Source organism: Mytilus trossulus, chromosome 8 (genome assembly GCF_036588685.1).
Source record: "Mytilus trossulus isolate FHL-02 chromosome 8, PNRI_Mtr1.1.1.hap1, whole genome shotgun sequence".
NCBI lineage: Eukaryota > Metazoa > Mollusca > Bivalvia > Mytilida > Mytilidae > Mytilus > Mytilus trossulus.
Window position 1 is genome coordinate 66,331,801 of NC_086380.1, and position 60,948 is coordinate 66,392,748.

The 60,948-nt window shown below is 31.9% G+C and overlaps 2 protein-coding genes and 1 long non-coding RNA gene across 5 annotated transcripts; all 3 read left to right on the forward strand.

The window, feature by feature from the left end:
• Positions 1 to 31,960: 31,960 nt before the first annotated feature.
• On the forward strand, positions 31,961 to 37,142 carry LOC134681282 (uncharacterized). The gene is made up of 3 exons (XM_063540833.1): positions 31,961 to 32,355; positions 34,126 to 34,235; positions 35,084 to 37,142. The coding sequence occupies exons 1-3, from the start codon at positions 32,123 to 32,125 to the stop codon at positions 36,046 to 36,048; spliced, it is 1,308 nt and encodes a 435-aa protein (XP_063396903.1). The 5' UTR covers positions 31,961 to 32,122; the 3' UTR covers positions 36,049 to 37,142.
• Positions 37,143 to 42,266: 5,124 nt separating this feature from the next.
• LOC134682061 (uncharacterized) lies at positions 42,267 to 60,153 on the forward strand. 2 transcript variants are annotated; one of them, XM_063541661.1, is made up of 7 exons: positions 42,267 to 42,459; positions 53,880 to 53,915; positions 56,507 to 56,611; positions 57,369 to 57,473; positions 57,772 to 57,888; positions 58,615 to 58,716; positions 59,408 to 60,153. In XM_063541661.1, exons 1-7 carry the CDS (start codon positions 42,443 to 42,445, stop codon positions 59,511 to 59,513), a joined length of 588 nt encoding a protein of 195 aa, XP_063397731.1. In that variant the 5' UTR covers positions 42,267 to 42,442; the 3' UTR covers positions 59,514 to 60,153. The 2 variants fall into 2 exon arrangements, with proteins under 2 accessions (XP_063397731.1, XP_063397730.1); XM_063541660.1 differs by lacking the exon at positions 42,267 to 42,459 and adding an exon at positions 52,434 to 52,597.
• LOC134681283 (uncharacterized) lies at positions 44,862 to 48,234 on the forward strand. Of its 2 annotated transcripts, XR_010100600.1 has the most exons (3): positions 44,862 to 45,222; positions 45,456 to 47,751; positions 47,984 to 48,234. It is a non-coding gene; the product is annotated as an uncharacterized LOC134681283 (long non-coding RNA). The 2 variants fall into 2 exon arrangements; XR_010100599.1 differs by lacking the exon at positions 47,984 to 48,234 and having other exon boundaries at positions 45,456 to 47,980.
• Positions 60,154 to 60,948: the final 795 nt, after the last annotated feature.

The following is a 60,948-nucleotide window of genomic DNA, read 5'->3' on the forward strand; positions in this document are numbered from 1 at the left end:
TGGTATCTTTTGTCCCTCTTTTACAGCAGTCACAGAACTACAACGGCATGCAGGATTATACGAATTTAATCTTTAAAAACCTAAACTATACAATGTTTGATCTTTCAATTCTTATAAAAAATATTTTTAATCGATGAAAGTCAGATTTCTGGTATTGATATTACAGTATGATAAAGTCTTCATTTTACATCCGCATAGTTCTTGTACATATGGGAAAAAAATTTCATATGCTGGGCGTGATTTTGATAAGAATTACTAAATTTGACAATTCAAGACACGTTTATAGCATTTGTTTATGTTAATGCTTTCTTTAGGTGACATATGTATGGCCTAATTAACACCTTTAATGGTCTTTAATCTATTGATCACTTTATCATGGGTTAATTATAGGTTAGACTATACCTGGTCATGTTTTATTAAGATTTAATCCCAAGGTGAAGCGGGGCTGAAATCTTCACAAAACATGACCAAGTATTGTCTTACCAATTTAGAACATATTCACACTTTCGAGTGTCCTTACAAAATGATATTTTCCCATTGTAATATTCAAACCTAAATAAGAGTTCACTTTTTATAAGAACTAAATGTAAAACAGGTAATCATCATTTCAATAGATGAAATGAAATAGCTCTGACATAGTTTGTCAGGACCAAACGGATAAATTGTTTTTTCTTCTACCTCAGGTAATATTTAATACTTATATATCTTAAGATTTTTTTTTTTTAAATGTAACACAATATTATATAAATTCCTTTTTTTATTTTTTTTTTTTATAAATATAAAACTCTCCGTATAAATATTTAAATTCAGACCATTTGACATTAGATGCTTACTTTTTATTGATAAATTAACATGTATTGTGTTTCTCTGAAAAAAAATCCTTTGCTGTATATATTAGCAGTCTGTCATTTTTTCCTTGAAAGAAAAAAATCCCTCAAATATCAGGTATATAAATTAAATTAATACTATTTTACTTATATTCTTAAGTTACCCCAATTATTTTTTTTTATAATTCTATGTACATGTAAAACAATGTATGTGTACCATTAGAAAATGTATGAAAATTTGCAAAATTAAAAATGTTTTGTTTTAATCTATGCTCTTTCACCTTTAATCAGTAGACTTTTTTCCCCAAGGCAAATGCCTCAGGGAATTTTACACTTTGTTACTGCAGTTATTAAGAGTTGACTTTCATAATTAACTGACAATAAAAGTCATTCATGTATAGCATTTCATAGTGCATGGAAAACCATGTACTATGAAAATTAGAGGAGGGAAAACTGACTTTTTATTGGACGAGAAGGGGTGAGTATGTTCTAATTAGTGTTATCACTACGATTTATGCGGGTCAATGTTTACTTTGCAATTTCCTTCAACAATGTTCAATCCAGACTATTTGTAACCTTCTTATCTAAAGGCTTTAGTTTTTCTAATTTTTTTCAGAAAAATAAAATCCACGAATTTAAAAACCCACGAACATGTAAATATTGCTCAAACCACGAAAATTGATACCCACGAATTATAGTAGTTTCACAGTACATATTTTTGTTTTCAAGATTTGGTCAAAAATTTACGGAACGAGGATTCTGCCAAAAGATGTATCGTATCCTCGTTATCAATTTATTGAATCGTTATAAGTTTTTCCTTACATAATTTTTTACCAGAGCTTTGTATATTTTTGTTCCATTTTATCAAATGTTAATATATACATCCGTTTTCATTTCGTTTTATCAAGTCTTTACAAACTTGTCAAATTTGTCATGGAAAGTCATATTTCTTAAGACGCCGTCCATTTGCTAAGCATGCAGTTGTAGTAACAACAAAAGCCATAATCATTCTAGCAGTCATTATCACATGCTCAACATTATTACCTATTGCTATGTTGAGGTTGCATACCAACAATATTGAAATGATGCGTATTCATAAAATGATAATAATGGCCTTTTGTAACACATAACAACAAATAATCCTAAATATGCTTATATTTCAGCATAAGATTGTGAGCAATGGATTTTGATGCTATCGAAGAAAAGGAAAAGGAATATTTCGCAAGAGGTTCATTGCTTGTTGTTCAATATACTAGAGATGGTATTGTAGACCTGATAGAACTTAACTTAAAATTGGCAGGGATTACCTCATTCTGGGACTTTTTAAATCATCACCAACATAAACTGTATCATCTATGCTACAATCGGGTCACATGTTGTCGATGTCCAAAAAACTATGAGCTTCCAGAGCAGCAACTTATTACTCCAAACCAATTAGAACTGTTATTTGACAAAAATGGGTCAAAATATGCATGTCACAACCCATTTCGACAAATTTGTTGCAGCGCTCCACGAAAAAATGTAACATCATCCGTTCTTGATGTTACACTCGCAAGTTCTCTGTTGTTTAGTTGTTGTCAAGCTGTATTCTGGTATAGTAGTTTAACATTACAGAATACATCTTTAATGGAGTTTCTCAATCAAAATAAGCATACTCTTTACCATTTATAGGATACTACACGAAGATGCTGTCAATGTCCTGTGTCTTATAAGTTTCCTTCTGACACTGAACTGATAAAAGATTCACATTGGAAAGCTCTTTTTGGTACAGAAATAAAGCCATGTTTGCGTCACCGAAAACGGCGTTATGTTAAGAAAAATATTTGCTCCGTTTCTGCAACAGCTGGAATTTTAGTAAAACAATTGGATCCCTTACTTTCAAGAATATTGCTTGAGCACTGTTGTTCTCTATGGAAAACAATTGAAAAGCTTTTATCTATACGTGATAGAATTTTTGCTGATGTCGATGAAGCTAAAATACCTGAAAATGAGTTTATTGCATACAAAGCTTCTCTCGAGTATGGAATTGGAGTAATGGCACGTGTTTGTAAAAAGGAACACAAAGTTGCAGGGAATCTACAAAATGAAGAAAAGAGTAAAATCGATCACACTACAATGGTCAAAACTATACAAAAACAGATCATGCTGATGGTATTCAAAGATACAAGCAGATTTAAGGAGGTAACTTTATACATTTTGTACAAGTTTCTAGTTTGTGTTATTATGCTTATATTACTAATATACAATTTTTGTGGTATTTACATTTGTCCGAAACACATACAAAGATAAGACATGCTTACTTTTGATATTCGTAAGAAGATTGTGAGATTCAGACAGTATATCATACGTATGTCAATCAGCTTTATTTGAATGTTTGCTACTCATTAATTAGTTGAAGATAAGTAATTTTGTTTTCAGTAGGGCACATTTTGTAAACGATTTCTTACAACATTTTCTGACTTGCAAGCAAAAATGCAAAAACTGCCAAAAAAGTTCAGTTTCAAGGTTGCTTTGCCTTATAATTGAAACGTAATGGTTTGTCAAAATTATTGCTTATAAAAGCTGCTAGTATGCATCACTTACAAAGAAAAAGCGTGTGTTCGGTTTGTTTTAAGAATTAATAATAGGAAATATTTCAAGATATTTACTACTATTTTCTATGATTCAATTCTTCTTATTTCAATGATGCTTCATTAAAATAAATCACAAAAATACTAAACTCATAGGAAAACTCAAAATGGAAAGTTCAAATGGAAAACTTAAAAGCTCAATCACATCAAACGACTGATTAACAACTGTCATTCTCCTGCTTTTGTAAGCCATTTTCTTGGTAAAAAATGATGGAATAAACCTGGTTTTATATCTATCCAAACCTTTAACTTGTATGACAGTCAAACTGTTGTCCAATCAATTTTGTATAAAGCGGATTAAATTTATAAATGACCAATACAACTCTTAGACAATGTTAGATAAAACGACAACGAAACATAATTAAATCATAAAATACAATCAGCCTTCGTTCGCCGGTCATAGACTTTTGTTATGATCCAAAGTCTAACACAAACATGTCAACATATTCGTCAGCAAATATGATCGATATATTCTGAGCCAAAAAAGTTTAGCAACACTTTTTTTTTTCGATTTTTCTTTTGATGTTTCTGCATATTTTTTTTAAACATCGTTGATATAATCCTTAGTTTTACCTGTAATTTTCAACAGTCTTACTTTTTTTCTGGATGAATGATTTCGCGCCATTTTAGCCTTCTACGTGTAACTGATGTTTTACTTTCTGTATCTGTATTTTTAAAAAAAAAATTAAAAAAAATGTGGCATTTACGTTCAGAAACACACTATTGGTAAGAAAAACACAAAAAAGTTTGAAAAAATTGTATGGGGCGCCAACCTGGCCTCCCCGAAAATGACTGTCAGATGGCTCTTGGAATGGTTGATGCCAGAATGAGTGTTTCTGATGTCGTGGCTCGATTTAATGTGCATAAACCAACAGTTTAGTGACTAACAGACAGATATCGACAATTTGCAACTGCATGGGATAGGTGGATATGTCGTACACCAATTTCGACCATCATCAAGGGAGGAGCGCTACTTTCGCTTTACATCAACACGTAACAAGTTTTTTCCGGCCACAAGAGTAGTGCATAGACTAAGGGCAGCTGCTGGTGTGCCTGCCAATCCTTTATTGACGCACTTAAGCCATGGCCGACAAATCGGTTTTGAATAGCACTTTACTCATTTTCGCATTTTGACCCTCCCGAGCTCCATACAAAAAAAAAAAACCTAAAGAATGTGAGTGATAAACATTTATTTTGCTTCTGACATGTCATAATTTCATTTTTTAGTATTAAAATCATATGTTGTTACAGTTTTGTAATAGAATAAAATTTCATATTTTTGTTGCTAAACTTTTTTGGCTCAGTATGGTTTCACCAAAATAACGAAGAACTATTCATAAAGACATACTTTAAGACAACCAATTATAAAGTTCTAGTCCCCGATTTGATACATATAAATGGATATTGGTCATAATTTGTTTTATCTTTTAAAAAAATCAAGTTAATTCAAAAAGGTATATAAAACCTGACAAAACGAATTTCTTGACTTTATCAGCGCCAGTTGATAGATTGGAAAAAGGCATTCATATTAAGGACATGGACAGGTGTTGTCTTTGATTTAAATCCAAACAGACAAAATTTACCAATTTGACATCAACAATCAATTGATAAAATGTACGTTTTAATGATCTTTTTTCTTCAAATTTAAATGAAACTTCACAAATTTAAAACAAAAGTAGAATGTGTTATTATATAGTTTACTTGAATGGCTACGTTTCACTATATATAAAACAAGTGTACGTGAACTTTTTTTACAAACAAAAATCCTTCATATTATCAAGGTTCAATTAATTTCTTAAAACTACATCAAATTCCACGTGAATCTTTTTAAAGGTATTCATGTTTGATCATATTTTATATTGTAGAGAATAATCTATTATGCAGTAGTTACACTTTTTGCTTTATCCTAATCAACAATAAATTTGAAGGTTCAGCTCGTTTTATGGAGGTTCTAGTTAAAAATTAAAAAACTTATCTTTGCCTTTGTTTTTTCTTCATTTGTCTAATTATTCTTTTTGATAATTAAACAAGTGTGGACACAGATGAGTGTGGGTAGTATGTTTGGATGTTTGACAGTGTCTTATGACAAAAGTAGCTCTATGCTTTTCCTATATGGTGTTATTAACTGTGTTGCACGATGACAACCAATCTGAGCATTAGGAGTGTTATTTATTTTATATCTAGATTTTAGCCCACCTGGCCCACAGGGCCAATTGAGCTTTTTTAATGCCCTAAAAAAAATGCATGATCTCACTTTTCCCCTCAGAGTATGGGGGGCATGACCAGGCCAATTTCCCGCTTAAGATGCGCGAGATGTTTTATTTTCTGCCTTGTCATATATCGTCTGAGACTTCAGCTAGAATTTTTTTTTAAAAAGTAACTTTTTTTTTGTATTAGTTTAAAGTTACAAAAGCTTATTACCGGTATACATTTGATATATATGTGAAGATATATATATATACCCGTTTTATTATACACGTGAAGCACATGCTGATGTGGTAATTACATCCATTCTCTTATGTGAACCCTTTGTATCATTGACTAACAAAAATTGTAATGTTTTGGGCCCTTTATACTTTGCTATCTCCCTGTTACTTACATTGTACATACAGGTGATACTACTTTGACAAAACCTTGAACATGAGAGTTGTGTCAAATTAATCTTATTTCACAAAGAATGAATTGCATAACAATGAACTGAGCTCAAAGCAAAGTACTTTAAAAATATACTTGGACAAAGAGTTAAATCCAGTGATATACTTTGTACTACAGGTCCTTCATGAACATCAATCAACCAAAACCATATCTCAATAGCGTGCCATACTACATGGTTGGATCAGAAATTCTGAAAAAGACATTGTAATTGTATGAGTGCACACCTCCATCTAATTCTAGTCAACTGATGAAGAAACATGCAAAACTATTAATGCTATCTAAGACTTGTCAGTGTTTATTTACCATTGCCACTGACTCCAGTCACGCTTCAATTCAGAGATTCCCTATATAATCAACCAAATTTTTCCCACTGGATCTGCCTATGACAATCCTGTTTTCATTCATGCGGCATCATTTATTTTGTTTTGTAAAGTCAAAATTGTACAGGAACCTGGGTGATGTCCAGTCATGGCAGACAAATAACATTTAGATGTTTAGGAAAACATGACCTAACACCTCCTTATTATAAGACACAAATACATGGAAACTGAATGGTTAAATATGTTCAATATAAAATTTATAGTTTACGTTAACATGTCAAAATCACAAAACAGCTGTTACTATTAATGAATAAAAGAGTAAGACTTTTAAACAAATTAAAAGGGAAATGACAGGGAAGGCGACAAATAGAGTTCAAGGGGAGCAAATGCTCTATAATTTAGTTCGAGTGTTTCCAAAGATATAGGAAAAATTAGAGGGAAATTTTAAAGTTGAGTCATCTTTTTAGACTAAGTAAAATGAGACGGGGCAGGATCTTTTTCGGGACGTCAGGTCAGGTGTTTTTAAGTTCAAGATGTCAGGATTTCATTTTTTTTTTATTTCCAGACGTCAGAATTTCATGTTTTAAAGCCGGGGTTTTCGGGATCAGGACCCCTCCGATCCCCCCTCTCACACAATGATTTATTTAGCATTTTTAGACTTACCTTCTAATTCTATAAAAATCGCAATTCGTATCACGAAAAAAACACTATGTCTACTGATATGCAAACCTAAAAACCGACATAAACATATCATAAAATAGTGATTGAAAGTTGATTGCACTTTAAATGTATACCTATAATTCAGACACGTAACTGAGGAGCCGGTTTGTTTACAAATAATAATGTCATATGATTGCGAACTGACGTCACACTTTGCACGATCTTGCAATACACAGTTCACACATACATGTACATAACCCATTATCATGCAAATATGCAACATGAATCAAATAATACAGAAATAATGCATGTACAGTTTTAATAGTAATTAGTTCATTAAACAGATAAGATTTTCACTTTGACACGAATAGGTCGGGTTGACATTTCTATCGTAGTGGGATAATATTTAGAAAAATGGGATAAAACTTACTGTCAAAAATGTATAGAGAAGCACATCTCAATGTCTTGAGAACCTTAACATTAATAAGCCATACTAATCAAAAATACTATTTATTACTAATCCCTATGTAAGTGAAATTCAACAATGGTTACGATAAATAATTTAGACGATGGCCAAGATGCTTGTTAAATTGGCGATAAAAATATTCTTACGACTTTTGCATTGTATTGCTTTACGTAATAAAATTTGTATAGAATTGAAATTCAGCATGAAAAATGTGAATATGCAGAAGCATGACAATATATTACTGACAAAGTGGGTATATATTTCTGTAAATGAAGTTGCCTGCATACTTCACTAAGGATTACATTTCAGCGCAAGGAGATATCTATTTGTGAATCGGTTTATTGACCCCTTTGAACCCAGGGTCGAAGTTGTTAACATATTAACGAAATTGTTTTGCGTTGCTTTTACGTCATTGAGGCCATCTATTTTTATTACAGGGTTTCACATATTTAAATCGGAATTATAGAAAAAAGGGATGTTGTTAGCAGAATTAAAACAGAAATTTATGAACACTTGATTATTTTCAGCAATACATAAATTAGATTGAGGGTCTGTGTACTCACATTATTTGTAAAACTCTCCTTATTCCTGTGAAGCGTGTGCTTTACATTGAGGCTTGTTATGCTTTACATCAACGACACAGTACTTCAACCAATCAGGGAATGTTTATTTAAGGCATTCGACCTATTTTAACTCAGATTTTGGCACATTTTAATTGGAATTTTAGAAATATGGAATATTGTTACAATGTAGTTCATATAAAATAGAAAATGATAAATACTTCAAGCTAAAGATGAATTGGATAGGGGTTCTGTGTATTCACATTATTTGTACAACTCTCCTTACTGATGCCATATTTTGAAATTTCCGTGACCTAAATAGTTCGTGAAAATTAATATTTTATATATAGTATAGTAATGAAGACTGATTGTTGCCCTATATGTCGTTTTGTTTTCTTTGTCATTGGGTCCTCATTGACATATACTCTTAATTTATCGATGTGAATATGAATGAAATTCGTCAACATAGAACTCCATTACCACACTCCCTCCCCGTCCTTTTCTAGATAAAAATAAGGATGGGGTGGGGTGTACATTCGAGTGTGCCTCCCTTTTGCTTGATTCTACTGTGATAGTCGAGTTTGTCATATCTTAATTCAAAATTACAGATTACTCTGAGTTCCAACTGCTGTTTTACCAGACAAGCTGGGGCCGTGAGACGTCAGAGCGCGTCCCATATGAAAAAGTGGATATTTGCCCACCCAAAATAGATGTGCTGCTTCGTCGCTTCTGGTGCCGACTGATGGCCTTATAATTATATAAATCGGACATCAATCTGTCCTTTTTCTCTTCTTTTATGCAAGTTTCACCAACCTGCCAACCCTTATTTTCTCATAATTGGACAGTTTTCACATTGACTTATCGATTTCCACATTTTGCCTTTCATTTTCAAAGATTATCACGTGACCACGAGAAAACAGTGATGATTTATGCAAATGACCATAATGTAACACCTCGTTCCTTTACCATATGGGTTATCTAAATGTCCCAGAGCTTCCGATTGTAAAGGGGTCAGAACTAAATGCTTTATACTGATCTCCTGTAAAGGAGGTGAAAAATCGTGGTTGGCTACTAAATGTTAAACATATCCACTTTCTGATATGGGACGAGCTCTGAAATCCCACGGCCCCAGCTTGTCTGGCAAAACAGCGTTGGATGTCAGAGTAATCTCGGACAAGTCATATCTTTACACCGTCCTTGCTAGGATTTCAAACTTCTGTGACTATACATGTACATGTATATATTTGTTTTGTATCATAAAATTTAGCTCTGATTTCATTAATAAACACATACAAACATACGTTTATCATACAACTCAAAATGTAAACAACTCCTTATATACAATGTAATATGGAATCATCCAACATACATTTATCATACAAATGAAAGACTCCAAATGTAAACAAACCCTAAAACACAATGTTATAGAGAATCGTCCATAGCATGAATGAAATTCGTCAACGTAGAAAGACCTTACCATACCCCCTCCCCGTCCTTTTCTAGATACAAATAAGGATGGGGTAGGGGTGTACCTTCGGGTGAACTTCCCTATTGCTTGATTCTACTGTAATAGTTGAGTTTGTCATATCTTTACACCGTAGTTGCTAGGATTTCAAACTTCTGTGAATAATACATGTACATGTACATGTATTGACTATACATGTACATGTATATATTTGTTTTGTAATTGGTAAATTCGATATGGCATTACGGTATTTGCGAAATTCCCACGTAAATGCCATCAGTAAATTGGGACATACCCTTTTCATGGCTGTAATGTAGGTCATTTAGACACACTCAAGTGTAAATAAACTGTATGTTATGTTTCTGTTTAATAAAGTATCATAAAATTCAGCTCTGTTTTCATTAAGAAACACATACAAACATACGTTTATCATACTATATAAACTGCAGGTTGGCATTCTTGAACCCACATACATTTATCAAACGACTCAAAATGTGAACAACCCCTAAAATACAATGAATGTTACAGAGAATCGTCCATAGCAGGTGAAAGACATAGAATTCACGAATGCACGGTTTCCGCTGATTTTGTCAGTTGGTATGAATGACATTAGATGAAATAAAAATAGATATGTCAGGTGATAAAATATTCAATAGTTTTTTGTTGTTTGAAATGTCCCTGAAATGTGATTGGATTATGCAGCACATGTATCCCTGCACCAGTTCACTGGCTTCAGTTTTAAATATAGACTAGTGTAGAGACTATAAATGTGTAAAAACCTGACGTCTAACTATGTTGTAGAAAACGTGATCAACAATTCATCAAAAATATATACACAGAGAATGATGTATTTCACAATACATATGCATTAATCCAAATTTGCATCCATTCGTACGGTCTCAATAGAAGAATTTTCCGCGGATATGTCATGTGATATAAACATGGAATTGTCCACACCGATACGGGTGAAATACGTAGAATGTCAATTGTGGACACAGCAATAAGATCAGATATAAGACCCGCATGAGCTCGGCGTAAAGTAAAAAAAAAAAGTAAAAATCAATTATCAAATAAATTTGCTCGATTAACCTTCGTCTATTGAGTGAAACCCCTATACAAAATAATACAGTGTTCTTGACCACTTCCCATCAGGATGATCTATACAAATGATTTATTCTTATATAGTATCTTAATAAGATACAACTACAAAGAATTGAACAATCTGGATTTACAATAATTTTTGTACATTTCGTCGATTATTTATTTCATTGATACTACTCTATGGAACGCCTTAACACTACAAATTGATCAAGCATAGTCTGAAAATACCATATAAAGATTTTAATGAAAATCCAAGTTGATTTGAAAAAGTTAAAGAAATTACTAAAGATGGCTAACTGAATTTAATCTTAACTGAACATTATCATGATTATTGCTTTGTTTTAACGTATTATCTAAATACTTTAATTTCACACCAATGCACTGAACTTCCAAATTGCATGGACTTTTTTAAAATCAATATACAACTGAGTTATATGGGTTGATTCAGACCACTGGTCAAGCCTTTTTCGAAAACATTTCAGACTTCACAAGATTGTTAAGTTCTATATCAGATTCTTTAAGTAAAGCCGAGACCAAAGCCGAGTAAAGTTATGTAAATAACAATAGAAGATGTAGAAAACTCTCCACAAGAGACCAAATGTCACAGAAATTAACAATAATTGGTCACTGTACAGCCTTCAACCATGAGTAACGTCCATACTGCAAAGTCAGCTTTTAACGGCCCAAAAATGACAAATGTTAAAAAAATTAAACGAGAAAACTAACAGCGAGATAAATATTAGTCTAGTAAAATAAAATATGTGCTCGTCTTTGTTATAATCTTTTCAGACTCTGAGCAGTTTGAAGTGTTAGCATGTATCATCACATTCATTCAATATCTATGCAAGTTACCTGACATACAAATAGCCACACGTTTGTATTCTATTCCGCTTTTTCTTTCTAATTTCAGCAATCTTTCATTGCCGATCCAAATACCTTCAAAAGACAAAAGTTAATATTACAGCGGTCAGATCAAGAATCAACATCTAAACAAACAGGTTACATTTATAATTGTTGTTAGCTTTACATTTATTTAATGCATAAGTCTTTGAAATCTTTTATTCAAATATTGAAGCTGTGTCAGTATTCTTTTAATACAAATCACATGTAGATATTCCCCATAATTTCGTTATTTAGAAAAATACAATATGCAAATGTTATATGCATAGGAATTTCAATGCATTCAGCAATCAATCTAAAATGATATGTCAATTCACAGGGATGTTAATTTTCATCAGAAGTACTAGACTTATAACCAAATATGCCAGAAGCGCGTTTTGTCTACATAACACTCGTTATGGACGATCAGATCAAAATAATAATGAAACAACAAAGTTGAAGAGCATATAGCATGTATATGACCCAAAATTCCAAACAATTGTCTGGGATAACAAATTCCTTAGTACTTCGAAAAAATCATACCTCCGTAAAAAAAAACATAAATTCTAAATAACCATAACATTGATATAAATGTCAACACTGTGTATATTTTTCATAAGATAGATATGACACCTTCATAATCATTCTAGTCAATGTCATTGCATCAATTTGAATTAAAGGCAATAGCAACCTCCTTTTTTTAATTTTTGTTTTTTTTTCATATTCAAAATGTAAAAATCTCGATTAATATTGTATGCAAGATTCCCATGAATCTTCAAAGAAAGTAGCTTGATAGGGTAAACGTCTACTGCATGGTGTGCAACTGCTATTAATCTCTTGTTCCCCAGTCAGCACTTTTTTTCAAACATAAAATATTATTGACTTAGTAATATTCTGTAAATTTTCTGTTTTGGAAATACAGAATTACTAAATAACATTTCTCTATCCCTTCTCGTCCCGGAATGTACAACCTTAAAAGAAAAGGCCAAAAATATTCAGGTTTTTGACTGGTTTAACGTCATACCTGATTTTGTCTTCCAAATAACATTCAACACCGATCTTACAATAGTACAATGTATTTTTAAAAATGCAATAATAAGTTAAAGTCCTCTTTGTTGTACACATTCGATTTGCATGGAAAGGTTTGGTAAGATAACCCAGTTGGCCAGATATAATAGAAGTCAACTAATAAACTTCAGCCAAAAAAGGAATTATATAAAGGATTGCTGTCTCTATGACATATTTCCCATTTCAATTCTAAATTCTATCAAGAAATGACATAACATCATATTTCAACATGTTAACCACAGACTAACACCGAACACATAAAATAGTTAAGGACAATACACAAAATTTCTCTCAAGTCGAGGTTTAAAATACTGTTAAAAGATTAAAAAGAGAAAATAAAAGATCAAACAACAACACCATATCCTCCAAAATAACAAAGCACAGTAAGATTTGACATGAATACTTTATTTCATGCCCTTTGGTTTTGTATTTTAAGTACAGTGATTATGTGTAAACTTAGTCTTTTCTGATACAGAAATCACATATTCTCGAAATCCGGATTTCGCCAACATGGCCAAGAGACCAAAGTGTACGACTTCTGGATTTTTCTATTACTTGGGAAAGATTCAGGATGAACAGTTTCATGATATTGCTACAGGTAAAACATGTACTAATATATCAATTATTGTTTAAACTGAACACCAATTTAGATGTCAGTGTAAAGGACAGGTAAATTTGTCAATTGACATTACTGAATATATTCAATTGTTTGCATTATGACATACATTATATTAATCTTTCATTCAATGAATATTCACATGTTTGCATTTATATGTCATTTGATTGAGTCAAGCAATTTCAATAGATGTTTTTTAGCAATTTTAACATATATATTCTTTCATTCAAAATTTGAGGAAGCCATTTACGCAACTTGTATTACAAGGAATATACCAAAAACCGTTATTTTTTTCTTTTAGGGCGTATAAAGAACATTTAATTCGGAAGATTATAAAAAAAATATTATGATTCAATACAAACAATATACTAGTAATGTGTTTAATTAAATAAAACAAAATTATAATTCAAATGAAAAGCAAAGGAACAGCGCAAATAAAACGAACATTTAATTCGGAAGATTATAAAAAAAATATTATGATTCAATACAAACAATATACTAGTAATGTGTTTAATTAAATAAAACAAAATTATAATTCAAATGAAAAGCAAAGGAACAGCGCAAATATATCAGATTCATTTACAGTTCTTGGTCAAATCAGGTCAATACAATTACTTTAAATACACGTTATTTCGATTTATAAGTTTGAATGTCCTGGTATCTTTCGTCCCTCTTCTATAGTTAACAGAAATACTGATTGAAAAGAAATCTTTACATTTAACATCGGGGTTTTTTCTTTTTTGTATTAAAACTAGAAACGTTATATTCCTAACAATTAACCCTAAAAGCATACATTACGCATTTCATTGAATGTCATTTATTTTTCAGCAAAGTGGCTGAGGCGAAGGGGTAAGACGATTGATTATGGTCTGATCAACTATTCAAACCAGAGAGTGTAAATGAAGTATTTTGTGCTAAACTTTACTGAGTTGAAATGCATTCGTAACACATTTTTTTTCCCTATAATCTGTGAGTTCTCTGAAAGGTAAAACGAATGTATATGTAGCCCTTGTGTCGTGGAGCGCTTTGTGGTCTCAATAGAATAATTCAAAATGACCACGTTAAAACGTTCAATATTCAACACCGAATATTTAAAATTCGAAAGTGTAAAACGTAAATGGAATACTCTTTGAAATTACTTAAAGGTTGATCTATTATTTTTTTCGCAAAGTGTTGTTGTTGGAATATCAATTTTGGTTGACATATATTTTTTGTTGTAAATTTTGCCATTTTTTATCATTGATTAACAAGATGTAATTGTCATCATAAAATATGCCCGGAATGATACATAAGGCCTAATATAATATTATTTATTAATTTAGTGTAAATTGGGGGTTGTTTTTCAGCTCGCAAAAGAGGTGCAGCAATCACTGTGAAAGACGATATTGGAATAAGAGGGTATGATGGAGTACAAATTAAAGGTAAAAAAAAATCAAAGGAAAAGTCAAATCACGAAAATACTGAACTTAAAGGAAAATCAATTCGGATAGCATATAATCACATGGCAAAATCAAATAACAAAACACATCAAATAACAAATGGACAAGAACTGTCATATTTCTGACTTGGTACAGGCATTGTTAAATGTATAAAATGATGGATTAAATCTGGTTTTATAGCGCAAACCCTCTCACTTTGATGACAGGCTCATCAAATTCCGTTAATTTACAATGATGTGTTTACTAAACAGACACAATAAATTAAAATGTCAAAATAAGGGTACAGCAGTCATCATCGTGTAACAATTTGAAAAGGAGCAATTTAACCGGAAACAAAAACCTCTACCTTCAAACACATTCATTGATTTGCGTGTCTGGCGTCAGAAATCGACAAAACTCTTTTTATCATTGGTTTGGCTTGTCAATAAACTATGTAACTACTATGGAAAACACATACCTACATCAAAATATATTGAAATTGTTAAAAAGAATATACAACTGTTAAATATAATTTATTGAGGGATCCTACGGAATCTTTAAACAAAATACGGTGCATCGACACAATAAACATCTCTTACTTTGCATAACTTATCCGACATTCCAATTAAATAAGACACAATTGGTAATTTGTTATACCAGTCGACGATTCTGGTATTCTTATATAGATCTTAGACAGCAAAAGAAACCAACTTCTTTTAGAGTTTAGACACATACCACATTATTACAGTCAATCTTCGAAAACCAAAAGAACGATAGAAAGAAAACAGTCGGTGTGAAATAATAATATGTTACTCAAATATATATATATAACTCGTCTAAATATCAAACCACCAATGTTAGATCTGTAAATTTGCTTTTGTAAATTTTTGGTTCTTTCCTCGCTGGGATTTGAACTTATTCTACTGAGATATCGTGACACCTAATCCCTTTCACTGTATCCGGCTCGATAGACCACTCAACCACATGGGCTTCAAAATAAAGCTTTCGGTGGCCGGGTGTTTCCTTTTCTCGTCAGCTGTAAACTAACATAGTAATACAGTACATGATATATAAGGCATAAAGATGGTATAATTAAAAATCAGCTGAAAAATCTATAGTAAAGGATCCTACAAATCAATTTAAGATACATTCACAGACATAATTATATTGATAAGTACCTCTGAACCAGTGACAACTCTACAACAGATTTATCCATTGCATTGATGATGATACATGGCTGTGTACATTCTGTATTCACAACTCGTCTAAACATCAATCCAACAATGTTAGATCTATTTTTTTGCTTTGGCAAATATTTTGTTCTTTCCTCGCCGTGATTCGAACTCATGCTTCTGAGATATCGTGACACCAAATCGCCTGCACTGTATCCGGCGAGCTAGAACACTCGACCACCTGGGCTTCAAAATAAAACTATTCCCAAGTCAGGAATCTGATGTACAGTAGTTATTTTGGGGCCCTTTATAGCTTGTTGTTCGGTGTGAGCCAAGGTTCCGTGTTGAAGGCCGTACATTGACCCATAATGGTTTACCTGTTTTAAATTGTTATTTGGATGGAGAGTTGTCTCATTGGCACTCACACCACATCTTCCGATATCTATATATATCTAGAACTGACTGTACACATTGGAGTATTACATTATTATTTTAAACCGACTGTTTGTAGAAATATTCTTGCGGAGCTTGCTTTCTAGCTCACCTGACCTTTTCTCATCACTTGGCGTCCGTTGTCCGTAGTCATCCGTCGTCGTTAACTTTTACAAAAATATTCTCCGCTGCAATTACTAAACCAAATTTAACCAAACTTGACAACAATCATCATTGGGGTACCTAGTTTTAAAAATGTGTACGGTGACCCGGCCAATCAACCAAGATGGTTGCAATGGCTTAAATTAGAACATAGGGGTAAAATGTAGATTTTGGCTTATATCTCTGAAACCAAAACATTTAGAGCAAATCTGTCATAGGATGAAATTTGTTTATCAGGTCAAGATCTATCTGCCCTGAAGTTTTCAGATGTAAGGGACTACCCGTTATTGGGTTGAATTCTCTGAATTGGTAATTAGGTCTTTCCACTTTTCTGTGGAAAGACCTATTGTTTTTCTTCGGATTATTAGGTCCTTCCACTTTTCTGTGGAAAGACATATTGTTTTTCTTCTGATTATTAGGTCTTTCCACTTTTCTGCGGAGAGACCTATTGCATTTGTTCTGATTATTAGGTCTTCCCAATTTTCTGTGGAAAGACTTATTGTATTTGTTCTGATTATTATTATTAGGTCTTTCCACTTTTCTGTGGAAAGACCTATTGTTTTTCTTCTGATTAATATTTTTTTCCCACTTATTTTGTTCTTGCAATAAATATTTGTTTCGCAATATGTAGCTTAGATATTTGGTAAATGTTATCAAACAGTTTATGCGCTTTTCAAATTTACCCTGCGTAACCGAATACTTTTCTTTGTACGAGTTATCTCCTCAAACACTGTTTTCCTTGTGTCCACTACTCCTTTGCAACCTTAAAAGATTACGACCAAATTTATTTTATAAAATTGCTCGTTATATCCTTCGATTTGTCCTATTTTGACCAAAACCATATGAACGCTCCATGTGAGAGTTATTTCCCCTTATGCTTTTGATATAGGTGATATGCATTTCTATCTTGTAAACATTAAGTGATAGAGACCTAAGATCTTTTGATTTGAGGTCCTTGGTCCAAAAAATGTATATAAGGTCAAGGCCATATTCTAGTTTTGAATTTGGCTTCTTTTCACTTATTCCCAAAAGCCGTACAATGTATCAGATATCAACAATTATTGTTTACTAATTTGTTAGTTGCAACATGTCGTAACACGTAAATTTTTTATCACAAGGGTACGAGGATTTCAAAAGGGAGTTTTTTTCCTCTTTTGTATTTAAAAACATATAACTCATTAACCAAATTTAATTAAGACCAACGGTCTTTTGATTTGAGGTCCTTGGTTTATGACCTTGAAAAAGATCTCAAGGTGATAGCTTAATTTGATGTTCTAGATTTAGACCTTTGCTTTTACCTCATATGTATACATGATAAAGCCATGAGACTTTCGCAAAAGGTATCAAACCATTTAACCTTGAAAAAAAAACGGAAGTGAACTTGTGTAAACCGGAAGTAGCTATCTTTTGTACTTTATTAATATAAAACCAGATAATTTTGAAATCTGTGTCAAGTAAATATTCAAATATTATTGGAAGTAACATTTTTCAAACCGGAAGTAACAAATCATCTCCCTTATTTCAAAAAAGATATTGTATAGAACCCATATATTTTTGGAATCAGCGTACAATAAGCTATCATTTGACGATTGAAATGACATTTTAAACTTAATTTTACAACTTTCATATTAAAACACATAGTTTTGGTGGAAAGACCTTCAATTGTTTGTTTTTTAATTTTAAGGAGGTTTTGCCGGTTTTTATTATTATCTTGAATATTTTTATAGATTGAGATGAACTGAAAACAGCTATAATATTCAGCAAAGTTGACCCCTTAAGGTGTTATTGCCCTTTATACTCATTTTTCTTACATTTTTTCGTAAATTTTTGTTATCTTTTACAAAAATTTTCTCCTCTAAAACTACTGAGACATATTGAACAAAACTTATCCATAATCATTATTATGGTATTAAGTTTTAAAAATGTGTCCGATGACCCTGCCCGCAAACCAAGAAGGCTGACATGGCTAAAAATAGTACATAGGGAAAAATGCTGTTTTTTGCTCATATCCTTGAAACCAAAGCATTTAAAGCAAATTTGATGTGGTTAAAATTGTTCATTTTGTCAAGATCTATCTGCCCTAAAAAATTACCAATCAGGAAACTTGGGTTGCTGCTCCTTAATTGGTTATTTTAAGAAAATTTGTAGCTTTTGGTTAGTATCTTGAATAGAATAATATTATAGATAGAGATGAACTGTTAACAGCAATAAAGTACGGCAGAGTGAGACTACCCTTCCGGAGCACCTGAGATCACCCTCAGTTTTTGGTAGAATTCATGTTGTTTATTCTTTAGTTTTCTATATTGGAAATAAATAAGTGTCTGTGCAAACAAAGTTTTATGGTTCTGTTTTTCCGACATTTATATATAGCTAGAACTGAATTATTCTTAGCTATAGGCCATATCATATTTTACAAATGAGATAATAACCAAACCACATGAGTGTTTGCTCTACGATGCTTGGGCAGAAAAAGGCTATATGCATGATATGGTAATGATTAACACTGAACATGCGTATGGAAACAAAATTAAATATTGATTTTTTTCATATTTTGTACATTATTTATAGTCATTAAAACATTTTTTATTCAGATAGATTTTACCAGATGAATATAGTATGCAATAATTTTGTCGTTGACTGTATTGTCGATACAAGGCTGAAAAATCAATGTAGAGAATCAATAAAAGAATTTCAAGGTAAAATGACATTATCTGGTCATCATACAGCTAATCTGATTTCCGTGAATGTCTGTTTATACAACTAAATTTATAATTTTGGATAAAACATTACCATATTTTATTGGTCGTATTTTGTACCAAGTGGAAAACCTATGCGAGTTCTGGATTTAGAAATAAATAATGATACTTACAAAATTGAAAATGAATCAACAATGATCAAAGACCAGAACAATTTGTTGCAAGATAGTGTTGTCCTGTAATATATACTTTATCTTAAATAACCAATTTTTTTTTATTGGTAGAGGAAAGGTTACTGACGTCTAGCATCTTTGCAATAACGGAAGCGTTGCGTGCATACAATGTGATACTGTTATCTTGAATGACGCCCATTTCCGCGTTTGCTTAGGAATAAAAAACGAGTAAAACAATTAAAGTCAATAGTCTCTTTGATAGAGTGTAAAAATAGGATTTTAAGTGACAAAGTTCAAATCCAAAGCAGCAATCTGGGAAACCTTTTAAACGTCTCAATTGTAGACTGTCGACTCTTAATTGTTTAGTATTTATACTTCAAACATACGTAAATATTATGTTGTTTGTTACTTTGATATATTTCTTCTTTTTGTTTCAGGATTTGCAGGAAAAAGTCATTCTGTCTTTGACAAAAATAATATTGCAAAACTTATGCATTTTGTAAATGAAAAGAAATCACTTTTATGCCAATATTTTTTAAATCATACTAACTTCAATGCGATCGATAATCATATCCTGGGGGATGCACTAGATTTGTCCATTATGAATAATGATTCGCAAACTGCTAAATTCATCGGATGGAAAATAGCCAGAAACTTTCTTAAATCAATTCATTGTCACGTGTATGATATTTGGCTTGCGTCATTATGCCGATGCAAAGAAAAAGAGAAACTGTCCTCTTGGTTTTGTTCAACTTATGTCACCCTTATTGTTCTTGTACCTCATCACTATACAGAAATGGTACAACAATTTGGTGGAAAGCCCATCAAACAGGTGTTATATCATTGTAAAAAATTTGAGGAAGCACATGCTATTTCTTTAGAAAGAAATAATTTGTCACAGCGAGAACTTAACATTCAATGTCATATTCCTGGACAGTTGGCCGAAAAGCTTTTCAATGACCATAGCCGACTTGCTCTTGTTTGTCCATCTGAAATTAAATCTACAAATTTCCAAGACAAGTCAAGGTTCCTTAAATATCCTTGTATTCAACTGTATTGCCATGTAAAAGGAGCAATTCCAATTGGAGAAAAACATTTTCCAAGCGAATTACAGGGGATACCAACGGATGTCATTGAAGGATTTCCCAGATTTACTTCACAAAGTATAAGAATAGGCGACTCTGTTACAAATTTAAAGGTGAGAGGTACATTGGGAGGTTTTTGCCTTTTTTATGGAAGAGAGGCTTTTCTTACTTGTGCTCATGCAATGCTGGATTGGAAAACTCTTCTTTCAACAGGACATAAACATCATATGCAACCAGAAAGTGTTCATTTCCAAACGGGGGATGGAATATTGGATGAAACATTGCTTTGTGGAAAGGTTGTTAATCACAGTTTTACTCATGACAATCCACGTGAAATTAGTACGGATGTAGCTCTTATAGAAATTGACCATGGGATATCTATTTCTGAAGACGATTATGTGAATACAAAAGGGAAAGAGGCAATCCATTATAGGAAATTAGGTAACTTTATACATTATCATGGAAAATGTAATTTTAAGATTATAACTTGCTTTTAGGATTTTAATTGTTCCTTTACTGCTAGAAATTGAATTTTAATATTTTAGATATGATAAGTTTAAAATCAAAGAGATTAATTTTCTTATTTCAAATACAAAACTTGTATCCACAAAATCAGACATTATTGCAAAATGTATCATAAAAATGTTTATTTTTAATATTTCATGAAACGGTTGTTTTTTAGACTGTCATAATTTTTGTCCTCTGGTAATGATTCCTTCTAGGGGACAAAATGCATTAGCTGATACCAATAGAAAGAGCGCACATGCTGCTCAAAATCTATCCGTGCGTACAAACATGTATAATGATATTTCCATTATATAGTTTTTAATGACATTTTATAATCACTTGGATATGTTTATAGTGTCACAACTTTTGAATTAATAAAGAATTGAGTAAATTCAACTTGTTTCATCAAACACGCAATGCATGCCAAAATATTCAAAAGTTTTCAAATCATCATTGTTCAATCAATTTCTATTTCTACTTTGAAACGTAATTGTACACTCAAATGTTTGCCAAAATGTTATCAGAATTCTAAAAGCAAGGTTTGGAAGTTCTTTAGATTGATAGAAAACATTTGATACATTTTTTTGTATAAAATCTGTTTTCATTCTTTTATTGTTGTTGAATTTCAGCATTGTGCGATGCTATTATTGTCATTCAATTTATAAACCATTATGAAATTACTTTTTAAGAAATATCGCGGATCTGATTGGTTGTCGTATTATATGTAGGTAAATTTCAGTTAAGTGGAATAAGATGTAGAATTGGGAACATATTCAAGACAGGAGAAGATTTTAAAATGCAGTTACTTAAAATATAGGTATTTAAGATGTTAAACTTGTGGCTTATTTTTATGCAAATAAGTATACTGCAACGTATGCAAAGCACTCCATATATTTGAAGAAATGTTGAAAGTGTGTTTTAGTATGATCGACAGTATATATTCAGTGATCATGTTACGAGGGCGCTAAAGGATTATTTTCGTGCAACGTATTTAAACTTTTTTATTTCACGTGAAGCCGTAAAAAAGGTTTGTTATTCACCGTGTTTCTTGAAATTGGTAAAATGATCAACGTGCAAGACATTTTAAATTGTTCGTTCATCGCGAAATGGCATATTTATTTCTCGTTTGTCCGTGTAGATACCCTCTTTACGCCCCTCTGTTACTAGTAAGATATTTCCGCAATTTCGATCGATATAACACAAAACTTTGTTATGACTGATGCCAAGCGGATTGCTATCAAATATTTTATAAGTTAATATATGTTTTATATTTATTTTCAACAGGATTAAAATCTCGATATTTGCACGATGGCTATATAAAGACATACCAAATTTTACCAGGGAGGAACTTACAAGTCGTTTGCGTAGGTGCTGTGTCAGATTTCAATATTTCAGGGAGTTCAATATTTGAGGTACAGGAAAAAGTTTTGGAAAGAGAGGAATTACAGTCCGCATCAAATAGTCTTGCCAATTATATCACAGAAATCTACAATCTCAAGTAAATTCACCCGTCCACATGCAAGTGCATGCTATCGTGTGTGCATCGCGTAAAGAAGAAGTTCAGTCACAAAGAACATTACGATTTTATAATCAACTTGCCGTTAACAACATACCGTTCAAACAAGGTGATTCAGGGGCTTGTGTCTACATAACAGACGGATATATCGAAACAGGTTGTCTTGGTATGGCAATAGCAGATTTTCCTGGAGGTGGATGCATCGTGACTCCTATGGCTACTTTACTGGACAAGTTAGGCTTAATATAAATCCATTGAGTGATCATTTAATACAAGTTTACACATGGAAAAAAAGTATTGCAACACCTTGATTTTTTTTAAACTGGAAAAATCAATCTTTTATTTTGGATAGAATATGATTAAATATTTGTAAAAGAATATTGAAACATAGTTTATGATTGCATTGACATTTTAACGAGCAAAAAATGAGCAAAAAATGATTTATCTAAACGCAATTTTAATAACAAAATGAAGTGTTTTTCGTACAAAAAATGCATTTTACAACTTTTAGTGTAGTCGAACTTTACAATGTCAGACATTTCAAAATTAATCTTTAAATGATTGTTCATGGTTGATCGTTATACGCCAAATAATTAGTACTTTTTGCGCAGCCTCCATTCAAACGGTTAACTGCAACTTAACGTCTTGTGATTCCTGCCATAAATCGACTTATTTGATGCTAAGCTAGCAGCAACCATTTTTGATGAAAGGCATTGTTTATTTCATCACGTGTTTGGACTGAGGTGTAATTTCGCGCACATTACGCCCGGTACTGTCCGTTATATGCTCGATATGGTTCATATCCGGGCTACGATCGGGCCAAGGTAGATAAATCGAATTCCATTGGTACAATGGATCTTCCTCCACGATGCCAATATCCAACTTTGGAGAGCTCTGTACTACATTGGATACGGACAACTGTGTGTCTGTTCGTAAAAAAAGGTCCCCGAAATGTTCTTATCGCACGATAACCAGCAGCGATGAGTCGATCTCGAACATTTTTTCTTTAAAGTCTCCTTTATGCCCACCACTCTCTTTTTAGGATTGTATTGTATGCAACGGGATTCTTTCTGACCAATCTTCATTATGCTTGATTTTCCCTAGCAGATGACATAGGTGGTCTTTTTGATCTCGGATAGTCTTTAACATCGTTTATTGCCTGATTTTTATTCTCAAAACGACTAATAGTGGATTGGTGATGACCAACACTTCGTGCGTTTGTCAAAGCGACATTCCTGCTTCTCTCATGCTGATAATCTGCCATCTTGCTGCGGTTAAGAGTTTTTGAGGAGCCATTTCAAGGTGTCAATCACATAACTTTATAAACTTGGTTATTTAAAGTGTTGAAACAATGAGGATAAAAACACCTATTTTGCTGTTTACGGGTACAGTAGCTGCATGTGCAGATACGAACTTATCGAGTCGATAATTGTTGATCAAACTCAGGTGATTTTTAAATAATGTTTAACTAGTTCTATTTTAACAAATTATATCACCAAAAAATAAAGAGTGTTTTTTTTATTTCAATTTCAATTTGGTGTTGCAATACTTTTTTCCATGTGTATAGTTATAATAACCATTAACTGCGGAACAATAGATATAGGTCTAAATTTGTGGTTAACTTCAATTAATTTTGTTTTTTATGATCGCGCTAAGTATGTTATTTGCAGAAATTTATATTTAAGAAAAAAACATTCATAGTGAACAGTTAAAAGTTACATGCGTCAAATTACCATGACGAAATTTGCTTTCGTTCGATTACTTTTGACAAAAAAGTCTAAATAAAACCAGATGAGTTTCTTGGCTCTTTACAACATAGAAGTTAACTCAAAATACCGTCACTCAAGGTAATTCACTGAATTGTATGTGAATTATGAAGAATAAAAAGAACAATGCCTTTATTGATAGCCATGTTTCAAAATTGAAATACGCCTTCATTAGATTATCACATGACTTTTACGGAGTGCTTCACTTATTCTGTGTCAGTGAGGGAGATACGAAATCGCTTCGAATGCATGTTTCTTTTTAGGTATTTAAGAGATCATGTTAATATTATCCATTCCTTAATTCATAGGTTCTTAAATAGTATTGTGTGACTTTTTGATAATGACGTTTGTTTTTGTATTAAGAAATAATTTATCTTATTTTATCTCATTTGAATGAACTTTAATTAATGTTATAGGGTTATTGTATGTATTAGCTTAAAGTGTATGGCTCTAATAGGAACTTATCTTTATTATGTATTGTATATAGATTTATGTTTTGTGGACTGTGTTAGAAACTTATGCAGAATCATTATACTTTTCCCACAGTATTCTGATATACTTGCGAGCATTTTATCCAAGTAATACAAACCATTGAATGAATAATTTGGACAATTAAAATACATAAATCTTCTCCAAAAAAGTCTTCCTAAAAGTGTGCTACATATATTTAGGGAACCTAAATGGTCCATGGTTGAAAACATTAACTGACGGGTTCACACACACAAAAAGAAAAAAAAAAGGCAAGGACAAAGGACATTCTTCGACTTTGTTGTAGACATTATGTGGAATAAACGAGGAGGTTCTTTATAAGTGCGCATGCATTCAGACACTTTGTGGCCAAAGTATGTAAAAAGTAAACACAGTGTGAAAAGTTATACATATTAAAACTGATTTTTTTTTCACAGAATATCTGTCCATAGATTGATTTATGCAGACATTTCATTATTGTTCATAAAAAATATTTAATTTTATATTTCATTTTAAAAAATATTACGTTGGTTTTTATAACAAAAACGATTTATAATGAGATTTTTGTATTTTTACTACCAATGTGTATGGAAGTTCCATTTTTTAAAGATTTTTTGTAACAGTATTTTTGTAGTATATCGCACTTCATATGATTCCTTCTTATATTAAGAGGGGCTATATCCCATATCCTTGTTGTATTTTGTATATGTAATAAATCTTTCATATTTCTTACTAGAAACTGCCTTTTTTAAATTGTCTAATTGTGTTGATATTGTGAAATAAGTTTTGCCAGACAAAAATCTGAAGGATCTGGATGTGACTGATGGGTCTTGTTTTGAAAAGCTGTTTTTATTTTTACTTACAAATATTTACAGTAACTGATTATGGTGCTTATATTTAATTTACCCGGATATCAGAATATAAATTCGTAGCAATTGGTTGATATAATGTGGTTATTCTGTATTTATTTACATAGTGAGAATAAGAATGGTTTTTAGAGTTTTTAGATATATTAACGATTATCTTGTTGAAGAGTTAATGGAATATGTTTTATTTTATACAATAAGTGATATGCTAAATACATTATGCAATAAACATTCATTATTATATTTTCTTCTTTATCACAAGAGTTGAAATTTACACCGAGATCTAGTTTTATGGCTATCAAAATACTATATATGTGACAGATATAGTGGTTGACGAGTTATAAACAATGAAAGTATTTGAAATTTAAAAATATGAATTTAAAAAACAGAATGGCATTGAGCCTTTTTTAAACAACGACTAAAACGTAACTAGCCAAAAGTATCGGCTAAATTTATCCGGCGGAAGGCACCTTTTATCCAAAGAAAAAATGTTGAGAAAGGGAACTAATCAATTGCAGTGGCGGATCCAGAAAATTTCATAACTGGGGGCCCACTATCCTCCTAAGAGGGGGCCCGCTCCAGTCACGCTTCAGTGATTCCCTATATAAGCAACCATTTTTTTTACCTAAAAGGGGGGCCCGGGCCCCCTGCCCCCCCCCTAAATCCGCTTCTGAATTGGTTTAATCAATGGATAAGCCGTTTAACCACTAGCTTACACTATCCAAAGTTTTAAGCAAGTGAGCAACCCAATCCAGAAGCATTAGAGTTAAACACAGTTATTATTGTAGGATTTACAAATAACTCGATATTTCTTCATTCTTTTCACTGTATCTTAATGTGTGTATACCTGCCTTGAGAATGGGCGGCATACAACAATGCAGTTGCCTGTCCATCAAAAGATTTGATTCCTGCTGAGTAATCTTGAACACAATGATATCAATAGTTAAACCTCGATAAAACTCGATTGTACAACCATACCATCGTTGTGTCATTTAGCTACCTTAAACATTGTGATTTTTGTAGTTATTTGATAAATACCATACAGCTTCATCTAATCCTTTGATTTTATAAAACAATGTCATGTCCCCTAAATAAAAAGTTTTATTTTGCCATTTCCATTCAAACGTTATTCATTTAAGAACTTTGAAAAATGGTACTTTTTTTTCGTTTTCTGTTTTTTTATAATACAGCTTCAACAAAACCTTCGAAAGTATAACAAAATATTATGGATCGTTAAATACAGGTCATCCTGGATTTTGACATTTTTTACATTTACCGTTCAAGAGACAAAAGACAGCTCTCCACTAAAGTTTAACACAAAGAAACGTAAACTTGGGCTACTATAGTGATAACAGTATGGCCAGTACAAATCATATATAGTATAGTATAACCCGCCATACAAGACTAGGACATGGACATAACATAGTGTTAAATAATTCCGAACAATAAAAAAAAAAATTTGTAAGGGTTCTGCAGAACCCAGTGTCTCGCCTACTTTTGCTGTAAATCGCAGGCTCAACAAAATTGAGGAAAAAAATCAATAAAAATATTCCTCTTGATACAATCTTTTGATTATAAGAAGCTACTTTCCAGGTTTGGTAAAAACCCAGCATAGTTAATGAATCTAACAAATGCTTTCAAAACTTTAAATGCAGACTTTACACATATGTAATGTTAACTGGAAGAAAATCTAAGTCCATTTAAAAGTCAAATATGCAAAAAGTGGGGTTTTTTTTCTTTCAAAATTTACTTCTGGATACTATCTTATGATCATACATAAGCTTCTGTTCAATTTTGGTATAAACCCCGGATAGTTTAAGAAAGTTATTAAAATTTTAAAAACTTTAACCACAGAGTGAATGTAATGTTTCCCCGCAGAAAAACTAAGTCCATTAAAAAGTAAAATATGGAAAAAATTGATTTATTTTTTTCACAAAATTTACTTCTGGATACTATCTCATGATTATTAACAAGCTTCTGTCCAAGTTTGGAAGAAATCCAGAGTAGTTTAAGAAAGTTATTAAAATTTTGAAAACTTTAACCACAGAGTGAATGTAATGTTTCCCCGCAGAAAAACTAAGTCCATTTACAAGTAAAATATGGAAAAAATGGAATTTTATTTTTACAAAATGTACTTCTGGATACTATCTTATGATTATAAACAAGCTTCTAGCCAAGTTTGGTATTAACCCAGTATAGTTTAAGAAAGTTATTAAAATTTCAAAAACTTTAACCACAGAGTGAATATTTGTGGACGCCGCCGACGACGACGACGGAATGTAGGATCGCTTAGTCTCGCTTTTTCGACTAAAGTCGAAGGCTCGACAAAAATCGGGCTAATATACATAGTAAATGTGATCCAACAATACACGAAAAACAAATATGACAGTCGGTAAGTAACCACTGAATTATAGGCTCCTAACTTGTGACTTGCTTTTGTGTCGGGTTTGAACATTCAAGCGAGAGTTAAACTCTTCCCTTACCTATGATAATGGTGTTCCAACACTAGATAAGAAGCTGCCAACAACTAGCGGAAATGTATCTGACATTATCATACAAAAAAAGTAACCGTTGGTGGCTTTCGGCTGTTTTCGGCTCTTTGGTTGGGTTGTTGTATCTTTTGACGCATTCCCTGTTTTCAATCTCAATTTTAAGTATTGTATTTCAAAATAATGATTTTAAATTGACAAATTACTATAAAATTTAAAGTAAACATTTTTACTGGTCTATGACAACTTTTTGATATTCTTTTGACTTAACATGCGATATTTTGTTTTACCACGACGCTTACCAATTGGAAATCCTGGATAATCATAGGTCTGTTTTATTTTCTTTTTGGAATTTCAGCAATCAAACCAGAACATCAAAGTCATTGTCAAACTGTCTATTCAAGAGGAGACCTAAATAGAAACAATCTTAGACTTAGATTCATCTTGCAATAGTATCAAAACATTTGTCTTTCTACACTTAACACAAGTATTTCGCATTCCAAACTAATAACCAAATTGAAAGAGTTGGTATTGCTTTGTTTGATAAAAAGGAATGGTCAGCGTAGATATAAACTAGAGGCTCTAAAGAGCCTGTGTCGCTCACCTTGGTCTATGTTAATATTAAACATTGTACACAGATGGATTCATGACAAAATTGTGTTTTGGTGATGGTGATGTGTTTGTAGATCTTACTTTACTAAACATTTTTGCTGCTTACAATTATCTCTATCTATAACAGTAGTTTCTGTGGAAAATGTTAGTGAAAATCTACAAATTTTGTGAAAATTATTAAAAATTTACTATGAAGGGCAATAACTCCTTAGGGGGTCAATTGACTATTTTGGTCATGTTGACTTATTTTTAGTTCTTACTTTGCTGTACATTATTGCTGTTTACAGTTTATCACTATCTATAATAATATTCAAGATAATAACAAAAAAAACAGCAAAATTTCCTCAAAATTACCAATTCATGGGCAGCAACCTAACAACCAATAATCCAATTCATCTGAAAATTCCAGGGCAGATAGATCTTGACCTGATCAACAATTTTACTCCATGTCAGATTTACTCTTAATGCTTTGGTTTTTGAGTTATAAGCCAAAAACTGCATTTTACCCCTATGTTCTATTTTTAGACGTGGTGGCCATCTTGGTTGGTTGGCCGGGTCATCGGACACAATTTTCAAACTAGATACCCCAATGATGATTGTGGCCCAGTTTCAATTAATTTGGCCCAGTAGTTTCAGAGGAGAAGATTTTTCTAAAAGATTACTAAGATTTACGAAAAATGGTTAACAATTGTCTATAAAGGGCAATAACTCCTAAAGTGGTCAACTGACCATTTTGGTCATGTTGACTTATTTGTAGATCTTACTTTGCTGAACATTATTGCTGTTTACAGTTTATCTCTATCAAAAATAATATTCAAGATAATAACCAAAAACAACAAAATTTCCTTAAAATTACCAATTCAGGGGCAGCAACCTAACAACCGAATGTCAGATTCATCTTAAAATTTCAGGGCAGATAGATCTTAACCTGATAAACAATTTTATACCATGTCAGATTGCTCTAAATGGTTTGGTTTTTGAGTTATAAGCCAAAACCTGCATTTTACCCCTATGTTTTATTTTTAGCCATGGCGGCCATCTTGGTTAGTTGGCGGGGTCACCGGACACAATTTTTGAACTAGATACCCCAATGATGATTGTGGCCAAGTTTGGTTACATTTGGCCCAGTAGTTTCAGAGGAGAAGATTTTTGTAAAAGTTAACGCCGGACGCAGGACGACGACGACGGACGCAGGACGCCAAGTGATGAGAAAAGCTCACTTGGCCCTGTGGGCCAGGTGAGCTAAAAATGGGACGAAAGATACCAGAGGGACAAGTGTCTAGTCTTAGCGATGATCGATATATACTACTTTGTAAAAAATAATTCTGATTCAAACGAAATTTTGTTTTCTTTGAAACTGGCATTATCAAGATGCTTGATTTCAAGTTCTTGATTGACCACATATTTGTTACATGTGGAGGATGCGTTTTTCAGCAAACTATCGGTATTGCCATGGGAACCATGTCCACCCCTCTTCCTTTTGCCAACATGTTCCTTTATTCTAATGAAACTGACTTCATGCAGGAACTTCTTAAGAAGTTTATTTTATACACCCTACTGATCATTCAGTTGAAGTTTGGTTGAATTTATTTGAGTAGTTTTAGAGGAGAAGATTTTCTAAAGTTAGCAAATATGAAGCACAACTAAAAATTGTCATTAAAGGACAATAACCCCTTAAAGGGGTCAATTGACAATTTTGGTCTTATTAACTTATTTGTAGATCTTACTTTGCTGATCATTTTTGCTGTTACAGTTTATCTTTATCTATAATAATATTCAAGATAATGACCAAAAACTGCAAAATTTCCTTAAAATTACCAATTAAGTGGCAGCAACCCAACACTTGATTGTTTGATTCATCTGAAAATTTCAGGGCTGATAGATCTTAACCTAATGAACATTTTTACTCCATGTAAGATTTGCTCTAAATGCTTTCGTTTTTGAGATATAAGCCAAAAACTGCATTTGACCCCTATGTTCTATTTTAAGTAACGGCGGCCATGTTTTTTGACGGATCAAAAATCAAAGCACAAACTTTGTGGAGGATAATCTAAGGAACAATCATGCTAAGTTTCATTCAAATCCATTCAGTAGTTTCAGAGGAGAAGATTTTTTTAAAGTTAGCAAATATGATGAACAAATTGTAAAAAATTGTCATTAAAGGACAATAACCCCTTAAGGGGTCAATTGACAATTTTGGTCATATTAACTTATTTGTAGATCTTACTTTGCTGATTATTTTTGCTGTTTACAGTTTATCTTTATCTATAATAATATTCAAGATAATGACCAAAAACTGCAAAATTTCCTTAAAATTACCAATTAAGTGGCAGCAACCCAACAATGGTTTGTTTGATTCATCTGAAAATTTCAGGGCTGATAGATCTTGACCTAATGAACATTTTTACTCCATGTCAGATTTGCTCTAAATGCTTTCGTTTTTGAGATATAAGCCAAAAACTGCATTTGACCCCTATGTTCTATTTTTAGTAACGGCGGCCATGTTTTTTGACGAATCAAAAATCGAAGCGCACATTTTGTGCAGGATATACTAAGGAACAATCATGTTAAGTTTCATTCAAATCCATTCAGTAGTTTCAGAGGAGAAGATGTTTGAAAAATTGTTAACGACGACAGACGACGACGACGACGACGACGACGTCGACGACGACGGACGCCAAGTGATGAGAAAAGCTCACATGGCCTTTAAGGCCAGGTGAGCTAAAAACTAGCAATATCCTTTACCTTTGCATTCCGCTATATAGATGATGTTCTGTCTCTAAATAATTCAAAATGTGTGTATTCAATGCACATCATACGCTATCAAACAGGAGATAAAGAATACAAAATATACAACATATACAGTTATATATAAGTCTACCTAATATCTTGATTTACATCTTGATATTGACAATGAGGGTCAGTTGAAAACAAAACTTTACGACAAGAGAGATGATCTCAGTTTCCCAATTGTGAAATTACCATTTCATGAAGCATCATTCAAACATCACGACGCCTGTACATCTTCCTTTCGTCGTAACTACAGACACTACAGTTATCTTACTTTACGTGAATGTGACTTACCAAATTATACTATTTACTGGGTTTGTAATAACATGAGCAATACGACTGACAGTGTTTCTTTTGTACAACAAGCGTGTCGGTATCGTTTTTCGTTGCATATCATTATGTCCGTATCCGATCGTTGGTAAAATTATACAATATTTTATATTGATTTTTTTTTTTATTAATTCGGCTTGCCATACCCAGGATACATTTTCAATGTGTTATCACGTTTATTTACACAAATATGTATTGATAAACATAAACACTCTTCTTTTATCGGAGCATCTGTATTGTAGGACATTAAGTTATAAATTCAAATCAGTGATTTATGAGTAGCATGAACATGTCGTCGAGATGAATTAGTCCAGGAACGACAACTCGGATTGACTAAAAGAAAAACAAATAGACTTCTATCTATAAAATTGAGTGGACTGGGTATTTTTGACAATGAGAATAGTAGTGTGTAACATTCTAAGCAGATTAAGAACAAGTGTAAAGCTTACCCGATCTTACTGTACCACACAAACGTATGTAGGATGCAAAAGCGATGAAGCACCATGTAAAAGGTTGTTCAACCAGAAACATTTTCCAGAAGGTATCAGTGACTTTGTTACCAGTGAAGTCATGAAGTTTTCACCCAGTATTCCTGTCGAGGAAGCTATTACCCCACCTGCAAGCTGGTAAGTATAGCTTTGTTTCACTTTTTATGCCCCACCTACGATAGAAGAGGGGCATTATGTTTTCTGGTCTGTGCGTCCGTCTGTTCGTTCGTCCGTCTGTCCCGACCGTTTCATGTTAAAAGTTTTTGGTCAAGGTAGTTTTGGATGAAGTTGAAGTCCACATGTTTCCTATGATATGACCTTTCTAATTGTAATGCCAAATAAGATTTTGACCTCAATTTCACGGTCCACTGAACATATATAAATGAAAGTGAAAGTTTCAGGTTACAGTTTTTGGTCAAGGTAGTTTTTGAGGAAGTTGTTCAAAATCCAATCAACTTGATACTTAGTACACATGCATGGTCCTTATGATATGATTTTTCTAATTTAAATGCCAAATTAGATTTTTGTCCCACTTTCACGGTCCACTGTACACAGAAAACGATGGTGAGAGTGGGACATCCGTGTACTGTGGATACATTCTTGTTATTACTAAATTATTTATATTTAAAGGAGAATATGTACCTCTTCTACTTGATCGCTTCTACTATCTGTACTGCAGTCCTAAACAATATACACAGCAGCGATCGACTTTAATACGTTGCATGTAAAAGAATTATAAAGTCAATTTAACAAAATGCCAACATGATTATACATAATAAATATTACACTATCAAAACTCAATATAGTATCAGCAGATGACAATGTACATGATATAATGTTGTCAGAAAAAAAAATTGTTCTGAAAATAGCCTTATTTCACAAACACCTTTTCCTCTATACGGTTATATTTGTTATAAAAGGGTATGCATGGGAAAGGTTTTTTTCTGAGACAAATAGCTGTGTCCAATTTTCATTATTTTTTTTAAAGTTATTTATTGAACCCGAAGACTGCGATCGCGCGGGCATTCCATTGTATATCGCTTAAAATCCATTTTGATATCTTTTGTAAAAGTTGAATATCAAGGTCATCATGGTCATATTTAGTGTATCTATCAGTGAAATAAATGTTTATATCTATATATTAATCTCCATATATAATCTTGCTATAGCCTTTATCAAACTGTTACATAAATTGATGGGTAGTAAACATTACATATTAATGTACATTTCTATTCTGCCCATATCATACATGTACATTATCAGGTTTATTTTGTTAAGTGTTGTAAATAGTAAACAGTATCATGTAGTATACACATAGGTAGTGTAAAGTAACATGAGCAACATCCATGCGAATTTAAATATGAGCCTATGGAACCGTTGATCTGTTTGAAAGCGCGATATGTTTTTCTAATAGAGTGAATGATTCCAAATGTCTTTAAAAAAAACTAGATGTAGAAGAAAGTAAAGAAAAAAAATTGACAAATTCTTATCCCACGAGTGGAGCCAGGGTTCAAGTAAAGTGGGGTGACTATATTCCTTCCAAGACCCAGTTTGGATTCTCTACTGAGGGGGATAGGACCTTTATCGGGATTCCGGGCTTGGGTGTTTTTTAAGCTCGGGATTTCGGGATTGACCCTTTCGGGATACGGGAATTCTTTTTTTCGGATTTCGAGATGCCGGGATTTACTTTATTTAAAGTCAGGACCTCGGGATTTCGATGTTCATAAGCCCGGGATTTCGGGATCAGGAATCCTCCTATCCCCCCTCTCTACCTATTCTTGTATTATATCGAGAGAAAAAAACATATAGCTTAATTTTGCTTCAAGCTGAACACACAACTACTACGGCACCTCCCCCTTTCCAGATTTAAAAGTTAAATATTGCATGTTAATATTATACTTTTTTCAGGTACACTCAACCGCAGTTCAACACTCTAGACAAAGCATCTGTGTTCAGAAAACACTGGATCCCAGTGGGCCGAGTAGATCAGTTGGAGGAACCAGGTCAATACATTGCAGGTAAATAATAATGATCGGAAGTTGACAAAAAAAATAGTTAAAATTATGTTTTTAAAAGTATTTAAAGAAATACTAGGATTCTAAAATATCCAGTCTAGAAGTGAAAAATAAATTTAGCAAATGGAAAGGTGCAATGTTATATGTAAAATATAGAATCAATGTGGATATACTGATTGATAGATTATTGTTTGCTAATCATCCATTGGCACATATTTGAAAGAGGATTTTTGTAAATTAATGTCCACAAATCAACAATTGTACATATTCGTTACAATAATTACCAATCTAATTAAAACCCGATCTCTCATGCTCCCGTTTTCTGATATGTCGCACGCGACATAAACGACATATCAGACAACGGGAGCATGAGAGATCGAGTTTTAATCAGATTGAATAATTACCGGCTAAGTTATGATCTAAATTAAAATCTTTGTTCTGTTTGCAAACTGCAAGGACCAATACTATCCTTAACAATCAAAATTCTGCGACAAGAAATCCACGAAAAATTGATAAGACAGAGTTTATCTTAAACACCGAGATGGACAAAACAATATCATTATGACATAACACATATATAGTATTCAGCGCAGATATCAATACTGAAATTGGAAATAATTTACCCTCCAAAGAACGTTCACAATGTATTGGTGGCGTTCTCGTAACTCAAACCACCTTGTATACATGTGTGTTTTATGTGTGGCTGTTGTTTGTCTGGTTATTCTTACTTTTGCATGGTGTTGTCTGTTTTTCTTTGAGGATGATTGTAATCTCCCCCTTTTATCTTTCCCCCTTTTCACCTGCCCACTTAATTACTAACCTCGTGGTATTCTGTTTTCTCTCTTTCACAGGCTTTATAACAGACGATCCTTATCTAGTGACACGTGACGAAACTGGAAAGCTACAGGCATTCTACAACATATGCCGCCATCATGCTACACTTCTTGTAGACGACAACTCTGGAACAGTATCTAAGTTCCAATGTCCGTACCACGGCTGGACATATACACTGAGTGGACGGCTAGCGAAGGCAACAAGACTACGAGGAATAAAAAACTTTAACGCTAAAAATTTTGGTTTGATACCACTTGAGGTAACAACTTGGGGCCCATTGGTTTTCATTAAATTATCAACAGATGACACAAACTCGTCAGACGGACTTGGTGAGCAATTAAAAGAAGTTAAAACGAGGCTTGACAAAATGGGACTCGATAATCTTCATTTTGTTGAACGACGTCATTATCGCGTCAAATGCAATTGGAAAGTATTCATTGACAACTATTTGGACGGTGGATATCATGTAGAATACGCTCATATAGATTTGGCAAGTTTAATTGAACCAAAAGACTACAAAACTGAGGTGTTTGATGGATTTTCTATACAGAGCTCCTCTGGCAATAAAGGAGAAAAAGAAGGACAGGATAGAATCGGAAGTGCCGTTCTATTTTCTCATGTTTATCCAAATTTATTTATAAACCGTTATGGGCCATGGCTAGACTTCAATTACACGTATCCAATAGACTCAGAAAACTGTGAGGTCGTTTTTGACTGGTATTTAGAAAAAGATGCTATGAATGAGTTCAATTCTTCAGAAAAAGAAGCTAAAATTGCTGAGGACATTAGAGCTAGTGAAAAAGTCCAGAATGAAGATATCGTTTTGTGCGAGAGAGTGCAGAAAGGTTTGCGTTCTACGTCATTCGAATGGGGAAGATACGCCCCAGGGGTGGAGCAAGCCGATCACAAGTTCCATGTTGAATTAGCTACTGATTACAGGGATTATCTTAAACAATATGAGACCGAAAGTGTTAAAACATAAATGAGTAAATTATAGAGGCTCTGATAATCTACTCCATATTATAGGTCCATACGAACTATTATATCATGTATATTGAGCGTCCAAATGAAGAGCATGATATTGATAATCATGATAATAGAGATCAATTTATGTCTTACTTATTTCATACTATTTACCGTGTGGATTTATTTATGTATACATGATATTTACAACGTGGCGATATGAACTAATAATGACTGATATAAAAAATGTTTGATTTTATATGTTACAAAAATACTATTTCAAGGAAATATAATGAATGAAAAAATATGACACTACTAGTATCAGATTATCACATGGCACTTCATATCGCATGTGTTATCAGCCCTAGGTTCAATATCAGCCCAAGAGCCGCATGGCTCGAGTGCTGATATTGATCCAGGGCTGATAATACATGCGATATGCAAAATGACATGTTATGACCTTTTTATCATATGCTTCAACCATGGAGAAAAATAACTGATTCGTATATTGATCCTTTTACGTGGTTCTGTAATAGAAGTTTAAAGATTGAAAAGTTCACGTACGTCGGACCCCAAATTTAGTACAGTCGATATGAATTTTTTCTATTATTTGCCTCAACAGAGAAGAAACACATTTTAATATGGACGTATTGACAAAAACAAACAAAAATTAACAACACACATAATGAAGACTGTTTGGCAACTTTTTAAAGTAACTTTCTAAATTATGTTTGAACATTTTAAACAATGTATTTATTTAATAATTTGTTTGTTTTTCGTTTTTTATTTTTGTTTTTTTTTATTATTTCACAAAATATACTTTCCAGTTTCCAAATGATTGTTTTGTACACTACTTTGTAATAGTTTTCACTGAAAACGTAGCATTGAGGTGTATTTTCCGGAATTTGCCGAGAATCACCGGATGCCATGTGATAACGTTACGGAAAGGCATGTGATAACAATCGAAGCATGTGATAAACTTTTCATATCAGCCCGCTAAGGACCAATTCGAAAAATATGAAATTTTCGGTAATTCAATGGTATTATCATACAGTAATAATCATATGTTATTTAGTCTGAGTATATGATAATTAGCATTATAGCCTGTTATACATAGTCGACACATATACACCTCAATTGATTCATTTATTGGATTTATAGAATTTTATTTCAACTTTTTACTCTTTTTTAATGTTGACCTATTTGAAGTACAAATTCAATTACTACGTATCGTACGTAATAATTTTCCCTGATAATCCTCCTTCAGGTTTAAAATATAACGGGCATTAATTTTTTTAGACCATGCATGAAAGTAACAAAGCGACAATACCTTAGGACTATCCAGCACGCTTACGTTTTCATGAAGGGATGTATACCTAAGGCTATGAAATAAGGAAATGTGGGGTGGTATGATTATCAATGAAGAAACTATCCTCCAAAGTTCAAATGAAGTGGATGTAAGCAATTATAGGCAACCATACAGCCTTTAGGTAGTGAATCGCTGTTTTGTCCCATTGCTTGTACGTTACACATCAGAAACCGAATCGAAATCGCCAGGAGGGGGAGAGGGGAGCTAATACTGAGGACCTTAAACAAGCTTACTATTTTGTTCTTTTTGTTCATCCATCATGCATAGGTACTATTTTTGTACTTAACATCTGTAGTACTGGGAAATTACTTGTAATATTTAGTACTATTTCTTTACTTTAGAATTATTGTAATATTGAGGTACTTGTATTTTCCAGTACTTGATTTGTACTTAAAATATTGGTACCAAAAATAGTACCAACAATGATCACAGTATTTCATCTTTGAAAATCATAACTTTATGAGATTTGAAAAAGACAAAACTTTCAAAATGCTGAAAATGTAATAGTGCAACCTAAAATCTGTAGTACTTAAATTTCTTGTGCAAATCAAGTACTGTAAAATACAGGTACCAAAATATTACAATAATTCTTAAGTAACAAAATAGTACTGAATATTAAAAGTATATATCCAGTACTACAGATTTTTGGAACGTAATTAGTACCTATGCAAAAGTAGCTGTGTACCAGCCCATATACAGCCGTACTAAACTAACCCTTATCCTACACATAACCCTAACCCATACCAAATCTCAACACTGGCACTAAACCTAACTTAGAACTAACTCTAATATAACATTGACCGATAAATGAACGTTTACTCTAAAGTAAAAGAAGTCACAGGTATTAAAAAAAAAGGTACCAGTTGATTTGAGACTTATCCCTTTTCCCTCTTCCCCGAATTCAACATTAACACATTGTTTTATAGTAAATGTGCGGCTCAATTACAATATTAAGATCTAGATACAATTAGAGATTAAAGGAACTTCTGACTGAGTTAAAAGAAATTTGACTCCAGTTGACATTTATATTTTCCACCATTAAAAATCATTATTGACCGCCACGATATAGCCCATAGTGCTGAAAATGGCGTTAAGGTGGTATGGGAGTCTAAAATTGAAATGATAGAATTTTTTCATACTTGGCCAAAACGTAGTATCTTATGATACATGTCGAAAAATAAAAAAAAAAAATAATTGGTCATCGCGCATTTTCTCAAGCTACAGGCCGGGACAAAATGACACGTTTTGTATGGATTACACAAGAAAAAACACCATTTTGTGATTAGAAACTAAACAAAATGATAGAATTGTTAAATACTTCAGGAAAAAATAACTTTCAGACACTGCTTTGAAAATATCAAAAGAAAAGATAGGGTCAGCGCACGTTTTTCCGGCTAAAATACAAAATAGGAAAATTCCATGTAGAATCCTTCAGAAAATGCAGTTTTAGAGTTACCTCCCCTAAAAATATAAAAAAAAAAAAAAAAAAAATAGTTAACATTTGCAAAAATATTAATATTTATAAGTTATGTTCTTATAAATTGGTTCTTATAAATGAAAATTTACATCAAATATCTGCATTCCTGTATCAAATTTTTGCCAATTTGATGGAAAATCTGGACCTTTGGTTCTCTGTTTTTTACAATCCAAGATTGAGGAAGACACTCATACCACCTTAAACAGCAACAATCAATCAATCAGCCATATTTTCAACTCTTTTTCTATTCTTTGATCTATCACCAGGCTGTTTCTTATCAGATATAAAGTTTACTACTCATATTTGTAAGTTTATTTTTAATTTTTTAAGGAGATTCAATTTTTCATATTGTTTGACCTTTCTTTTGTCCTTTCTTAAATAGTGTGTATATATTTCAGGTATTTGCATAAGTAATTAAAAAAGATACTTCTCATGTATGCATATGTTTAAACAAATGACAGATTTTGCTTTTGACATCGTTCAATAGTCCAATATGAATACTCTTTCAAACCAAAATAAAGTATTTAAATGTCTTATTACAAAAGCAACAGTTTAGAAATATAAAAATCGAGGACACTATGAGATATATTTACAAGGCAAATAATATTTCAAAAGAATATGGGTTTTATGTCAGGCCTCGGATTTAAAATTTAGCGATCGATCGCTCGTCAAACAAATTTTTTTACTAGTATGTGATCTTGATAAATATTAATAATTATACAACGAACGTACAGTGGAGCGTGCTGGTCGGTCTGTGCTTTTTTTTTAGCAATAATGAGCTTTTTAAAAAGGTAGGCAGTTTCTTTTGGTGTTTTTTTACCTGAGACTAATGAATTTAGTTTGACATTATATATATTGATCAACTTCTGGCATGGGTTATATGCAAAATTCATTGCAATCTAATTACTTTCCATATAACTTTTTCGGCTACTTGAAAAGAAACATCATAGAAATATTCATATATAACACTTTAAATTTGGTAAAATTAGAGCGAATAAAAATTTAGTTGGTTATAAATAATGGTTGTTTTCAAAAAAGATATACATTTGTTGTTTAGGAGCCCGTTGATTTCCGCCCTTGGTAGCGGGATTTTCTCGCTGCGCTGAAGACCCATCGGTGGTCTTTGGGCTGTATTCTGCTCTTTGGTCGGGTTGCTGGCTCTTTCAAACATTCCCCGTTTCCATTCTCTATTCTTACTCCACGATCTTTAGCCTTTCAATTTCATGTACAGAAAAAAACTTGTTGCTTCTTCCTCATAAGAAACGGTCAAGATTTAACTAATACTGTTCATTACTGTCATCATTGTTTAATTTTTATTTATATTCAATTATGTTTTTATTGTATTTTTGTTTTTGCTTGTATCTATAAATATACGACATTAAAGTTAGCATGGACGAATCAGAGAACAGAGAAGTTAGTAACTTGATTGATCGACCGCCAAATAAAGAGCCGAACCAACGTCCTTTCCACTGCATAGTTTCCAGGTAAAAGATGACATAGTTCAAGTTTCTTCTGTCCTCCAGACTCATGATTCCGGAGTTCGTTAGAGCTATTTTCCTAATGCATGTAGTTTAAAGGTTTGGTTGGCTTGCTTGCTTTGTTTTGTAAAAAAATGTTTGCTCTAGTGTCCAATAACATTATACAAGCTGATGCCCCACCTATATATTGATTGCAATTGTAAAACTTTTAAATTACAATGCTTGAGCAAACAGTTATACAAAAAGATCTCATGGTAGACGCAAAAACCGTAATCAACGTATTAAACATCGTATAAATTATACACTTGCTGATCTGTTATCTATATAAAAAAAATTATGGCTGACATCAAGTATTATGCAAACTGGATCAGATACCAAGTAAATTATATGCTATTTTTCTGGAATGTGATAAAATTTCTTTTTTTAGTCCGTTTTATGAATACACCCGTATTATTACAGCAAAATTATTTTCATTTTCCTGTGTTTAATTTTGATATTACAAATGGCGTAATTTTTTCTTAACTAAGGTTTTTCGGAAATTGTTAAGCATTTAACAGCGGTATAATAATTTTACCATAATTATTCATCCCTTATTTTTATTAACTTTGTATTCACATTGTATCATAGATCAAATGTATTCGTTCAGTGTATGTTCATTTGGTCACTACGTCTTTTGATTGAGTTGAGACATTCCAATTGATATTTTATAGTGGGTCTCTCTAAGTTGTGATGTTACACTATTGTTTCATATAAGGTTGAAGGATTGGTACCATTAAAACGTGTAAACCCGCTGCAATTGTTTGCATCTGTCCTAAGTCAGAAATCTGATGTTCAGTAGTTGTCGTTTGTTGATGTGGTTCATATAAAGTGTTATTGTTTCGCATTTTTCTATAGATTAGACCATTGGTTTTCCCGTTTGAATAGTTTTACACTATTAACTTTTTGGGGGGCCCTTTATAGTTCGGTGTGAGCCAAGGCTCCGTGTTGAAGACCGTACCTTGACCTATATTGGTTTACTTTTATAAATTGTGACTTGGATGGAGTGTTGTCTCATTGGCTCTCATACCACATCTTCTTATATTTATATAAAGCAAGCAAGTCAAACTACATGCATTAGGAAAATAGGTTTAAAATAACTACGAAATTGACTGTAATATGACATTTGACAACTTTCCAAATTTTATTTAATAAGGTGACCTATTATATATATGCCTTCTTTTTTTCTTTAGGGTTACCAACCCATATACTGCTGCACTAAACTAACCCTTACCCTACACATAACCCTAACATATACCAAACCTTAACACTGACACTAAACCCAACTTCGAACTAACAGTTACCTAACATTGACCATATATGAACGTTTACTCTAAATTACTGGGACCTAGCTCTAAAGTAAAAGAAGACACAGGTATAAAAGAGGTACTAGGTGATTTGAGACCCCACCCCCTTCTTCCGCGATTTCAACTTCAACACATTGTTTTTAAATAAATGTCAGGCTCAATATCAAGATTAAGATCTAGGTAGATAAAGAGATTAAAGGAACTTCTGGCTGAGTTAAAATTTACACATGAATTTGACTCCGGGTTTTTTTGTTAGTCAAAGGAGATTTACTTTTCATATTGTTGACCTTCTTTTGTCCTATATCTTTCGGATATTTTCATAAGTAATAGGAAAAGAAAAACAACAAACCACATGTATGCATATTCATATTAATTCAACTGACATATTTTACATCTGATATCGTACATTAGCCCAATACTAATACATGATATTTCAATCCAAAATTAAGTGTTTAAATGTCTTATTACAAAGCAAAAATTTAGAAATATAAAAATCGAGGACACTATGAGATTTATTTGAAAGGCAAACACTATTTCTAAAGAATATGGGTTTTATGTCAGGCCTTGAGTTTAAAATTCAACGATCGATCGCTCATCAAACAAAATCATTTACTAGTATGTGATACTCTAATGAGGAAATACATTAGAATTACAAATGTTTACAAACTGTCTTGATAAATATCAATACGTATACACAGCGTACGTACAGTGGAGCGTGCCGGTCGGCCTGTTCTTTATAAGCAATAATGAGCTTTTTGAAAAGGTAGGCATTTTCCTATTGTTTTCTCTTTACCTGAAATTGATGAATTAAATTACCTTATTGGTCAACTGCTGGCATGTGTATATCATATGGAAAATTCATTGCAGTCTGATTATTTTCCATATAACTTTTTCGTCTACTTGAAAAAAATATAGAAATAATTCATATATTACACTTTTTAATATAAAAATTCTAAAATAACAGTGAATAACAGCAAAAAGTGAGTTGCTTTAAAAGTGTAACAAGAATGATACACATAGTTGTTTAGAAGACCGCTAATGCCCTCCCCATGCACAGGGATTTTCTCGCTGCGTTGAAACCCCATCGGTTGCCTTTTGGGCTATTTTTAAGCTCTTTGGTTGGGTTTCTGCCCCTTTCAAACATTCCCCGTTTCCATTCTCTTTTCTATATACAGTATACAAGATGACGACAATTTTATCGATTGTATCATAGTATAAAAAATTATTTAATAGAAATAAAATATATTTTTTATTAAATAATTAATTATTATTTTGATTGTTTAATGTTTATTTGTTATATTATGTATTTTTACATATTTTTTATCTTAAAAAGGGGGAATCGATATTTGATGAATCAAATATCGATATCATCAGTGTATATAAAGTGCGAATCCAGCTAGTTCATTTTTACTGTTATATGCGGGTATGTCTATTGTAGAATAAAGGATCATGGGAAAACTGTATTTGTTTACGTTTTGAAAATATCAAGTTAAAGGATTTTAAGGTGGTATGGGAGTCTAAAATAAAAATGATAGAATTTGTTCATACTTTGCCAAAATGTTGTATCTATTGATATATGTTGAAAAAGATAATAAAAATGATAGGTCACCGCACATTTTCTCAAGCTACAGGACGTGATAAAATGACACATTTTGTATGGTTTATACAGGAAAAAACACAATTATGTGATTAGAAACTAAACAAAATGATAGACTTGTTAAATACTTAAGCAAAAGATAGCTTTCAGACAATGCTTTGAGAATATCAAAAGAAAAGATAGGGTCACGGTACGTTTTTTCCGGCTAAAATACAAAATGGGAAAATTCCATGTAGAATCCTTCAGAAAATGCACTGTTTTAGAGTTACCTCCCCTTAAAATGCCCATTTAATTTTTTTTTATAAACAACCAAAAACAATTAATATTTGCAAAAATATTAATATTTATAAGTTATCTTCTTATAAATAGGTTCTTTTAAATGAAAATTCTCATTTAATATCTGCATTCCTGCATCAAATTTTACTAACTTGATAGAAAATCTGGACCTTTGTTTCCCGTTTTTTACAATCCAAGATGGAGGAAGACACCCATACCACCTTAAGTTAAGTTTTAACATATTTTTTAACTATAGATGCGATGAATTATCACTGTTAGTGCAGTCATTTTTAATGTAGAATTTTCAAAGATGCGAGGAATTTTTATTGTAGAATTATGTGATAAATGCACTTGCAACAAATGGAAAAAAAACTTAGTTGATGACTTTTGGATTTATGATGCATGTATTTTCAAATTGAAATACAAACTCCTCATTCATTCTTCATCAAATATATAGCTTTTCAAACTTGTAACAAAAGCAATTCTCAAAATGTCATATTGTATTCTTCAGATTACGTTTCTCCTTGATTTTAACTTATATATAGGGAATCACTGGATCTCGACAGCAGCGGGCTCTCTTAGGCAGTCAGTGGGCCCCTACTTATGAAAAATTCTAGATCCGCGAATGGATACTACCGCAGAGGTAAAACCATGCACATTTGGGTTATTGTACACGAAATGAATGCTATAATTCATTTTTGTTGATTTTAGACCCTTGGAACTCTATGTGGGCTACTTCAGCAACTAGGCCGCAAAAAATCCCCAAACTAGATACACGGTTAGATTCAGCATGTCAACGGATACCAAATATCTATATTAAAGGGTTTTTGTCTATAAATTTGGACCCCACAAAATTGAAAAAGGGACAAAAAATATAAAAAAATGCATGCATCGGATACATTTGTTATTGAAGGAATGACTGTAACAATAGGATGAATATACAAAAATATCTTATTCTGGGGTCTCATTGGGGGGTTCTGATCCCGGATCCCGCTTACTGTTTTGGCAGATTCCCGTATCCCGCTTATACTATGCAGTTCTAATTTTTTGTAATTATCCGTGTCCCGCTAGACTTCATTTCCCGTTTTTCACTACACAATCATTTGACTTTCACCTGTCACGCTTGCAAAAAATCGGCAATCCGGCGTGAAGCTTATACCCAAATGCGACCCACTATTTTACTCTATTTTGACTCATATTAAGCCCATTATAAATATATTAAAAAAGTAGCGTAGATTTTTTTTATCCCTTTTATCCCGTCTCGTTTCGTTTTTGAGCCATATATAGATGTATTGTGACAGATATTTGAACTACATTTTGGACATAGCTGATGTTAAAATTATTAATTAAATTTTATTTAAATAAGAAAGGTATTGATTATCTTAATCAATATGTATACCGTTAGATAATGCAAACAATTCTCTGGTCATTTAAAGATTATTTGTTATCACCAAAGTCAAATTGACCTCTCTATCATATATGTAACATCTACTTATGCAACATTTTGACCTTATTTCGGACAGTAAACTTAGAGATAATTTCTAATCAAATCGTGACAAAGAAAGCCACGTTGGCATAACATCAATTTAATGATTGCTATATAAGTAGAAATTCTGCTTTGAGACGTCAAAGTTTGAATTTTGAAACTTATAGGTAAGTCATGATTTTTAAAGTATTAAGATTCAAAGTAAATTATTTTTAAATAGGTTTAACTAAAATAAAGATAATTAATAGTGATCATAAATAAAGTTTATTCAAAATATTTATTGTTTTCTGTTAGGGAAATAATTGAAAATATTTGTTTTACTTTATTGTTGTTTGTAACTGTTGTATTATTTTTGTTTTTATTTATTTTATTAAAAGAGTTTGAATTTTGAATCTTATAGGTGTCAGTCGATCCCGGCCTGCCTTTACATCGGCAACAACGCCCGGCCTGCCTTTACAGCGGCAGCAATGCCATGTACCATCCAAGGCATTGTCCACGACTAGTTTCCACAAAATGTAAAATCCAGAACCCACTCTCACACATGTAGTTCGTCTGTCGAGAGGCCGAGGGAAAGCAGATAATGTTACAGATCCCGAATTATCAACCATCTATTTTTTGTTATAATATATGGTGGACGACCTTTTCAACGCTGACACCTACATTAACATCTAAACCTAAAGCATGCCAGAAACTTCGACAGTGTTTCGACAATTAGAATAGAAGATTTACAGTTGGATATTATTTTTGTATCATTCGGACTTTTTAATTCTACATATTTCCAGTAGATGATATATCTGTGAATAATGAAAATACACCATTGAACAAAAACATCAGCTGATTATCAAAGAACATTTTATTATACGTGAACATTTATCAACATCAGTGACATTAATAGTAAATTTATATTATTGTGTATTTCAATTGTAAACATATATTTTCATGAAACTGTGAGTACATCAAAAGCTTACTTTTAAAATCTAAAATTTTAATTTAAATAAATTTTAAGCTATGAAACAAAATGTTCATTTTCATTTCACAAATCGTATTGCGTTTCATGTCTTAAAATTTCAAGAAAAACTTTTCTAAAAAAACTGTCTAAATACATGTAAGTTATAAAATTATGTTTTTTATAAAGTGTTGTAAAATTTTATTCATTTAAATCATCCATTGAATAACTTTTCAGAATGATGTTAATTAGAACTGAATGTTTGTATTTCAAACGCATGTCAATATTAATATTTGCAATGAGTCGTCTTTAAGAATAGGTTTAAACTTCATTAAGAGTTACGTAACGTAAATATCCTTGTTTGTAAGTTACCTATTAGGAACAAGTTAGTCAAATTCTTGTTGCCGTTTACTGTACATTTTTGAAAAATCAGAGTTATAATAGTTTAATATATACATATATAGGCAAGCATAATGCTCAGGCTACCTGAATAACAGGAACGCCACAAATAGTAGTTAATGGGTCACCTCAGGAGCAGGGACGCCACAAATAATAGATATAATGGGTTACCTCACAAGAAGGAACGCCATACAAAATATGCGCATGGGTCACCTCAGGAGCAGGGACGCCACAAATAATAGATATAATGGGTTACCTCAAGAGAAGGAACGCCATCAAAAATAAATGCATGGGTCACCTCAGGAGCAGGGACGCCACAATCAATTGACAAATGGGTTACCTCAGGAGCAGGAACACCATTAAAATGATAAGACAGTAACTTAGAGACTGCAATAAGCAAAATCAACTTCTGTTTAAGATTTATTCAAGATTTCATATTTCATATATTTTTGCAACATTTTGTTTAAACACTTTTCTTATATTTATAACTACATTTCATCAACTGTAAAGATAAACGTTCCTTTGTAAGCATGTGGGTAACAAACTTTAAAGAACAATGATTTATAATTGATACTTAATAGTATTTTATCATCATAACATCAATTAAATTAAAAAAGAAAAAGAAAAAAAGGAAAAAGAAAACACCAATTGAATAGTATGATTAAGGAATCTAAAAAAGAAGAAAAAAAAGAAGAAAAAAAAAAAGAGAAAAATATTAAAAAATAAGTTCAAAATTTTTATCCCTTAAAATCAAATACTAAATGCTAAGTGTTTATGTATCCATTAATTTTTCGTCACTCAATTGCTTGTCTTCTATACTATTTTGAGGTTTAAATATGGATATTGATTATTTACTTACATTAATAATTAAAAGTTATAAATCCATTTTCAAATTAATATAGTAAACATAAAATTTTACACAATTTCTCTTAAATATTCTTTATTATTTATTTTATTTTGGAGTCCAAAATTTCTAAGGAGAGTGATGTATTGTGACAGATATTTGAACTACATTTTGGACATAGCTGATGTTAAAATTATTAATTAAATTTTATTTAAATAAGAAAGGTATTGATTATCTTAATCAATATGTATACCGTTAGATAATGCAAACAATTCTCTGGTCATTTAAAGATTATTTGTTATCACCAAAGTCAAATTGACCTCTCTATCATATATGTAACATCTACTTATGCAACATTTTGACCTTATTTCGGACAGTAAACTTAGAGATAATTTCTAATCAAATCGTGACAAAGAAAGCCACGTTGGCATAACATCAATTTAATGATTGCTATATAAGTAGAAATTCTGCTTTGAGACGTCAAAGTTTGAATTTTGAAACTTATAGGTAAGTCATGATTTTTAAAGTATTAAGATTCAAAGTAAATTATTTTTAAATAGGTTTAACTAAAATAAAGATAATTAATAGTGATCATAAATAAAGTTTATTCAAAATATTTATTGTTTTCTGTTAGGGAAATAATTGAAAATATTTGTTTTACTTTATTGTTGTTTGTAACTGTTGTATTATTTTTGTTTTTATTTATTTTATTAAAAAGTTTGAATTTTGAAACTTATAGGTGTCAGTCGATCCCGGCCTGCCTCTACATTGCCAACAACGACCGGCGGCTTGCTTTAACAGCGGCAATGCCAAATACCATCGTCGGCATTGTTCCCAGCTAGTTCCCATCAAGATTGATCAAAGCTAGTTCCCACCTCAAAAATGTAAGATTCCAGAACCCACTCTCACAGATGTAGTTCGTCTGTCGAGAGGCCGAGGGAAAACAGACCATGCTTCACTCCCCGAATATTCAACATTATTTTGATATAATATGTGACAATGAGACAACTCTCCATCCGAGTCACAATTTATAAAAGTAGACCATTATTTGTCAAAATACGGTCTTCAACATGAAGTCTTGGCTCACACCGAACACAAAATTATAAAGGGCTCCAGTGTAAAACCTTTTAAACGGGAAAACAAAGGTGCAATCTATATCAAGATGTACGTAATTAGTGGTGAAGTGTCATAGAAATGGATAAAAAAATAAAGATAAAGATCCCTATACGCTTTATAAGAAACTAAATGGAATACATTTGAAATAAATGTTATTTCTATTGAATTTATTAGTCTAAGAGTGTTTTAAAACCAAAATTTCCTCCGTAAGTTAAATTTTATAAAATCTTTCTCTTACTTTATCTATAATAATTGTTTGAGCAAGTCGGCTAAATTAAGGCTTTACAGCTAATTTCCTAATGCATGTGAAGCAAAACTTTGGTTGGCTTGCTTGCTTTGTTTGTATAATTGTTTATACAAACTTTGTAAATAAGATTGACATTTTTAAACAATATGAATAGGCATAGTTTAACCTGTATTTTTAATATTTGAATTAAATTGGGTGTTATCATAATGATTATCCAATAAAAAAAAGCAAGCAAATCAACTAAAGTCTTGCTCTACATGCTTAAAGAAATGAGCTGTAATAGATAAAAAAAAATTATACAGTGAAAATGCACCGCATATACAATACTAATGATTCGCTCCACAGTGAAAATGAAAGAATAGTATCATTATTCGACAGTAAACATGACTAGCATTACGAAATCATCATAGTGGAATTTAGTTAAATATGAAGAAACTGAATGACCAAACATATTCTACGTTATACAACTTAAATAATTGTATTAAACTGAATGTTTTTACTGCAACAACATCTCACCTGTTAGTTATAAAGCACCTGCACGATCTGATCGCGAAATGTCCTAAATATTCACCTATTTTGGTATATATTTCACAGGTTTATTCCCGATTGTCCCACTTTTTTAAATTTTAGAGTTCTGATTGTCCCACATGAAAAGTTCTGATTGTCCCACATTATTTTATGTAGTAAAATGTTCTTAGATAAACAAGGCAACTGTTGTTTGTTTTGCTAAATAAACAAGAATTAATTATTGCACATTTAATATTAATCTTATAAAAGTATAAAAAAAATGTTTTTAAACATTCGATTGATACACTTTTGTTTTTGATTATTTATGATTTTATCTATTTTGGGGCTATTATCATGAAAAAAATCACAGTTTCACAATTAAAACTTTTTTTTCTCCATGCTTTCAATAAAGATAGAGTGGACCAATCTGAATAGACCAAATTAAAAAAAAAAAAGAAGTAGGTGTTAATATAAGAAAGTTTTATAAAATTTTATTGCTTTCTTGTGTCAAATTGACCATTTTGTTAATTTTTAAATTTTCTCTTTTTTAAAAACACAAATCTTATTGTTTCAGCTACTTTTTTTTTTATAAATGATTGAAAAAAAAAAAATTTGATAAATTTGAAAGAAAAATAAATATATGGGACGCACATGCTTCTGGTAAAATCATTTCGTCTACCCCTACTATATTCTCAAAATTTGCTGCTGTCTAGAATTTTTCCAGATCAGCCTTTCCAAAAATCACTGTTAAAGGGTGTTTTTCGAATTTTCCCATTGTTTTTGCAGTCAACAGGACTCTTTGCCAATAATAAAGAAGAGCCAGACTTCCAAAAGAAATAAAAAGATGTGGTATGATTGCCAATGAGACAACTCTCCAAAATGAACCAAATGACACAGAAATTAACAACTATAGGTCACCATACGGCCTTCAACAATGAGCAAATCCCATACCACATAGCTACAAAAGGCCCCAAAATTAATGTAAAACATTTCAAACGAAAAAATTTATGGCATAATTTATGTACAAAATAATGAATGAAAAAAATGTGTTACACTGCAACAAACGACAACCACTGACTTACAGGCTCCTGGCTTGGGACATCACCACAACAAAGACACTAAGTACAGATATGAGAGAACTCGCAGTACTGACCGCTAGTTCAAAGTCAATCAAAAATAATTTAAAAAAAATATTCATCTTAGACTAAAATGTTTTTAATTTTTGAAAAGACTTCATATTATATTATATGATACTTCAATTGTACCTTCTATGAGCAAAATAAAATATGTAAATATTATTATTTGTTCTTATTTTGTTCATATTTTATAAGTTACATTGATCATTTTGATTAACTTACTGCAACACGCTATGAAAACAAATTAATCACTAAAGAAACAGTTCCCAATTGTCCCACACTTAAACTTCCCAATTGTCCCACAAACATATTCCCGATTGTCCCACAAAATTTCATTACCTTTTTACCTGTAATTTCATAAAGTGGGACAATCGGGAAGACACCATTTCACAGCTGGGTGGCTTTAGGCCCGATAAAACCCCGCTCGCATCGCTTACTTTGTTTTATTTGTATTATGTATTTCTTAACATATACATTTTAACTAATTTTCTTCATTTTCTTCAAAAATTAAAAACAGTTCGTCGGTTTATTTATCATTCTACATTAGACATTTATGGCATATACAGTAAAAATGATATTTTAGGATCCGCACTTTACATACACTGATCATGATATTGAATTGTTCTGTTAGAATACAATACGATATTTGAACCTCAGAATATTTACTTTTTTAAAATTATCTGATTCATAATGTGATTTATCAACAAAGCATTACATTGTTCCAGATAATCACCGTTTCTGATGGTCTGGATGGGGAGTCCTTCGTTTCTTTATTCTTTAATTTTTATGCCCACGCCGTAGCGGAGGGACATTAAGTTTTACCATTTTTCGTCCATACATCCAAAATTGGTTTCCATTATATGACGGAATGCTATGAAACTTATACGCAATGCTTACATGTATTATCAAGGACGGGTATCGTCACTTCTGCGGTTATTGAGCTATATCGCTTTATAACGTTATATGCAAGTGGGGCATCATCGATGTTCAATGGACAAGTTCACGATTTATTAAGAACATTGTTCTGTCTTCTGCTCATTATTCTCTATTTTGTAATATTGTAGGGCGTCGTTATTATCTTTTCTTTATTTTTTTAGATTGTTTTTTTATTCTTTATATTTTTACCCAAAATTCTCTATTCAGTAAACCCCCATTCACAAACCAGTACTGAAAACCTTCTATCCTTTACGGGTAGACTTTACATAGATAAATAAAGTCGTATAAGAAAAACAAAATGAGTATGTTAAATTTGATGTATGCCTTTTTGTGCTTCTTCGTTACATTTGTTGTTTTATAGTGATATTAAGATGATAACACAATATTGACTGCTGTACCCCTATTTTTGACATTTTTACTCTTTGAGTATGTTTGTTTTGTTCATGCATCGTTGACAATGTAATGAAATTTAATGCGACTGTCATACAAGTGAGTAGTTTAGCTAGCTATAAAACCAGGTTCAATCCACCATTTTCTACATTAGAGAATTCCTGTACCAAGTCAGGAATATGACAGTTGTTATCCATTCGTTTGATGTGTTTTTACTTTTGATTTTGCCTTTTGATTTTTGATTTTCCTTTTTGAATTTTCCTCGGAGTTCAGTATTTTTGTGTTTTTACTTTTCACAAACATTTTCTTTTAATTTCAAACGTGTGTACTTTTCCAGTTCTTGGCTTTCTAGAGATCACTCTTATATATTATATATGTAGATATGATTCCATTATTATCGGTTGGTAAATAACATTAAACAGTGAAAACGCTTATGTGAGTACTGTGAATGCTGTATTATTTTTCTTTTCTGATTTGTACTCGGGTCATTGGTGGATTATGGTCAATTTGACAATCATACAAAATTTGACTATTTGACGTTAGATCTATTTACAATACTTCTAATTTATTACTTTCATTAAACGGATTAATTTCCAATAGTTAATCCTTTAATTACTGGTGCATTTGCACTTTGTTATTAGGGTCTTGGTGGGGTTTGCTGAATAATTAACCAGCTGAATAAAAAATATATATATGATTTCTTATAGGATAAGCTTAAATAAAGATGAAATTATTGGAAATACGTCATTTAATGAATAAGCAACAACGATATATATACACATACATGTGTATGGAAAAAATGACTAAAGGAAACATATTAGCACGTGACACTGTTTAATAACCAAATTATTCACCCTTAAGACACAATTCAGTCTCGATGTTGTGACTTTTTTTAAAGCGTTAAGTGTGGTTTAAAGTTCTGTATATATCAATGTTACCCCCTGCGAGTTGATAATTATTTATTGCATTGAAATGTACATGGAAGTAATTTAAAGCATATAATGTCTCGATTTAGTAAAAGGTAAGATTTGTATTTATCTATAACATGACTTACTTTACATGAATAACATACAAACACGATCGAAAATACAATAACCAAAGAGGCGGATTTAGGGGGCAGGCCCCCCCCCCCCCTTTTGAGAAAAAAAAATGTTGAGAATCACTAAAGCGTGACAGGAGCGGCCGCTTCTTAGGCAGCCAGTGGGCCCTCCACTAATGAAATTTTTCTAGATCCGCCACTGAACCAATATACTAGTAGATGAAATTCATATTTTATAACAAGACACAATAATATATATACTTGATATATAACTTCCGAACAGAACGATAACAGAGATGGACATAGATTTGCCGGTTCTTCATAGTTGACAGTTAGTTAAGATATTATGGTGACACACACTTCAACCAAATTCTTCATAAAAACTGGTAGCAGCAAGGATTATACGAATTATACATGCATTTTCCCGCGCTCCTTGGGGAAAATTCTGAAGTATTCCTTTCCCTCCCCCTATTTGTGTTTCCTTTTTGTAATGATATTGATGTTATTGTTTCCAAATCATGCATTTAATTGATATTAAATAGTTATAAAATATAAAATGTGCAAATGGCATTGATAGCGATACAAAATGCGACAGGGAGTCTCTAAAACAGAACCCGGGCCGGGGTTGAAGCAAGGGGCCACTGAAATTGATTAGAACATTTATAGATGCAAGATTTGTGTACACAAAACATTAAATTTATACTGGTAATTTTATCATGAAAATAGACAAAGCTCAGTGTTGAAGACCGTATTTTGACTTATAATGGTTTACTTTTATAAATTGTGACCTGGATGGAGAGTTGTCCCATTGGCACTCAAACCACATCTTCTTGTTTCTACGATATTATTTTTTGGTAAAAAATGTGCAGACACACGATTAAAGTGCCTTACGACAGCCACTCCAATGTAAACGTAGATGTTTTCAAACTGTTCAGAGAGTGAGAACACTAATAATGCAGTCATTATATTTCTCTATACTCTACCATTATTCGCAGGTATAGGTGAGATCGATTACAGGGAGGGACTGAATTATTAGGGTAAGAGTGTTAGATACGCGATTTCAATTAGTGCTTTGACACCGCATATATGACTGAGAACAATTGTTATGATTATTTCATGTGTGGTTATTTCGAATACTGATCTGCTATTATTAACCGTTGCACTTGCTAACTATATAAAAATCAATTGAACGTAAATATTTGATAGGAAAATGATTACATTTTAATAGGTTTCCATTTATCTATAAAACTTATTAATTTTTCAGCTCCAGTAGACCAGGATCGTTGAAAGCTACTGAAAGGTAAGGCATCCATTTATGACATTGCACTATTGAAAAGCTGTGATAACATACTCCTCCCAAAATGTGGTACGCTATGGTATTTTGAAAAGCTCTTATTATTTTGTTTTGTACGCTTAAATTAATATCTATATTTGAAGTTATCTATACTTGCATGAATTATGATATTAAAACGTCAAGTATTAATGTGAATGAGTTCTTAGTTTATGATTTAAAACTGAAACCTGAAGAAATAGTATTTGGGAGAAGCGAGTTTCTATTTATAGGACTGTGAGGTAGGTATCTTAAGCCGTGAAGATAATCTCATTAACTGCACCATGCAGAACGAAAGAGGGAGGCGAGTTTGAAATGCTGCTTCTTAGCTCCGGGTATTACCAGACAGTTTGGTTACTGAACACGTGAAATTGCCAACACATTTAGTCTTAGATGCATGATTTGTTTTAGTTGTTAGTGGCTTTGAACTAGCTATCAGTATTAACTGCGAATACTCTCATATATGTACTGAGCGTCTTTTTGTTGTTGGGATGTACAAGTACCCGGCCACGTCCACTTGTATTTGTAGTATTTGTATTTTTATCTATCGGATGAGTTAAGCCTTTTTTAACTGATTTTTTTTTATATTTCGCTCTTATGTTGTACTGTTATGTGTACCACTGTCCTAGGTTAGGAGGAGGATTGGGATCCCGCTAACATGTTTCACCCCGCCACATTATCTATGAATGTGCCTGTCCCAAGTCAGGAGCCTGTAATTCAGTGGTTGTCGTTTGTTTATGTGTTACATATCTATTTTCTGTTCATTTTTTGCACAGGCGCTTGGGTCCATGATACAGATTTTTTTTTTTTTTTTTTTTTATTAAAATATTCAATTTTCTTAATTTATAAGGCATATCAATCACTTCTGTGCATGTCTCGCCTAGTTTCGAGTGATTTAAACGACCCAGAGAAAATACCAAATTTTACTATCCATACTAAGAAACAATTTTTACTAAGAAACAAAATTGTTTCTTAGTATGGATAGTAAAATTTGGTATTTTCTCTTGGTCGTTTAAATCACTCGAAACTAGGTTGTTTCTTAGTATGGATAGTAAAATTTGGTATTTTCTCTGGGTCGTTTAAATCACTCGAAACTAGGTGAGACATGCACAGAAGTGATAGATATGTATTATAAAAATAGAAAATTGAATATTTTAATAAAAAAAAAAAAAAAAAAAAAAAAATCTGTATCATAGACCCAAGCGCCTGTGATTTTTTGTACATAAATATAGGCCGTTAATTTTCTCGTTTGAATTCTTTACATTGTCATTTCGAGGCCTTTTGCTATGTAATGGAAATTTTGAGGATATGCAGACACTTTTTTTACTATTAGACTATGATGATACGTTTGTTAAGAATTAGAAAGATAATCTGGCTACATATGTCACCTACGGACCTTTAACGAAGTCTTGGTTTGAAAAGAGTTTGACACTTTTCCTAATTTTCCTCCACTTCGTTGGCCGAGTTGTATTTCTGCCACCAAAAGGTTAAGGGTACTCTGTGATGGTGTAAAAGTATGAAAAAGATATATAATAGGAAATACCGGTAAACGAAAAGACTTTAGATTTCTGCAAGTCCGGCAACACATATTATTTAAAAAATATTCAAGTTAACCCCTCCAAACTCTCCACCACACCCGAAACATCGGTTGGTAACTATTATACTATTGTATGTACTAAATGAGTGTGGGTCTAAGCGTGACGCGGGATTGATAGATTTTTGGCAAGCGCTACACATGAAAGTCACATTATTAAGAGTGAAACCGGGGATGAGGGACGCGTGAAATTACAAGCTTTATTAGAACAGAGATAAGCGGAATCCGCGGGGATCAGACATCGCTCCACCATTAGACTCCCATAGTAAATCACTGTATTTAGAGTCATTGTGTTAAGCAAGTACGTTGTTATTCGATATTTGATTTCTAAATCTAATCTTTTAATCTTGAAGTTAACATTGTTATCCCATTATAGAATAGTATCGTTTCATGAATGACCAAACTGAAAGATTAAAACAGTTACGTCATAATTTATTTGGCAATGATCTACATATCCGTATTAGTACTAGTAATTAACCTCAGATATTTTCTAAATGAACTTTGTTGTTTGTTGTTTGTTGTTAGTACTTAATCGAACAACAGATCGACTGATCAATTAGTTTAATGTTTGATTTTTAAATAAATTGGTTCACGACGTCCAACGGCAGATATTCCAAACATATTCTGCACAATGACACGGTAATATTTAAAAAAAAAAAGTTTGTTTGGTACTGAAGCGACTAAGCTAGACATTTGGGTACCTCCTATACAGTATATAATAGTAACTGTTGTATTCGTCTCTTTTTTTTATTTTGCACACTTTTTAGTTCACAGACCGTGCGAGACCCTCATGAGTAGTCAAGCAAGTTAAGCAAATGCCCCACTATTACTGTATATATGTAAGCATAAACGATCCATCATCAAGCTATCAACTTTTCAAACTGCACAAATACTTTTTATTGCAGGAAATCTCGTTTTTCTACCATCTACATTTCAGTTTTTAGATTCATTTTTTTTCTTCATTTAGGAGGCCATCTTCATACGCTCCTAACGAAAACTTACAAAATGAAGTAGTAAAACTACATTCTCAAGTCGAGATAGAGAAGAAAGCGAAAAAAGAAGCAGAAGAAAAGTAAGTGTTCTTGTTTATAAAAAAAGAGAGAGAGGAAATGGAGAAACAATGTTAAAAAAAATAGTTAATGACTGTTTTAATTTTAACCATTACACGAAATGCTAATGTTCCGTTCTGTTGATTATACTAGAAATTTCATCAAATACGCATTTGGTTGATGCAAACTTCAGTTATTAGAGAACGGAAAAGAACCTTTGAACGTACGGACGGACTACGAACAGACGGACAAGGGTAAAACTTGATGCCCCCTCCGCTACGGTGGGTGCATAAAAATATAAAAAATAAAAATCTGGAACATGTAAAGGAATTGAGAACAAAAATAATGCATGTACATATAGAAATATAATATTATAAACATATTTATCAGGATTTAATTGAAATAACTTACAAGTCTCCTTAAGCCATTAAATTCTTTCTCTGTCAATTTATGCTTTAAGGATGTTCGCTACCCTGTTTCAAAATATCAAGCTTTTTAAAAGACTTATAAATTGATAGTATGTAAATTGAAGAAACTAAAGCAGAAAAAAATTAAGGGTCTGAGTGCTTGTTTTCGGGATATAAGCCATTTAAAATTTGGCAGGAAAGAATTATCTCTAGATTTTTCATACATTTATCATCGACACTTTTTCTCCTTCAAAAAAGATGAAAAAAATAACAAGGATTTTATTAGAATTTCAAAGTAAATTTTTTTACATTTCCATGATATTTTTGATAATTGCATGGCAATTCTTATTGTATAAAAACTTATATTCGTTAGATATAAACAACTAGTGAGTAAACTTGATGTGGTACAACATAGACTGATAGACAGAAACAAAGAAGTGGAAGAAGAAAGAGAAGCAAAGGAGGAAGTCATGAAGAGGTAAATAAAGAAAGAAAAAACGACAAAAGTATTCACAGTTTACTGCAAAGAATAATGGGTCGAAGTTGAAAGTTCATTGCTTCGATGTCTTTGTACTTATTTAGCCATAAAAATTTCACGGATCCAGGACTCCCCGATAAATTAAGGTCAAGGAACAGTACACAGGCTATGCACCAGATTTTGAAAAAAAATTGTATACAACTTTATCTTGTTAAAATAAAACTGAAAATCGGAAATAATGCATTTATTATAAATTGTATCCTGTAATTATAATAAATTATATTGATTCTTTTTGTAGCAATAAAACATTGCAATTGACCATAAACAAAATGGAACAGTATTTACGGAAAAAGAGTACAGGTAGTCGGTTTGAATCAACTAATGTAGTCGATGTAGTAGATGTTGATATGGGTGGGTAAGTATTAATTTGGATAATTTCCTGCCTATAATTGTAGGTGGAAACGTACATTAAATTTTTAAGTCTATGTGTTTGTCCCATATCAATTTAATAATTTGGTTTAGTGTAGTCTTCAATGAATTTGTGGAATAACATCAACTTAAAATTTAGTACATGATATATTATAATTCATATGTATATATATGTATATTTACAAGGAGTATTATAATTTTGACCCAAGGTTTTGGGAATCATTGCACATGAAAATGTTACACTAGTATTGTTAGCAAGCATAATGTCTGCTGTTCCTTTGCTTCATGGTATTTTGGCTGTGCATGTACTGATTTTGTGTCATGGATTTATACCTTTATTTTCTATAATAATTATAGACACACATACTCATAATGGTTTGAAATTATTACAATTTAACATTTATGAGTTTCAGTAGGTGATTTTTTTGTCTGTCTTGGAATATGAAAACCTTTAAAAGGCACTTAATAATCACTGAAACAAATCCTAAGTAAAGGGAAATAAATGTATTTCATATGCCCATATATATTTTTGGAGATAAACAGCTGTGCATAAGAAATGGCAAACATTTAAACTCTTATTAAAATAAATCATTTAACAGTATATTTCACCTCAATTTGACCGTTAATAAAAAAATATTCTACTAATGTCTTTCACTATAGTTATCATTAGAGGTGAATAATAAATCTTGGAATAAATTATTTTCATTTACAGGAAAGTAGATATAGAAAATATAATTAAGACAGAAAATGAACTTGAAGAAAAATCTCGACAATTACAGAGAGAAAAACAGGCAAATGAGATTCTGGAAAAAAGGTATCTCACGATATGAATATATACAAACAGTATGGAAAATGTTCTTGTTTTTTCATAAATCTCTAAAAGTTCAGTTACCATGGACTTCAGTCATAAAACTTAACTCAGTACTTGTAGTACAAAGTTTGTACTTGAAACAAAAATACAGTATTTTGATTGGTTGATTTCTGAGTAGGATAATTGTGCTCAAAAGTTTTATCACTGTAAGGCCTCTTATTGTATTCTTGTTATATAGGGAAAAGAAGTTTATGGACAATATTTTATTAATAACATATTAAGGAATACTTTCAAGATTTGTATTTTCTTTTTAATTCATTTCTTTTTTATTATAATTAAGTCATATTGAAATATTTTCTTCTTAAAAATCAGAGAGAAAAAAAAAGGAATATTGGAAGGTTTACCCTTAACAACTTTTTAGAGACACTCTGATATATATATAGCGATATTTTAAAATATATTCTGGGAACAGAATATAAATGTTCCTGATCTATTTAACATTTTATGGTGATATAATATAGACAATTTGCTCAATTGCTGTGAAAGTTTATGATAAAAATTACACACAATATGCACATATAATTATTTTGTAATAATATAGTTTTTTAGTATTAATATTTATTACTGATACTTCATTTTATTTGAAATAGCCAATTAGACAAAGATTAAACAATTTATTTATTTTCTTTTTCAGATGTAAACTGTTAGAAAAACTACTAAAGGAAAACGACATTCATATAGAAAGTAGTGAACTAGACAATTTAAACAAACAATTTTCTAATACAGAATTGGACTTTTAAAATTATTTTTGTTCATAGATTAAATTGTTTAAATACTCATGTTACAACATCACTCATCACAGATGTCATATTGAACTTTATACCAATATAGATTAGTAAAACATGTATATGTGACAAGTGCAAAAAGGATGTAAATGATGATGTCATCATACAGGTCTTGTGATCCATTTATTTCATTTACAACAGAAAAACATTCATGTAAACATTAATTTGCGATTATGCAGGTAATGGAAAAATTTGTCAAGCATACATTGTCATATCGGGGCCTATTATAGCTGTCTATGCGTTATGGGCTTTGCTCATTGTTGAAGGCCGTACCGTACGGTGACCTTTAGTTCTTAATGTCTGTGTCATTTTGGTCTCTTGTGGACAGTTGTCTCAATGGCAATCATACCACATCTTCTTTTTTATATGTAGCAAAATGAAAAATATTTTGACGCTTTTATGCAAGAATGAAATTTTTCTTCTGAAAGAGGGAAAAAGGGTGTACACCCTCTATTACACTTGAATATGTCACCAATTTGCTCAGGTAGAATGCATACAAACAAAAAGTTATAAAACTTAAATCATAATTGATTACCAAGTGCTGGAAAATTGATTATGACATGAATGGTTTATTCAGTAAAATACTGTCTTTGCTAGAGGTTAATTTTGTCTTTCTAAAATTATATTTATTTGGGGGAGGGGAGGAGGGAAAGCACTTTTATCAATATTTGATATTGTGTGTCACAACTTTATTATATGTTTTTTTTTCTTTTTCTTCTTTCCATCTAGTGTAACATTGTTATTTTTTTTAACATTTTACTCCTTGAGTATTACAATACAATATGAAATGTTCATATCAGGAAACAGATTAATATAACATGGCTGCAAGTTTTGTTAATCCAAAATCGATTTTACATATATCCATATAGGTAAATCAATTTTTCCCAAATTAAGTTAAGAGGGGGGGGGGGGTCAGTGAAAAAACTATGTGAATTAAGTTTTTTATCCTACATTGAACTTTTGATGTCGTCCCTTACATAAATATTGTAAGCAGTTTTTGCATTATCTTTGTTGTGATTATTTATATATTATGTTTTACTTTGTTATTGACAGCAAAAGTATAGTTACCTAAACATTGCATTCCAATTAAAAATATATCATTCGATTGTTTTAAATTCTTTTGGAGTGGAAAAATAGTGAGAAGGGGAAAATATATCAAGTAGGCAGAAACCAAACAAAAAAGCAAAGGAAATATTTAAAGAATGTTTCAATACTTATAGGAAACCTTATGTCATGATGCATACCAACAAATTAATAATAAATATTCAAGAATTATGTAAGGATTGACAAGTATTTAATCTGAGGTCATGCTTTTTCTATCATTTCTTATATTTCATTTAACCATAGTTTGGTCCATCCATCATTTTGCATTTGCACCAATCTGCATTTC

Excerpts from the sequence above, each read along its gene's own strand:
- LOC134681282 (XM_063540833.1), top strand. The coding sequence starts at position 32,123 with ATGAGAATAGTAGTGTGTAACATTCTAAGCAGATTAAGAACAAGTGTA. Across the intron at positions 32,356-34,125 it reads ATTACCCCACCTGCAAGCTG|GTACACTCAACCGCAGTTCA; the intron begins GTAAGTATAGCT and ends TACTTTTTTCAG. Across the intron at positions 34,236-35,083 it reads ACCAGGTCAATACATTGCAG|GCTTTATAACAGACGATCCT; the intron begins GTAAATAATAAT and ends TCTCTTTCACAG.
- LOC134682061 (XM_063541660.1), top strand. The coding sequence starts at position 52,578 with ATGTCTCGATTTAGTAAAAG. Across the intron at positions 53,916-56,506 it reads TCGTTGAAAGCTACTGAAAG|GAGGCCATCTTCATACGCTC; the intron begins GTAAGGCATCCA and ends TTCTTCATTTAG. Across the intron at positions 58,717-59,407 it reads AATGAGATTCTGGAAAAAAG|ATGTAAACTGTTAGAAAAAC; the intron begins GTATCTCACGAT and ends TTTCTTTTTCAG.